Source organism: Schistocerca piceifrons, chromosome 4 (assembly GCF_021461385.2).
Source record: "Schistocerca piceifrons isolate TAMUIC-IGC-003096 chromosome 4, iqSchPice1.1, whole genome shotgun sequence".
Taxonomy (NCBI): Eukaryota; Metazoa; Arthropoda; class Insecta; order Orthoptera; family Acrididae; genus Schistocerca; species Schistocerca piceifrons.
The window spans coordinates 823,731,027-823,803,115 of NC_060141.1; positions in this window are offsets into that span (position 1 = coordinate 823,731,027).

Consider the following 72,089-nt stretch of genomic DNA (forward strand, 5'->3'; position numbering starts at 1 on the left):
TATCTTCCTGCCAAAATTCAAATTTCCCACCAAAATTCAAATTTCCCAGCAAAATTCAAATTTCCCGCCAAAAGCCGCCATCTTGGATAACAGTACTTGCTTCATCAGATAACGTCACGGCCGCCTTCTTGGATGACATCGTCACCGCCATCTTGGATAATGGTACTTTGGGGTGACGCCACCCTTGTCCTCCTACTATGGAAGACACTGTCTGCTGTGTGAGAATATGCTTTCAGCAGAATGGAGACTGAAACGTTGCGAAACAAGCATACTCGTTAACTCGTATGCATGACAGCGCATAGCGAGGGACCAACACAGCAGTTAACAGCCTGTCAAGTGAATATAGCACTACAAGCAGGGCACATGCGGTCATTTTGAAGCGACCCCTGCGTCATAGACTCACGCTAGCTTCCTTTAAATACTGAAGCTCTCGAACTCTCGTCATGAGCTGATCATTGGCATCGATGGTATTCTTAGTAATAGCATTAGATTCCACGATTACGATACATCTACATCTACATGACTACTCTGCAATTCACATTTAAGTGCTTGGCAGAGGGTTCATCGAACCACAATCATACTCTCTACCATTCATCTCTCTACCATTCCACTCCCGAACAGCGCGCGGGAGAAACGAACACCTAAACCTTTGTGTTCGACCTGTGATTTCTCTTATTTTATTTTGATGATCATTCCTACCTATGTAGGTTGGACTCAACAAAATATTTTCACATTCGGAAGAGGAAGTCGGTGACTCAAATTTCGTAAATGGATCTCGCCGCGACGAAAAACGTCTTTGCTTTAATGACTTCCATCCCAACTCGCGTATCATATCTGCCACACTCTCTCCCCTATTTTTTTTTTTTTTTTACTGTAGGGAACCTATGTTCTAGTTGCTCTAGCACATTCTATGAACTAGCCGAAGATGTAATCAAGATGATGACCTTCACCTCATTACCTTCATGCTGCCCGCCGCCTACAATCTATTGATGGACAAACTGACTGTCTTCCGACAGACCGGCACTGCCGAGTGTTGCTAGTGCTAGCTAGCAGTGGAAGCTAGAAACGTGGATTCATGGGGTCGACGTTCCTGTTCAACACTCAGGCGAATTCGGGTGCTGACGCATACCACAGGTAGGGAGACCAACCGACTACACTGCTACGGACAACAGGTACATCGCGGATGGATCACAAGGGTCATCTTAGAATCCGAAGTGGGACCAAGTGAGCTGCAGCAGAGAGCCAGAAACGGCCTCGCCAGGGCCGCTGGCACCACCTCCTGGACGTGCAGACACTGAGCCCAATCGACGGACGCCGGCCACACAGCTGGATGAGCTACAGCCGAGGCTGGTGTGTATGAACGACGACTTGTAAACGTCGCGAATAAATAACTGTACTCTAATAATATTACGAAAAGCGTAGTTGCCACTCACCATATAGCGGACATGTCGAGTCACAGAGAGGTGCAACGCAAAGACTATCAGAAAGTAAGCTGTCGGCCAACAAAGCCTTTATCGAAAATGGAACTGTTGGCCGAAAGCTCAATTTCTGACAGTCTTTTTGTTGTGCCTATCTGCAACTCAGCATCTCCGCTATACGGCGATTAGCAACCACCCTTTTCATAATATCGTTACATTCCATTCTGGATTTTCCATCGTTTGAAGCCAAATAATGTTTCAATAGTGTCATTGACGCTTCACAGGTTTTTAACAGCTGTCCTGACTCCATGCAAAGATGTCTCCGCTAGGCCCTCTGTACTGTGTTCGTTCACCAATGGTGATGCTGTTTTCCAAGACCATAGGGCCCTTGTTCAGACAGCATACCCATCGTCCAGGACAGGTTTTGTGGGCACATAGATGAATTATCGCATCTTCCCCGTCCACGACACTCACCACATCTCAGTATTATTGAGCCTTTGTATTCTTTTTCGGAGACAAGGTGCATAATCGCTATCCACCTCCATTATCGTTGCATATTTTGCAGGAATGGTTTACAGTAAAGTTGCCTTCTAGATGCGTCCTAGATGCGGTCTTACAGGACGTGTATTTAAGCGTTCCGAGATGACTGGAAGTTGTTTCGAATGCCAATGGTTCTCCTACACCATAGTAGGGCTGGTAATATGTTGTATTTTTAGTGTTTCCATGTTTCTGTCCACCGCAGCTTTAGGTAACGTAAAACGCCCCTCATGATTCCTTTGCACTTTAGCATCCCACTTCTTTCCACACTATTTCTTCGGACGATTCTCTTAAGTTTAAAACTTAAGTCTACATCGGCAAATGACTTGTGCGAGGATGTGAGACAACCAGGCGCTGTGGGATGCGACATACTGTTCCACCGACTGAATAAAAGGTGGAATCGCGGACTGTTGCAAATTGAAGAGAATCGATGCGTTCTAGATGCGGTCTTACAGTTAGTTACGAGGGCCGCTAAGATAAGAAATGAGGAAGTTGTCCACAGAACCAATGAAGAAAGAGAAAAGCGAGAAATTGTAATTAGAAGAAGGGGCAGGGTGACAGAACATGTGTTAACACGTCAAGTTAACAGGCAGTGCCAGAAACATATGCTGATGTATAGAGGACAGGATACAGGCCATCTTGGTACTGGCTTTCTTATACATAGGTTAATGAAGACAAATGTAATAAGTTTCAAAGTAGTTAGCAATGGATTGTGTTGTTTGAGAGTTGGGGCAAATTTTTTCAATTTTACGATGATGCATGTCTACGTCCCTAGTGTGGAATCAGATATAGTTGAGAAGGACTCATTTTATTGTAAACTAGAGGAGGAAATCACTAAAGTTCAAAGGCATGGTCCAAAAATGATCCTTGTGGATCTGAATGCAGTAACAGAAAAAGAAGAAGTGTGTAGGAACAAAATGGAAAAGAAAGCCTGTATGAAGTCCTTAATGACAACGGACTAAGGCTGACAGATTTTGCCAATGGTAAGGAGATGATAAAAAGGGGTATGGAAAGATATTAAGAAGTGCACGTGGGCATCGCCAGACGGAGTTACAAGAAGCCAGATAAATTACGTAAATATAGGTAAACGGCACACATAAATACTACGGAATGCCAAAAGATGTAGAGGAACAGACAGAGACACAGATCATTAGTTAACATGGGTCATATAAAGGAGGGAGGGAACAGGAAGGAAACCTTGAATGAGGGAGAGGAGGAACTGAACTTGGAGTTGGAATTAGAATCAGAAGAGGAGAAGCAGGAAGTCGAACCACCAGACTTAGAGGAAGTGAAGAATGTAATTAAAAACTTCAAGAATAATAAAGTAGTAGGAAAAGGCGGCATAGAGACCGAATTATTAAAGTTTGGGTGAAAGAAGATGGAGACGGCTGTTAATGAATTAATAAAGGAAGTATGAATTTAGGAATACATGCCTAAGGATTGGAGCATGGAAATAATCTGTGCACTACATAAGAAACGTGATAGTTCAGAGTGCAGCAATTATTGTGGGACTACTCTCTTAGATACAATGAAATGATACTAGGGGAGTATCGGGCTGGATCTGGGAGACATAGTTCCACAGCAGACCAGATTTTTTTATTGAGATAAGTGCTAGAGGTATTTTATGAATATGACAACAACTCTGTCAGCTGTACATTGATTTGAAACAAGCATACGACAGCGTAGACAGGAATCAGATTATCTAAAGTAAGAAGCATTTTAGAGTCCCACTAAAATTAATAAGGGTGACCAAAATGACCATGAAAGGAACAGTTTGCGAGGTCAGAAAAGAGCAAGAGTTGCCAGGAGAGTTCCACGTGCGAGAGGGCTGCGCCAGGGAAGTGTGGTCACTCTTTAACTTAGAGCTAGAGAAGGTAATTCGGTAAATGCCAACAAACCCAGGAGGAACAACATTTAACAGGCAGGTCCAGGTGGTGGAACAAGCTGATGACGCAGCTCTAATTGCAAATAATATCAGAGCCTTGAAGAATAATTGTGCTATATTGGAAGAAGCATCGAGGATGTTAGGACTGTAAGTTATTTAGATAAAACAAAGTATATGGTGGTGTGAGATCCTGGTAGAGGTAGAGAAGAGACTTTAATGAAAATAAATCCAGAAGAATACCAAAGAGTGGAAAAGTTTAAATATCTAGGCTCTATAAGAATGGAAGATAACAGGACAGCAGCAGAAATCAAAGAAAGGATAGCAAGTGGAAATCGATGTTGTTATTCCTTCCAGAATGTTTTATAGTCCAGAAATGTTAGCACGGATACAAAAATCCTAATATTTTTGAAGACCTATAGTAATGTATGGATCGGAAGGCTGAGTGGTGACCACAAAAGAGGAATGCTGGACATTGGAAAAGGAAGATTTTGAGAAAGATATCTGGGGCACTGAAAGAGAAAGGAAACTGGAGAATAAGGGAAAATGCAGAACTACAGGCACTTTTTGGACAGATGAATATTGTGAAAATCACGCAAGGAAGAATAAGATGTGCTGGACGCGACCATAATACGGCAGAAGCTAGTTTTTATAGGAAACCCCGAAGAGAGAAGGAGAAGACCCAGGAAAAGGTGACTTGAAGATATGGAGGAGGACCTCAAACCAACAAAAGTCAGGAACTGGAGAAGGAAAACGATGGACAGAAAAAAGTGGAGGCAGATGATAAGGCCGAGGTTCTATAAACACTGTTTTTTGGAAATTTGTGGTAAGGTCTTATGGGACAAAACTGCTGCGGTCATCGGTCCATAAGCTTACACAATACTTTATCTAACTTAAACTAACTTACGTTAAGGACAACACACACACCAAGGACTCGAACCTCCGACGGGGGGAGCCGCGCGGACCGTGACAAGGCGCCCAAGAACTGTGGCGCTTGCCAGTAAGCAGAGTAGTGCCAGAAAAGGGAGAACCAATGGAAACATTTTTTATGCCCAGGTGTAATCTAATGAACTATGACGGCAGAAGAAAACTGCTGGTAGACTGTGACGAACTAAGAAGATTGAAAGAGCAGTAATAGCTCCCACAGTTACCTGAATACAGTCTCATTTCTGGCCATTGACACAAGAAAGGGCGAAATTAATAGATTGTAAAGTAGTGAAAAGAAGAAGCCTTCACATTAAAAGAGCGCTACGCATACAAGAAGTTAGGTATTTCACGGCGCCAGCTGCTGATCCGTCGAGCGTGCACGAATGTCAGCAGGCGCCTTCGCACGCTGTGACGATCCTCACCTGGGTGTAAAGGCCCCCCCTTAGCGCACTCCTCCCAGCCTGCTTGACCAGCTTCAGAGCGGCTAACCACGACTTCTTAATACCCTCACCACTCCTTACTCAGCTGCTTGGCTTATATTTACAGAGAATAACGCCACTATTTTCAGTGGCCAACTTAAAATATTTAATGTACAAAAAGTCCTACATTTAGGAAAAGTGCTCAAAGATCTATAATTTTTTTTTCTTGCTTCATATAAAATACAAATCAATAGAACATTTCCTTGTTTTAATGTATTTCGTTACGTGCTGGGCACTTTCTCTTTATGTGGCCTTTTGCTAAATCCATAAATTTGTTACTGAATTATCTTGAGCAGTCCGGCGCCCAGCAATCACACGTGATACGTCAGAAGGGCCAGGATAGGATTGGCACCCATCACGTGACCCGACATGCACACTGCAACTTATGAGGTGCCTAGAAGCAAAGTCAGTAATCTCCATTTTGGAAAATTTTACAGCAGAAGCAAAAAAAAAAAAAAAACGTACAGGTATTCAAGAAACGAAAATTCAACCAATAACAAAGGGATTATGTGGACTGACGTCAGGAAAACAGTTTTACATAGTATTTTTATCTTGTAGTAGCTGCGGTAAAAGATAGTAACGCGTTCAACTTGGAGATGGCTGTTTTTGCCTCTCATATGCAGATTTTGTTGCTTTTGCATCTCAGCCAGGTATTGTAACAGAGCTCTTAATGTGTCTTTCAAGGCTTGAAATTACAGGCGGATAACAAATATTATTATTATTATTATATTAACAATAAGGCGCAGTCTCAAAGATTTATATTTTATTTTTCATTAGTTGTGTGTTCTACACTCGCAGTAGTGGAGACACTTCCTTTATCGCGCACTCACACTCTTTACTGTCTGCCTCGTTAGTGGCACTGGTGGACAGACGTTGCAAAAATCCAATTTTTAATTCTGATACCAGTTCTCATTACAATGAATTTAAAGCAAGCTTTGACATCAGTCATTTTCTTGGAATTGACAAGGTTTTACTGCAGTGGTTGAAGTCTTTGGGAAGTATTTGAGCAAAATGGGTGTCTTTGTGTATTATATACGAGTAAGTAAAGGACGAAGCACCTACCAGTTCTCACCTCCTACGTTTATATCGCGCTGGTTGTTGGTACAACTCTTGAGTAGATATCTATCTCTTTTAGGGAGAAAACTGAAAATGCCGAACATTTAGAGGCTTCAGTATCTTTCCTGCTTCAGATTTTTCTCTGTGCTATATATTTTACAGTAGATCTTATAATGTCATACTAGTTACTGTTGCAAATATTTTAATAGAAGCACTATTAACGCAATGCATAACAATGTAAGGTCTTTCTTAAACGAAAAAGGATGGCTAGCAATCACATAAAAATGGCGTTTCTGATTAACCAATGTGGATATCGCAGGCTTCGCTTCTCAAACTGCAACAGATGATCACGGAGGTTGCAGCCTCTGTTTCTACCACCAGTTTTCAGTAGAGAAATAAACCTCTTACAGCTGCTTTTGCTTATTTAAACCGCTGACTGTTGCTAAAAAAAACACAAAATAGAATCTATCTCTGCCATAAGGTCACTTTTGAAAATAACTGGTGACTGCCGACTTTGTTCCCAGGCGCCCCACATGTGGTATCCACTGTTGGCCAGGAGAAACCAAAGCAAAAGAAATGCAGATTTCCTCTGGTACAACTTGTACGTTCCTACGTTAAGAACTTTTGAACGAACACATGCAAAAATGTGCTTGTTTATTATCAAAGAATACTATTAAGTTTATCTTGTGCAGTTAGATATCATCATGGCTTCTTGTAAAGTACCTCTTCGTGTTTTTCTGTTAGATTTTTGCTGTTGGGCATAAACTGAAAAAGAAATTACAGTAAGACAACTCCGGTGGTTTTTGCACTTGTAAATGGAGAAATCCTCACAGCAGAGCAGTACCAACATACAAGCCAACTCGCAGTTTCGTAGACAGTAAATTGACCAGGACATTATAGATCAATGACTATGATAGGGAACGAATTCCACTATGAATCAATGAACTCCGACAACAAGGAAATATACAATCGGCCGTAGTCTGTAATCTGACACGCCATGGACTATCATTCTATGTTGGGGTTACACTCATTGGCGTAAAAAAATTATATATACAGGGTGTTACAAAAAGGTACGGCCAAACTTCCAGGAAACATTTCTCACACACAAATAAAGAAGAGATGTTATGTGGACATGTGTCCGGAAACGCTTAATTTCCACGTTAGAGCTCATTTTAGTTTCGTCAGTATGTACTGTACTTCCTCGATTCACGGCCAGTTGGCCCAATTGAAGGAAGGTAATGTTGACTTCGGTGCTTGTGTTGACATGCGACTCATTGCTCTACAGTACTAGCATCAAGCACATCAGTACGTAGCATCAACAGGTTAGTAGTGTTCATCACGAACGTGGTTTTGCAGTCAGTGCAATGTTTACAAATGCGGAGTTGGCAGATGCCCATTTGATGTATGGTTTAGCACGGGGCAATAGCCGTGGTGCGGCACGTTTGTATCGAGACAGATTTCCAGAACGAAGGTGTCCCGACAGGAAGACGTTCGAAGCAATTGATCGGCGTCTTAGGGAGCACGGAACATTCCAGCCTATGACTCGCGACTGGGGAAGACCTAGAACGACGAGGACACCTGCAATGGACGAGGCAATTCTTCGTGCAGTTGACGATAACCCTAATGTCAGCGTCAGAAAGGTTGCTGCTGTACAAGGTAACGTTGACCACGTCACTGTATGGAGAGTGCTACGGGAGAACCAATTATTTCCGTACCATGTACAGCGTGTGCAGGCACTATCAGCAGCTGATCGGCCTCCACGGGTACACTTCTGCGAATGGTTCATCCAAAAATGTGTCAATCATTATTTCACTGTAAATGTTCTCTTTACGGATGAGGTTTCATTCCAACGTGGTCAAATTGTAAATTTTCGCAATCAGCATGTGTGGGCTGACGAGAATCCGCACGCAATTGTGCAATCACGTTATCAACACAGATTTTCTGTGAACGTTTGGGCAGGCATTGATGGTGATGTCTTGATTGGGCCCCATGTTCTTCCACCTACGCTCAATGGAGCATGTTATCATGATTTCATACGGGATACTCTACCTGTGCTGCTAGAACATGTGCCTTTACAAGTGCGACACAACATGTGGTTCATGCACGATGGAGCTCCTGCACATTTCAGTCGAAGTGTTCGTGCGCTTCTCAACAACAGATTCGGTGACCGATGGATTGGTAGAGGTGGACCAGTTCCATGGCCTCCACGCTCTCCTGACCTCAACCCTCTTGACTTTCGTTTATGGGGGCATTTGAAAGCTCTTGTCTACACAACCCCGGTACCAAATGTAGAGACTCTTCGTGCTCGTATTGTGGACGGCTGTGATACAATACGCCATTCTCCAGAGCTGCATCAGCGCATCAGGGATTCCATGCGACGGAGGGTGGATGCATGTATCCTTGCTAACGGAGGACATTTTGAACATTTCCTGTAACAAAGTGTTTGAAGTTACGCTGGTACGTTCTGTTGCTGTGTGTTTCCATTCCATGATTAATGTGATTTGAAGAGAAGTAATAAAATGAGCTCTATCATGGAAAGTAAGCGTTTCCGGACACGTGTCCACATAACATATTTTCTTTCTTTGTGTGTGAGGAATGTTTCCTGAAAGTTTGGCCGTACCTTTTCGTAACACCCTATATATATACAGCTTGATTGTTTTGGTGATTATATATGTATATATACATATATATATATAAGCGTAATAATCACCAAATTACTCATATATATATATATATATATATATATATATATATATATATATATATATATATATATATATATATATATAAACGTAATAATCACCAAAACTATCAAGCTGAGCATGTCATATTCGATTAATGACAACGAAATTATTCATAAGAGTTGTAATTTTCATAAACAAGACATGTTTCCTAGTCAGTAACGTATATTGTGGCTTAGCTGTAGCATTTGGTTCAAAAATGGTTCGAATGGCTCTGAGCACTATGCGACTTAACTTCTGAGGTCATCAGCCACCTAGAACTTAGAACTACTTAAACCTAACTAACCTAGGGACATCACACACATCCATGCCCGAGGCAGGATTCGAACCTGCGACCGTAGCGGTCGCTCGGTTCCAGACTGTAGCTCCTAGAACCGCAAGGCCACTCCGGCCGGCGCATTTGGTGTTCTGAGACTCCAAAGTAAAGAACTGAATCTCTCCCGAGGATTAGTAATGCAATGTAGTCCCTTTTTCTTGGCATAAACAACCTACATATGATGCATTTTATTTGGTTCCCAATGAACTGACACCGAATACGGTAAGAATATTTTATAGCAGAAATGTGCGTTTTACTCAGAAAGTCCAAAATCTGTTTCGTAGCAAAATTACCCAACTCCGTAATGACAGACAATGGCCGACGGAGTATCCACCTCTGCATGTAGGTTTAGACGACTTTGGTGATTAAATTTCTAATCTTCGAGTTGAAATTCGTCTGCTATAGATAGCTTTCATAGTAAGCATTCATATGCGTACCGATAAATCGATAAACACTTGCAGATCGTGAAGAACATGTAGGCACTCTTACGTCTCTACAGTAGCTACAGCTTTGGTTTGGAGCCGCAACGGCATGCCTTAAGCAAGCTGCACAATATAATCTCTTAGACTTTCCCGGCGATTCGCTTTCATCTCGTTGAATCGGGTGTATTACAGGTGATCCGCGTCTGAGGAAACACCTGGTGAAGAGGCCGAGTTACGACGTCGAAATATCGTGTTCGGAAACGCCGACCGCCGGCAGTTCACCCTATTCTACGAGATGACAGGCTACACAAGCTCTGAGATCAGCCGGCCAATAGCACTGTTTTACGAGAGGACTCGGTTACCTGAGGCACTCGTGACTGGTGTACAGAGGGTACACTCTTCGCTTCCACCTTCTGCTGCGAAAACTCCCAGCTTTCCATCTGGAACGTGCAGAACTATTTGGTACACAGTTCATTTGTGATGTTGAGCACACTGAAGTGACATGGCCTAACAATAGGAAAGAGGTGAGATGGCTGCTGGCTTGCGCAGTCTTTGCGTAATTAATTATACGTCTCGTCTTTTCTCTGCCTTATTTACGTGAGATACTTTTGCAAGTGCATTTCGTATGAACAAGGTTAGTTTCTGTGTTTCACAACTTGCTTGGAATACGCGCGAATCGATATCGATTATCTGTTCAATCATTTGCTTCTGCAAATAGTTTAATGCATTTCTCTGTCACTCATTACATAATATTACGGGCCTTGATATGAATGTAAGACTATTTTTCAGGTTTTTGTAACTGTGTGTTAAGCTCAAATGGGTTGTTGATTGTCACTTTCGCATAAGATACGAGACTTTATATTACGGATTAGTTCCCCACACGGACCTCCAAGAGGGGACTGCCAAGTGGGAGACGACGATAAGACAAAGGTGGAATAACCAACGAAGGGATAACATTCTACGGGTCGGAGCGTGGAACGTCAGAAGTTTGTGCATAACAAGAAAACTATAAAATAAAGGCTCAATCTAGATGCAGTGGGTATCAATGAAGTGAAATGGAAAGGATACAAGGATTTCTGGTCAGTTGAGTATAGGATGAAGCTGCAGAAAATGGTATAATGGGACTAGGATTCGTTGTAAAAAGGGAAGTAGCCAGAGAGGGAGCTAATTTCAACACTTCCTTGAGTGCGTGTTTTCATCAGATTTGAGAGCAAACAACCGACAACGGTAATTGAGGTACACATGCCAATGTCGCAAGCAGAAGACGGAGATATGTAGAAATTGCATGAGGATACTGAACGTCTAATTCAGTATGTAAAGGGAGATAAAGGTCTAATAATCACGGGTGATTGAACGCGGTTGTAGGGGAAGGGATAGCATAAAGAGTTACGGGAGGGAATGTTCTTGGTAGAAAAAAAGAAACATGTCGATAAGGTTGACTTAAGGGCATACAGTTTTAGGTTCAGAATTTAATGAGCCCTGGAAGACTTGAGATCAAATAAAACAGAAAAGATAGTAACACTGCATCGGAACTCTTAAAGTCATTGGGAGAAGTAGCAACCAAACCACTATTCAGGATGGTATGTAAAATCTATGAGACTGGCGCCGTATCATCATAGTTTCGGAAAAATATCATTCACGTAATTCAGAAGACAGCGCGGGCAGGTAGGTGCTAAAACTAAAGCACAATCACGTTAATATCTCATGTATCCAAGCTGCTGATGAGAATAATATTCGGAAGAACGGAAAAGAAAGTTAAAGGCCTTTTAGACGTCGATCAACTTGGCTTTAAGAAACTTGAAGACACCAAAGAGGCAGTTCTGACGTTGCGGTTGATAATGGAAGCAAGAGTGAAGAAAACTCAAGACAAGTCCTTAGATTTTGTCGTACTACAAAGAGTTCGATAGTGTAAAATAAGAAAGAAGAAAACTTCAGACAAGTCCGTAAATTTTGTCGTACTGGAAGAAGCGTTCGGTAGTGTAAAATTCTGAGAAAATTAGGGGCAAGCTACAGGAATAGGCGGGTAATGTACAACATGTAGCGCTTTTACTGTTATAATTTTACATGCCCAACTCGTTAATTTTTATCCACCTCAAGGCATCACCTCCATTAAAAGTCTCATTATGAGTCAATGAGGCCCAAGCATGATAGTCCTTAGAAGGTGAACAGCTGACATTTGGAAGCTTAACAGTTTATTTCCGAGAATATAAAAATTTTGCGTTTCATTCACTTTAGTTCTGTATGCTACAGTTGAACGATACGATATGAGAACACATTTCGATATATGTGCGTAAAGCAACGATATCTTAGTTCACAAATAATTCCGTCTTCATAGAAAAAGCTATTCTGGGCATTTTTCAATGTATTGTTGTGAATATTTCTTGATATTCGTCTGTTGAGGATTCACAGGAAATGTTCGGAAATTGGTTGGAAGCTATTAAAAATTTCACGTTCGTACTTCACTTTCGATCCACTGTATGATACAATTATTATTAACATAAGACGGATGGACGTCAGGAAGTGTAGTGTGTTCAAAATTACAAGAGCTGCTCGGAAATTCACTTTCAGGCCACTGCTGGCCCAGTGCCCAGTGGCGGATGTATAATTGAGGCACGGAGCGGCTCGGAACGGCCACGTGTTCATAAATAACGGCGCACGACGCTCACTATTTACGAGGAGCCAGCTGCCGTCTGCCGACTGATTAAGCAGTAATGAGCGAGCGTGCAGCTGACCGGGTTTCACACCACCCTCGCCGTTCTGGCCGGCAATCGTTCCTTCTTACAGCACATCAAGGTCGTCTAGAAGGCGACAGAGGTCCGAGAAGTGACGCAGGAGAACAGTGGGCGTGAAGCCCTATGCGGCCGTGGCAACGTAGTTACTAATGCATTTTTCATATCTTTGGAAATGGTTTCAAATAATGTTGTGGTAAATTTCACATTAAGATTTGTAATGATAACTACCACTCGTAGTCACAATCCTATGGTTTCGTATACGACAATAACCTGTAGTCCTTACATCGACGACTTACTTGATGGTAAACATTTTTGTCACGGAATTTCCGAAAAACCTTCTGTGTGGCTGATGGAAAGGAGAGATGAAATGATACCTGTCGTTGTAGATGTACACTATTACAACCCAGACAACGTTAGTTCACGACTGCCAAGGAATTTTGCAGAATTGCTCGAGATCTTCTAAACAGTTTTGCATCGTTTTGAAGAATTATTAAGCGTAGCTTTTGTTTTCTGTTCTGTTCTTCTCCATTGTCGCTTCATTATATTTATCTCTGTATAAAAAAAGACAACGTTCCGACTGACTTACTCACTGGCTCGTCATCGCCCAGCCCAAACCACTAAGGATAGAAAGCTGAAATTTGGAGGGGATGTTGAGCTCATACTGTAGACGTCGTTTAAGAAGGTATTTTTTCGAAATTCCGTCCCTCAGATGATGAAACGGTTTTTTAAAATATGTCGCCATTAATGCAATTTTGAAGCTACGCCTACGAAATTGTTAATTGGTTTCTCGGTCAGAAATAAAGACATACATGTTTCAGAATTTTTGAAATATAATCCCTATGGGGGGGGGGGGGGGGGGTGAAATACTAAGAATTTTTAATAATAAATCATTACTGAAGAACAACTAAAGTATTTTTTAAACCACATCTACGAAAATTGGTAATTTACTTCTCGGTTACAAATAAGAAAATGTTCGCAGGAAAGGTTCTGTAAGGTTTGGAAGGTAGGAGACGAGGTGTTGGCAGAAGTAAGGCTGTGAGGAAGAGGCGTGAGTCGTGCCTGGGAGCTCAGTTGGTAGAGCACTTGCCCGCGAAAGGCAAAGATCCCGAGTTCGAGTCTCGGCCCGGCACACAGTTTTAATCTGCCAGGAAGTTTCATAATAAAATACGTGTTTAAGTGCTTTTAGAAATTCAACCCCTTAAAGGGGAGAAATAGTTGATGGAATGTTTTATGAAATACAGTATTTCATTATGAAAGCGTTTTTAAAGGTAACTCTATGAAAATTTGAATTTGGTTTCTCGGTTATAAATAAAATAGCAAGTGGTTCACTGTTTGTGGAAATTCAACCCCTATGGGGGTAAAATAGAGGATGAAAACTTTTTAAAAACGTTTCGTTATATAAAAAAAATTTTTGAAGCCAAATCTATGAAAACTGGTACCTCACTTCTCGGTTAGATATAAGGAAATAAGTTTCAGGGGATGAAAGTTTCTATGGAAATACCACGAGAACGCAGGAAGCATGATTAAACAAAAACTTGAACTCCAGCTAGCAGAATCGCTTTTTGGTCAGAAATATATTGGGAAAAGACCATGTTTCTGTGCCATTAAACACCGTGAAGAGTTTAGAAGGTGTTAGAGTTTGTAAACAGCATAAAAATTCGATCAAAGAAAAACAAAAAATCTCTCTGCAGACTATAGAATCGACGCGAGCAAAGCAGCGGTAGCTAAGCTAGTTCACACATATTTTACGTTCTGTAGGCGATCTTTTTCTACACAGGTGAGACAACCCAAGATAACTGACCGACCATTTATGGCGCTACCAGCAGTGTGAACACACGAGGGCGTACATGTGTGCCGGCCTGTCCTGCTACCCGCTCGGCATTTGTGCTCAACTCGTTAAATGAGTGTGATCATGCAAGTCGGTATAATCACGTTTAAAGTTAACTGAATTAGATTAATATTTTTGTAAAATATTCTTATTACATGTCTGAACTCAATAATAATTCTTGAGATTATCTAAACAGTGATAGATACAAAGTCTGAAACGTCCCAAAGAAAATGAACCTAATGGAGGAAAATGGTATATCATTTAATAAATTTAGAATAAAACATGTATGTAAGTCAACATACACGAGACAAGTACATTACAGCACGAGTTGTGCTCCTTTATAGTCAGTGCCGTATATCATTTAATAAATTTAGAATAAAACATGTATGTAAGTCAACATACACGAGACAAGTACATTACAGCACGAGTTGTGCTCCTTTCTAGTCAGTGCCTACAAAACAAATAAGATTAAGAGAAGAATTACTGAAAGCTTTACGTACATCTCAATGAAATACTTGACTGCTGCATTGTGGATAATGCCTTCATGACCGATTGAGTTTCAGGTCATTTATGCCCAGCGAGATGGCGCAGTGATTTAAACACGCTGGAGTCGTCTTCACGAGGACGACGTCTGAAATCGACGCCGGGTCATCCAGATTTAGATTTTCGGTGATTTCCCTAAGTCGCTCCAGTCAAGTGCCGGGATGTTTCCTTCGTAAGGGCATGGCCGATTTCCTTCCCCATCCTTGAATCAATCCGAGTTTGTTCACCGTCTCTAATGACCCCGATGTCGAGGGGACCTTAATCTTCCTTGATGCCTTCGGATCATTTGAAGTGCTCTGTTTTGATTAGAGGGGCGAATAGGCTAAAAATTGACTAAGCAAAGGATGCAAATTTTCAACACGACACAGCTGCAGTTGAGGACATTTGTGCTCTTAGAAACTTATTATCTGTAATCGAATCAACCCCTAGAGATGGAGTGTAAAACATATAATGGTATATGTGACGTTTGTTGGTAAAAAGATGTTAACACGGTAAATATTTTACGATATTTCTAAGTTATATACCTATAGGTGTATTTTTTTAGTTAAATGATCAGGAGGATTGTTTCTACTGCATCAGTTTTCTATGAGATTGTCCCACTGAAACTCGACATTTTTAAGAATGCTGTGGGATTAGCATTTTCGACATAGCTGTGGTTAAGAAGAATTCCATCGTTAGTAGGGTTTCATTGCTGCCATTGATGCCTTTGCGGACTACTACTGTGTAACATAATGTGCAAATATAAGTACACACGATATTACACTGCCTGGCAAGGAACTAAAGAACCGAGAAGAAATGGTCGGAAAGGGAAAAAAGGAATATTCGAGATAAACGTCCCGTCGATGGGGCAGTCATTAGAGACGGACCGAAACTCGGAATATGGAAGGGTTAGGAGGGGCATCGACCGTCTGCTTTTCAAAGGATTCGTCGCAGCACTTTTGTGGAACGATTTAGAGAAGTCGCGGTGTATTAGATGAGTATGTGCCAAGCAACATCGTAAGTAAGAGATGGAAAAGAGCCACCGTGGTACAACAACCGAGTTAGAAAACTGCTACGGAAGCAAAGGGAACTTACAGCAAACATAAAAATAGCCAAAGCCTTGCAGACAAACAAAAATTACACGAAGCGAAATGTAGTGTGAGGAGGACTATGCGAGAGGAGTTTAATGAATTCGAAAGTAAAGTTCTATGTATTGACTTGTGAGAAAATCCTAAGAAATTTTGGTCTTATATCAAAGCGGTAGGTGGATCAAAATAAAATGTCCAGACACTCTGTGACCAGAATGGTACTGACACAGAGGATGACAGACTAAAGGCCGAAATACTAAATGTCTTTTTCCAAAGCTGTTTCACAGAGATTGTCACACAGATGACAAAATGGTAGATATCGAAATAGATGGCAGAGGGATAGAAAAACAATTAAAATCGGTCAAAAGAGGCAAGGCCGCTGGACCTGATGGGATACCAGTTCGATTTTACACAGACTACGCAAAGGAACTTGCCCCCCTTCTTGCAGCGGTGTACCGTAGGTCTCTAGAAGAGCGTAGCGTTCCAAAAGCTTGGAAAAGGGCACAGGTCATCCCCGTTTTCAAGAAGGGACGTCGAACAGATGTGCAGGACTATATCTCTAACGGCGATCAGTTGTAGAATTTTGGAACACGCATTATGTTCGAGTATAATTACTGGGGACTAGAAATCTACTCTGTAGGAATCAGCATGGCTTTCGAAAAAGACGATCGTGTGAAACCCAGCTCGCGCTATTAGTCCACGAGACTCAGAGGGCCATAGACACGGGTTCCCAGGTAGATGCCGTGTTTCCTGACTTCCGCAAGGCGTTCGATACAGTTCCCCACAGTCGTTTAATGAACAAAGTAAGAGCATATGGACTGTCAGGCCAACTGTGTGATTGGATTGAAGAGTTCCTAGATAACAGAACGCAGCATGTCATTCTCAATGGAGAGAAGTCTTCGGAAGTAAGAGTGATTTGAGGTATGCCGCAGGACCGTTGTTATTCTCGATATACATAAATGACCTTGTGGATGACATCGGAAGTTCACTGAGGCTTTTTGCGGATGATGGTGTGGTATATCGAGAGGTTGTAACAATGGAAAATTGTACTGAAATGTAGGAGGATCTGCAGCGAATTGACGCATGGTGCAGGGAATGGCAATTGAATCTCAATGTAGACAAGTGTAGTGTGCTGCGAATACATAGAAATAAAGATCCCTTATCATTTAGCTACAGTAAAGCAGGTCAGCAACTGGAAGCACCTAATTCCATAAATTATCTGGGAGTAGGCATTAGGAGTGATTTAAAACGGAATGACCATATAAAGTTGATCGTTGGTAAAGCAGATGCCAGACAGAGATTCATTGGAAGACTCCTAAGAAAATGCAGTCCGAAAACCAACGAAGTAGGTTACAGTACACTTGTTCGCCCACTGCTTGAATACTGCTCACCAGTGAGGGATCCGTACCAGCTAGGGTTGATAGAAGAGATAGAGAATATCCAACGAAGAGCAGCGCGATTCGTTACAGGATCGTTTAGTAATCGCGAAAGCGTTACGGAGATACTAGATAAACTCCAGTGGAAGACTCTGCAGGAGAGACGCTCAGTACCTCGGTACGGGATTTTCTTGAAGTTTCGAGAACATACCTTCAAGCAGTATATTGCTTCCTCCTACGTATATCTCGCGAAGAGACAATGAGGATAAAATCAGAGAGATTAGAGTCCAAACAGAGGTATACCGACAATCTTTCTTTCGACGAACAATGCGAGAATGAAGAACCAACAGAGGTACTCAAGGTACCCTCCACCACACATCGTCAGGTGGTTTGCGGTGTATGGATGTAGATTTAGATATAGAAACGTAAATCTGGCCTGTCGGACGAACGTTTTAACGGTCGCCCTCCCGAATGCGAGTCCGGCGTGCTGACCAGTGCGCCACCTCGTTCGGTGAGTGTTGGATGTCATTGTCACTTCGTACATGGTCACACGATCGGCGAGTACGTAAATGATTGTTGTTGTGGTCTTCAGTCCTCAGACTGGTTTGATGGCGCTCTCCATGCTACTCTATTCTGTGCAGGCTTCTTCATCTCCCAGTACCTACTGCAACCTACATCTTTCTGACTCTGTTTAGTGTATTCATCTCTTGGTCTCCCTCTACGATTTTTACCCTCCACGCTGCCCTCCAATGCTAAATTTGTGATCCCTTGATGCCTCAGAACATGTCCTACCAACGGAGCTCTTCTTCTAGTCAAGTTGTGCCACAAACTTCTCTTCTCCCCAGTCCTATTCAATACCTCCTTATTAGTTACGTGATCTACCCATCTAATCTTCAGCATTCTTCTGTAACACCACATTTCGGAAGCTTCTATTCTCTTCTTGTCCAAACTATTTATCGTCCATGTTTCACTTCCATACATGGCTACACTCCATACAAATACTTTGAGAAACGACTTCCTGACACTTGAATCTATACTCGATGTTAACAAATTTCTCTTCTTCAGAAACGCTTTCCTTGCCATTGCCAGTCTACATTTTATATCCTCTCTACTTCGACCATCATCAGTTACTTTGCTCCCCAAATAGCAAAACTCCTTTACTACTTTAAGTGTCTCATTTCCTAATCTAATACCTTCAGCATCACCCGACTTAATTCGACTACATTCCATTATCCTCGTTTTGCTTTTGTTGATGTTCATCTTGTATCCTCCTTTCAAGACACTGTCCATTCCGTTCAACTGCTCTTCCAAGTCCTTTGCTGTCTCTGACAGAATTACAATGTCATCGGCGAACCTCAACGTTTTTATTTCTTCTCCATGGACTTTATTACCTACTCCGAATTTTTCTTTTGTTTCCTTCACTGCTTGCTCAATATACAGATTGAATAACATCGGGGATAGGCTACAAAAGTGTCTCACTCCCTTCCCAACCACTGCTTCCCATTCGTGCCCCTCGACTCTTATAACTGCCATCTGGTTTCTGTACAAATTGTAAATAGCCTTTCGCTCCCTTTATTTTACCCCTGCCACCTTTAGAATTTGAAAGAGAATATTCCAGTCAACATTGTCAAAAGCTTTCTCTAAGTCTACAGATGCTAGAAATGTAGGTTTGCCTTTCCTTAATCTATTTTCTAAGATAAGTCGTAGGGTCAGTATTGCCTCACGTGTTCCAACATTTCTGCGGAATCCAAACTGATCATCGCCGAGGTCGGCTTCTACCAATTTTTCCATTCGTCTGCAAAGAATTCGCGTTAGTATTTTGCAGCTGTGACTTATTAAAGTGATAGTTCGGTAATTTTCACATTTGTCAACACCTGCTTTTTTTGGGATTGGAATTATTATATTCTTCTTAAAGTCTGAGGGTATTTCGCCTGTCTCATACATCTAGCTCATGAGATGGTAGAGTTTTGTCAGGACTGGCTTTCCCAAGGCCGTCAGTAGTTCCAATGGAATGTTGTCTACTCCCGGGGCCTTGTTTCGACTCAGGTCTTTCAGTGCTCTGTCAAACTCTTCACGTAGTATCATATCTCCCATTTCATCTTCATCTACATTCTCTTCCATTTCCATAATATTGTCTTCAAGAACATCGCCCCTGTATAGACCCTCTATATACTCCTTCAACCTTTCTGCTTTCCCTTCTTTGCTTAGAACTGGGTTTCCATCTGAGCTCTTGATATTCATACAGGTGGCTCTCTTTTCTTCAAAGGTCTGTTTAATTTTCCTGTAGGCAGTATCTATCTTACCCCTAGTGAGATAAGCCTCTATGATTACAGAGTTGAAATTATCTGTCACGTGTGGGGCGCCCACCAGAGTGCATTAGTATTTGTCGCGTTCAGTGTTGTTAGAAGACGTGGTAGGGTATATAAGTGGCCTGAACAGCATTAGATGACGAGTAATCACTTTTGAGAACATGTAGATGCTAAAACTAAAGTCTAGTATTAGTGACCGTGAGATTTTACGCTTTGTGAGCACAGCATTCAGCAGACCAGCAGGGTCGTTAGCTACAAACAAGTCTTGTATGCCACAGAATTGGCTCCGATTATTGCAAACCAACAAGCATGAGCCGCGAACAAAGGATGGCCTGAATCTGTTAATTTCATCTTCTTTTGACTCTCTGTTGCTTCTCGTGCCATGAGTGGAAATATCTTATTGACTGGAGTTGACCTTGTGTATCCTGCGACTAGGCAGCCAATGTCCAGAAGAACTGCATCACGTCGACTAGCGCGTGCCGAGTTCTTCCAGACTGGAGATGGGTACTCTACCGCAGAGCGAGAGCGGGCGGGGGTGGGACGCTGTGCAGCGCTCCCCACATCGCGTTTTTCCGTTTACAGACGAGGCTCTTCTGTCTGCTGTCCATGGTCAGCACACTGGACTCGTATTCGGAAGGACAACGGCTCAAACCCGCTTCCGGTCATCGTGATTTAGATTTTTTGTTTATTCCCTGCTTCCGGCGAATGCCGGCACGGTTCCTTTGAAAGGGCACGGCCGATTTCCTTCCCTAATCCGAACTTTTGCTCCGTCTCTAATGATCTCGTTGTCGACGGGACGTGAAACACTAACCTCCTTCCACTCCTGTTTGTAAGTTAAGGCGTGATCCAGTTTTAATCCTAAGAATTTGGGGTGAACAAAGTCGTACTACACATATGGGGTTCCCATGTCATTTTGTTTACCTTCATGACACTATATACAAATCCGTATCATGACGTAATAATCATGACGTCAAAGTGGGAAATTAAAAAAAATACCGACGGAACAGGCAATCACAGCACAGTATTTTATGGAATGTGAACTTGTTATGCCGCCCTCCTCTAAAGTATCCCAATGACCCGTACTTTTTTTTTTTTTTTAACAATCGTGTTGACCAACTAGGATTACGTTGACAACTTCAGTTCCTGTTCTTCCTTTGTTGTTGTTTCCTGTTTTTCCCGTATTCCCTCATTTACTCCCCATGTATAATATGCAGCTTCAAATCGAATGACCCGTATTATTTATCAAAAATTTTTAAGCATGCATGCGCGTGCGAGCATGCGTTCACGCATGCACAGATGTTCGTTCATAGATGATTGTTTTTATATTTCATGAAAAAATTACGTAATGGCTGTGACTTATATTACAGAATGGGTCAGGAAGGACTTTACAACTTTGGAATGATACAGAAATTTATTGAGACAACTTACAGAATGGGTAGATGTGTTATTTTGCAGCAGACAGCCTCAAGTTCGATTCACGTACTGCATCAGCAATCCAGGAGCGCTATCACAGTGCACAGTCAAAGTGGCTACTTTTACTGGTGCGGAGCGTGCTCGCTGTGTGTTTTGGTTTCATGAAACGAACTCTGCAACAAGTGTTCGGCGTAAATTTCGCACTCAATACGCTATAGAACCTCGAAACAGACCTATAATTTACTCTTGCCACATGAACTATGTTGAGACAGGTTGTTCACTGCGACATGATAAGTAACCAGGTCGCCCACGTGCTGGTTATGTCAGTCAGGGAGAGATTTGCGCGCAGTACACAAAAATGAAAGCGACTTGCACCTCGCGAGACTGGCAATCCATAAAAGAGTGTTTGGCGAATACTGTATAGACGTTTACTCTTGAAACCATATCGATTCCAATTCACAATGTTACAGTAAATTACCGATGCAAATAAGGTTGCTCGTGAGGAATTCTGTGGGGAAATACTGCATCCGGTAGAGGACGACTAGACATCCCTGAACACAATAATCTTCAGCGATGAGTCAACATTTCGTGGCATGGGGGACACCCACAATTGCAGAATGTAGGGCAGCGAATAGCCACATGCAGCCCTGGAACATATTCGTGACAGCCCCAAAGTTAACGTACTTTGTGGACTTTCCTCTTCATGGGGAATCTGTCAGTGGTATTTTGTGTCTGGATATGATTGATAACCTAATTCTACAGATCGATTAAGACGACCGAGATAGGATGGTTTACTACCAGCAAGACCGTGCACCAACTCACTTCCTCGAGGCAGTTCGAGGTTTCCTGGATAACCGCCTCGCAGATCTGTGGATTGACCGTGAAGGACCAGTAGCATGGCCACCTCGCACTCCATACTTGACGCCACTGGTCGTTTCTCTGGCGTTTCATTAAGGACCGTGTATATGTCCCTGCCATACAGAACAGTGAAAAATGTAATCTACGCTGTCGTTGCACAAGTTACACTCACTTTGCTGCAACGAGTGTGGGAGGAAGTTGATTAGCGGCGGGATGCTTGCCGCATCACAAAACGGTAGTCACATCGAACCAAGATGACACTTGACACTTTTATGTGAAAATCGAAGTTGTTTGCTATAAAATGACACACCTACCGAATCTGTAAGTTATCTCAATAAATTTCTATATAATTCCACAGCTGTGAAAATTCCGCCTCATCAGTAAATTTCATTTCTTTCTGTTAAATACTTCATCACGAGAGTGTTTATGTCATATAGTGTACTGCTGCATACGTAATTTTCATTGCTTCTTTTATCTTTCTTTACTTTCAACACCATAAAACAGTGTGTGTGTTTATGTGTGTGTGTGTGTGTGTGTGTGTGTGTGTGTGTGCAGGTTAGATCAAACATTGAAAACTGATCCCATTTTATCAACATTACAGCGTATCAGATTAATAGTTTATCTACTATTAAACTGAAGGAACTTTCAGATGAAATAAATAAAACTGGTGTATTATTTATTTTCTTTATTGTCATACAATACATCACATGCAAATCACATTTATTTCTTTTTACACTTTCACAAAAACAGTTAAAGTCACATTTAATGATTTTTATGGAATCTTCCATCAATTATTGGAGGAACACAGACATATTAATAACTTGAATAGAAAGTATTAATTTGCACAACAGTATTTACTATTTCGTCATGAGCCAGCTTCAGCTTGTTGGGCCATCGTTGCAGAATCCTGTAACACATTAGCATGCAGTCTTCCAATACGTGGTACACTGCTGTACCACAAAACCAAACCAGATTTTAGAAATAATAGAGCAGAGTGGAATTTATAGAATTTCCTGCAACCTGTGTGGTAAATTATATGTAGGTCCATCAGGTAGGGCTATAACTACTAGACTGACTGAACATAAAAGAAGTTGGCGACTGAAAATGAAAGATTCCACCTTTGCTGAACACACTCTGAATGAACGTCATTCATATAATGTGAAATTTGATGTTATCCATGAAGGAAATAACGTAGAATACTAACATTACTTGGAATTCTCGTCATTGATAAACACCAGTCAAATAATCCTGTCCTGTTCCATTACTCACCCTTACTAAGGTAGCAGCCAGCTATTATTTCTCTCACCATTACATAATAAGCTTGTTAGAGCTGTTCCACACATACATTCTGCAAATTTCTTTCTCCCCCTCCCTTTATTCGATCTGTTCGTCACATTCACCAGTTTTTCCATATTAGATAGTAGCATGTGCCATTACTTATTTGTAGAACATTTTTGACTTATGCATTCACATAGTGTTAATATTTGAATATACTGTAATATGAGATTTGTTTGTTCAGTCTTTTTAGGTATTACTTTGTGCTTGTGTTTTGTATCGATATAGTCATAAATGTCGCATGTCTTTGGACAGCAATCTTCCTACTGCTATGAATTCTCACTGAAGTTGTGTGGGGTATCTGTTTAGTATTAAGTGGAGCATTAATACATTGTATTCAGTCATTAATTTAACTTTTTCACACATACCCTAAAATCCATTTAATTTTGTCATCCTTCGCTGATGATGCCAACTTATACTGTCACACGGTCTGTACAGTGAGATAACATTCTGAACAATAGTTCTATAATACACCTTCTTAGTCATCTTCAACACCTTTTAGAACATCATTTACTGCAAACAATAGATTGTTACTATTCGAGTCTACACGTGAAACATGTCCAGCAGCTAACCTAGTTTTGACATCTGTTTGGTTCTTAATAAAATTGATATGACAGTCAGTTGTAGCGGGTAGTCAACACAGACACATGTGGCACGTCTTGAGGTGCCACACTTTTATGGCTCTGTCATGCAATGAAGACATAGCTACACTTGTAACGTTTCTCTCTCGTTTTGTTATGAATCCGTTAGGATGGCACGAATACAAAAGTGTAGTTCGTCACACAGCATGATTTCAGCCTGTACTCTGTGGATTTGAAGATGGCAATTATGTCGAAACTAGTAAGTCAGTGTACATACATATGATCAAGGCAATAAAAAACTTCATGTCAGAAGTTTTCTTTACATTGACAGTGAATATGTTTCATGGACAAACAGTATACTATGTGAATAATATTTCTTTAATGTAACTATCAACTATTTTTTTGTACTGAATTAGAAAAAGTTTAGTGTAACAAATACACCCATTTTATCATACACTTCATAGGCAACAAAGTGTTTGAATTCTGTATTATTGTTACACTTACTTACTTAAAGGAGCTTAGATGTTATCCAAAACTAACGACTTTGTATGCGAGAGCTAAACTCCCTATCGAATCAATCAAGGAGAGTGAAAATTAAGTTCTCTTATAGTTCCACTATTTGATGCCATATGAACAGGAATTAGCATTTTGTATCCTTATAAGATACCCTAAGGCATACATAATTATTACTAGGCATGTGTGCAAAAAAGGAATTAATTTAATTCATATGACTGTTCTCGAGATTATTTGTGTCCATGTTACTTACTCTATTGTAACAAATCATGGAGACAGCACCACTGTTAAAAAAGATAAGTTCTCCAGCACTGATAGCTGAGAATCTGAATGATAGGTACATCTTCTTCAGATAACCCACTTTTGCTGCTTTAGATTTCTTTTTGACATGTCTTTCACTCAAGATCAGGTGCCTTCATCCGTTTTCTAATGCTAATAGTCTTTTGGTGCATATTCCACTCCCACCTTCACCCAGATACTTAAAATTCTACAACGTACATTTTGGGGAGTCGTGTGTGCACACCTCTCCAAGAAGAAAGCATTTAGTGATCACAAAAGTGGTCATACTTTATCAATAACGTGCTATTCCAACTGGATGCCTTTCTTCTTTAACCTGTATTCCTCCTGAGTTAGCCAGTTAAGAGACCTGTTCAGACAAGTCAGAATTTGTAAAGACGCTTAGCAGCAAGCTGAGAGTTGCTACTGTCTGACCATGTGCATTCAAGGAATCGTCACTTTTCACAGAACCAATCTGAATACACGTGTGCTTTCAGGACATGCACATTCAAGGAATAGATAACATAACAGAAAGTGCGCAAGTGCTCTCTCAGACATGGCAGTACTTGCACATTGACGGAACAGGTAATAACATCTGAAGTACGGTTGTCTCATCAGCTCTAAGCTGCTTAAGAAACTGACTTATAATGACTGGCTTTATGGCAGTAACTGTATCTTGGTAGTTAAATTAACTGCTGCCCAGTGTGTGAGCTGTTCAGCTGTCAAAACACAAGAGCCACCGTCGCACCCGCTACCTGGGAGTGGACGCTGCTCGCCAGGCGAGATGCGGTGAGTAAGATACGCGCCCACAAAGGCTGACCGCCAGCACCTCCCACGTCCAGTCTGCCTAAGATTCCCACCTTCTGTGACGATGAACCTGTAACACTGGCACTACAGTTCCGCCTATGTGTTCAGTTCTCATTTGAAATTGTATACGATCGCTCACTGTTTGTTCCCAACATCCAAAACATGCTGTTCGATATGTGAAGTCCCAAGTAATAATAATTGCGACAAATGTGTCCAAATTTCCAAATCTTTTTAATTTGTGAAATGTATCTTTGTGGGTGTTTTTTGACGAGCAGAATGTCCTCGTATGCCATTTCCGTTCAGAAATTGAGTCCTACACTTCATTTTCAACGGTCAGCATAAACTTGAAATAATAATCGCTGTTTCCCGAAGTTTCTCTCGAATAGATGTTATGTTGTTATCATTTAAATTATTGCCTATCGCATTTGAAGCTAGCAAGGAAACCAACTGCTCTACCAATTCACAGGAGTAACTCTGACGGTTGGTTCAAATGGCTCTGAACACTATGGGATTTAACTGCAGAGGTCATCAGTCCTCTAGAACTCAGAACTACTTAAATCTAACTAACCTAAGAACATCACACACATCCATGCCTGAGGCAGGATTCGAACCTGCGACTGTAGCGGTCACGCGGTTCCAGACTGTAGCGCCTAGAACCGCTCGGCCACTCTGGCCGGCAGTTATTCCGATGAACAAAGTCTTTAAATACTGGTAATTCATTGGAGATTGACTTCCAGTTGTGCACGTTGAGTCCAATTTCCTTCTCTCCATGCTTGTACATTCCCGTATTGTTGTGCATGTCATCATAACTCGGTAAAAATCCACTGGTTTTATCTAACGCAGGCTTAAAGATATGGATATATTCATAACCTCTGTTGGAATTTAGGTGTGTAGGAGAGATAGTTCTGTTTACGAACAATCGTAGTGATGAGAATTTTAGCATAATTTTGAAGGTATCTTGTCCATTGACTATGATTTTAAACAATATATTACGTCATGCTCCTGTTCCTGAGTACCTTACAATGTGATTTATTAAATCATCTCAACAAATAACTGTAAATCATTCGCATTCTTGATATGATTATTCTTAATATCAGTTCAAATAAGATGCCATACATGGTATCTTGCATTTTGTCCACTGGCTTACTAAAATACACTGAAGAACCAAAGAACTGGTGCACCTGCCTAACAACGTGTAGGGCCCCAGCGAGCATGCAGAAGTACCGAAACATGACGTGGCATGATTAGATTCGATTAGATTAGTACTTGTTCAACACACCATGAATACGACACTTCGTAATGATAGGGAAGGTGTCAGGTTAATAAAGGGTGTCTATACAACATATTACATTACACAAAATATTACATGACACTTAATATTTTAAATTTTTTTGTGGGGGTTGGGGAAATTACCCACTTATTATATCCAAAAATTCATCTAATGAGCAGAAGGAGTCGCCATTCAGAAATTCTTTTAATTCCCTTTTAAATGTTATCTGGCTATCTGTCAGACTTTTGATGCTATTAGGTAAGTGACCAAAGACTTTTATGGCAGCATAATTTACCCCCTTCTGAGCCAAAGTTAGATTTAACCTTGAGTAGTGAAGATCATCCTTTCTCCTAGTGTGGTAGCCATGTACACTGCTATTACTTTTGAATTCGTTCGGATTGTTAATAACAAATTTCATAAGTGAATATATATATAGTGAGGCTACAGTGAAGATCGCTGTCTCTTAAATAAGTGTCTGCAGGATGATCTTGGATGAGTTTCAGCAATTATTCTGATTACACGCTTTTGTGCAATGAACACTCTTTTACTCAATGATGGGTTAGTCCAGAATATGACGCCATACGAAAACAGAGAATGAAAATAGGCATGGTAAGCTAATTTACTCAGATGTATATCGCCAAAATTTGCAATGACCCTAATAGCATAAGTAGCTGAACTCAAACGTTTCAGCACATCCTCAGTGTGTTTTTTCCATTTCAACGCCTCCTCAATGCATACACCTAGAAATTTTGAAAATTCTACCTTAGATACCGATTTCTGATCGAAGTCTATATTTATTAATGGTGAGCTACCGATTTCTGATCGAAGTCTATACTTATTAATGGTGTCATTCCATTTACTGTGTGGAATTTTATATACTGTGTTTTGTCAAAGTTTAATGAGAGCCCATCTGCAGAGAACCACTTAATGATTTTCTGAAAAACATCGTTTACAATTTCACCAGTTAATTCTTGTCTGTTGGGTGTGATAGCTATACTTGTATCATCGGCATAAAGTACCAGCTTTGCATCTATTTGAATATAGAATGGCAGGTCAGTAATATATATTAAGAACAGCAGAGGACCCAAGACCGAACCTTGCGGCACCTCATTCTTGAGTGTTCCGCAGTTTGAGAAATCACCAGATTTTTGCATATTATGTGAACTGCTTATTTCAACTTTCTGCGCTCTTCCAGTTAGGTATGATTTAAACGATTTGAGCACTGTCCCATTCATACCTTAGTACTTGAGATTATCTAGAAGTATTCCATGATTTACACAATCAAAAGCCTTTGATAGATCACAAAAAATCCCAACGGGTGGCTTCCGCTTACTCAGAGCATTTAATATTTCATTAGTGAAAGTATACATAGCATTTTCCGTTGAAAAACCCTTCTGGAAACCAAAATGACATTTTTTAAAAACTTTATTTTTACAAAAGTGTGAAGCTATCTGCAATACACTACTTTTTCAAGAATTTTGGATAAAGCAGTCAGAAGAGAGATTGGGCGGTAGTTGTTGACATCAGATGTATCCCCTTTTTTATGCAGTGGTTTAACAATGGCATAATTCAGTCTATCTGGGAAATTACCCTGCTTCAGAGAACTATCACATATGTGGCTAAGAATCCCACTTATTTCTTGGGAGCAAGCTTTTATTATCCTGCTGGAAATACCATAAATTCCACGTGAGCTTTTATTCTTGAGAGAGTTTATTGTCTTCCTAATTTCAGAAGGAGAGGTGGGTGGAATTTCAATTGTATCAAATGGTGTGGGTATGGCCTCTTCCATTAACTGCCTTGCTTCTTCTAATGAACATTTAGATCCTATTTTCTCTACAACATTTAAAAAACTGATTATACAAAACGTTTTCGACTTCCGGCTTGTTGTTTATCAAGTTTCCATTCGCTTTGATGGTGATGCTGTCATCCTGTACTCTTGGTTGCGAGTTGCCCTGTCTCCCTTGTAATAATATTCCAAATTGTTTTGATTTTGTTATCCAAGGTATTAATCTCAGATATGATGCACATGCTTCTGGACTTTTAATAATCTTTCTTAATGTAGCACAGTAGTTTTTATAATATTTGGCTGTTTCTGGGTCATTACGCTTTCTTCTTGTTAGATACAGTTCCCTTTTGTGGTTACAGGATATTTTTATTCCTTTAGTAAACCAAGGTTTTTTGCATGGTTTCTTATAATTAGATTTAATTACTTTCTTGGGGAAAGAGTTTTCAAATTCTCTTACAAGTGTATCATGAAATAAGTTATATTTTAAATTAGCATCAGGTTCCTTGTACACCTCATCCCAGAGTAACTGGTGAAGATTTTGTCTGAAATTTCTAATTGTTGAGTCATTAATTGAACACACAACTTTGGAGGGTAGTTTTGAATTACTGAATGGAGCTATGTCATATACTGTAACTAGCTAAGCATCATGATCAGATAGGTCATTCTCAACAGGACAAGAATTTATGTTTTTAAACCTATCTTGGTATATAAAGGTGTTATCAACGTGCTACTGTCCTTTACTACCCGGGTAGGAAAATTAATCATGGACTCGACTAGTACCTAAGTAGTGCTGGAAGGAACTGACACCATGAATTCTGCAGGGCTGTCAATAAATCCATAAGAGTAGGAGCAGGCGAAGATCTCTTCTGAATAGCACGTTGGAAGGCATCCTATATATGCTCAATAATGTTCATGTCTGGGAAGTTTGGTGGCCAGCGGAGGTGCCACTCTGTAGCAGTTCTGGAAGTGTGGGATGTCGCATTGTCCTGCTGGAATTGCCCAAGTCCGCCGGACTGCACAATGGACATGAATAGATTCAGGTGATCAGACAGGATGCTTACGTACGCGTCACCTGTTAGAGTCGTACCTAGCCGTATCAGGAGTCCCGTATCACTCCAGGTGCAAGCGATCTACACCCATACAGAGCCTCCACCAGCTTGAACAATCCCCTGCTGACATGCAGGGTCCATGGATTCATGAGGTTGTCTCCATACCCGTAAACCCCCATCCGCTCGACACAATTTGAAACGAGACTCGTCCGAACTCGCAACATGTTTCCAGTCATCAACAGTCCAATGTCTGTGGTGACGGGCCCACGCTAACCGTAAATTATGTATCATGTAGTTATCAACGATACACGAGTAGGTATTCGGTTCCGTTACCCCATATCGATGATTATTCGTTGAATGGTTCGCACGCTGACACTTGTTGATTGAAATCTGCAGCAATTTGTGGAAGGGTTGCACTTCTGTTAAGTTGAACGATTCCCTTCAGTCGTCATTGGCACCGTTCTTGTAGGATCTTTTTCCGGCCCCAGCTATGTCGAAGATTCGATGTTTTACCGGTTTCCTGATACTCACGGTACACTCGTGAAAGGGTCGTACGCCGGCCGAAGTGGCCGCGCGGTTCTGGCGCTGCAGTCTGGAACCGCGAGACCGCTACGGTCGCAGGTTCGAATCCTGCCTCGGGCATGGATGTGTGTGGTGTCCTTAGGTTAGTTAGGTTTAACTAGTTCTAAGTTCTAGGGGACTAATGACCTCAGCAGTTGAGTCCCATAGTGCTCAGAGCCATTTGAACCATTTTTTTGAAAGGGTCGTACGGGAGAATCCTCACTTCACCGCTCGTGCGCCGACTATAACACCACGTTCAGACCCACTTAAATCTTGACAACCTGCCACTGTAGCAGCTGTAACCGATCAACCAACTGCTCGAGACATATGTGTTATACAGACGTTGTCGATCGCAACGCCGTATTTTGCTTGTTTACATATCTCGGTATTTGAACACCCATACCATAACCAGTTCTTTTGGCGCTTCACTGTATGATACTGCCAGTCTGCCTCCTGTCTCTGCCATAGTTCCCTTCTCCATATACCTGTCAGCACTTTTACTGATGGAAGCGGAATACAAAAAAAAAAAAAAAAAAAAAAAAAAAAAAAAATTGTGCACATGCCGACCTATTTCTTGATAAAATTAATAAAATTAGATGCATTATAACTGGTCCTTCCAACAATGGATAAACGAATGTGATTATTAACCTTCTGCGTCATGAAAATATGTGTAACTTCCTGGAACAATAACTGGAATCTTGAATGGTATTGAATATTTGACATTTGCAAGTAAGAAAGCAAGAGTATCATCCAATGAAGCACTACCATTTTCACTTTCTGGCATACTTTTTAATGGGTGGACATATGGTGTATACAGCTGTTGTGTATGACAAACATACGAGGTGTGGCTAGAAAAAAACCGGACTAGTACTGGTGAAACAATAAAACGAATGTAATAAGGCTGAAAGTCGCGTGGCCTGTCACGTGACTCTCGCTCCACCTACTGCTCGAGTTTCATCCTCCTCCTGCACTCAGTCTGCCCGTGGCGTCTGTTTTAAGTAGTTGACGTTTTGTCTGTGCGTCGGAAAATGTTGAGTGTACAGAAAGAACAGCGTGTTAACATCAAATTTTGTTTCAAACTAGGAAAATCTGCAAGTGAAACGCTTGTAATGTTACAACAAGTGTACGGCGATGATTGTTTATCGCGAACACAAGTGTTTGAGTGGTTTAAACGATTTAAAGATGGCCGCGAAGACACCAGTGATGACACTCGCACTGGCAGACCATTGTCAGCAAAAACTGATGGAAACATTGAAAAAATCGGTAAACTTGTTCGACAAGATCGCCGTTTAACAATCAGAGCAGTGTCTGAGTTAACAGGAGTTGACAAGGAAAGTGTTAGGCAGATTCTTCATGAAAGTTTCAACATGAACAAAGTGTGTTCAAAAATGGTTCCAAAGTGTCTCACAATTGAACAGAAGGAACGCCGAAGAATGATTTGTTCTGATATCCTGGAAAACATTGAAAGTGATGCCACCTTCTTACAAAATGTTATTACTTGCGATGAATCGTGGTTTTTTACTTACGATCCCGAAACTAAACGCCAATCGATGCATTGGAAAACTCCTGGTTCTCCACGACAAAAAAAGCACGAATGTCAAAATCGAAATTCAAGGCAATGATGATTGTTTTTTTTTTTTTGACATCAAAGGGATTGTGTACATTGATTTGGTACCAGAGGGACAAACAGTGAATCAGCATTACTACATTAGCGTCCTGGCTACCCTACGTGAGCGAGTACGGAGAAAACGGAACGATTTGTGGAGAAAAAAGTCATGGATCCTTCACCAAGACAATGCCCCAGCTCACAGTGCGTTGTCAGTGAAGACGTTTTTGGCAAAACACAACATTCCCATCTTAGATCATCCACCCTACTCACCTGATTTGGCCCCCTGTGACTTTTTTCTTTTCCCTAAAGTCAAGTCAGCTTTGAAAGGAACTAGATTTGAGACTGTTGAAGCAGTAAAAGAAAAAGCGACGGAAGTAATGTATGGACTTACCGAAAATAATCTGCAGCATTGCTATGAACAGTGGAAAATTCGTATGGAGCGGTGTAGAGACCGAGGAGGAGAGTACATTGAAGGAGATAACATGAAATTGTAAATAATTGTAAATAAATGATTTTCCAGCATCAGTCCGGTTTTTTTCTAGCCGCATCTCGTATAGCAAAATTCCGAAATAATTACGTACAATGCAAATGCAATTGTTCCTTTCAAACAAGACAAACACAATTTGAGGCACGTGGTCAGCGATCATGCTAATCTTGATGTGACTTTTAATTAAATCCTCGATATATATAAACAAGCATAGAATGAGAACGCATACAATTTGCTAGTTATAAGTAAGGATGATGATTTCAGTAATAGGCATTATCCTTTTGATTTCAATAACTATATTTGTATTTAGATAAAAGATATTGTCAGCTACATGTGAGCAGTTCAGTATTGTGGTATAAACGGGGACATCTGATTGTAATTAGTACAGATATTGACTGAGCTGCGGTTTTCAATATACTTTCCAATTCTGTTGGATTAATAATTAGACTTAAAAAGTGGATGTCGAATTGTCAAAGAAATATCCACAGTAAACTGTCGTTCCTGTCAAAAAAGGTATGCTTGAAAAAGCAATCAGTTGTTATTAGTTCCTCCATCTTAAACTTAATGCAATTAATTAACGAAAATTTTACACAAGATACGTTTCGCTTTTATTTGCAAAGCATCTTCTGTGTTCATCGTGCAAATTGCTGATACATGTTTGTAGAGTTTTTGTTGTCTTAGATTAAAAACAACATATTTTTTATAAAGCTGGTGTGCAAATTGCTTACGATGATTCTGCCTTCTAACGCTTTCTTGGACGACAAGAGACAGTGCGATGTTGGGCTGCACGACACACACGCCCCTCCCAGTTGACTGGCACATTGTGCGTGCAGCCAATCCTCTTCTTTGGGTCATCAGGTACGTCACTGCCACCGTTTAACTCTTCTTCGAAGACAGTATCAGGTTAAAGGGAATAATATTAACCAACTCTCTATTCTTGAACTAAATCATATACTCTTAGACTCTCGTGATTTCAACAACAACATATTTTCAACTCTCCCCCCCCCCCCCCCCAAAGTAACAAATATTCTGTACAAACTCCAGCAAGCCAACTGGTTCCAAGATAAATGTCAGAATCGACTAAACACTCATACAGTTAAATATGTTCTGCCTCATACAGAGTCAAGACATGAAGTAGAGTCTCTATATAACACACGCTTCATCCGTCTCTCTCACAATCCTCATGACACCACAAACCACGGAACATCATGCAAACACTCTTTGACTTTCTGGTAACAATTCCGTGGCGCTGCTGGTAACCACTTACAGACCCCGTTCGTCTGACGCAGCTCCTGGCTCCCCGTGACAGCTGTCTCTCCTGCACACACAGATATGTGCGGCGCAGTAAAAAGGCTCTCTCACCCTTGTCATTAAAATATCGGGTGTTCGAGACGATGGAGAGCCAAGTGTTTCTAGAATTTACCCCGAAGTTCTCTTATCAGAGGTTGATTTGGTAAGAAATGTACAATTTACAGTTTTTCCCTTCCTGCACTCTTTATTACGTTGCATTTGCGTTATTTACACTTCACATCACTTCTGGAAATCGAACAATTTACAGTTTTTCCCTTCCTGCACTTTTTATTACGTTGCATTTGCGTTATTTACACTTCACATCACTTCTGGAAATCGAACTGAATTTGTGTGTGTTCACACAGTATTACAATGTTCATATCTCTTCGTTTATTTTCATGTAGGTTGTGAGCATTGCCAAGCTGTGAAGTTTGTTTTTTTATTACGGTTCGTTTGTGCATGGTTTTGTGTGTGTGTGTGTGTGTGTGTGTGTGTGTGTGAGAGAGAGAGAGAGAGAGAGAGAGAGAGAGAGAGAGAGAGAGAAAGAGAGAGTTGGTGTAAATTAGCGAATAACGTCTTGTCTGTTGGACAGAGATGTGAGAGAAGACTGAAAGGAGGGCTTGTGGTTTCGCTTTACTTTTATTTTTCCAGAGATTGATACAAGAAGGGCCACTATTCCAATAGGAAAAGAAGAAGGAGAAGAAGGAAAAAAGACCAAAGAGAAGAAGACAGATCAAAACGAATAAGTTAAAGCCTAAGAAAGCAATGTACTTAACGAAAGGCGGAGAAGATGGTGGAGGCACTGGAGACAAAAAAAACTATTGTGATGAGGAAGGTGATGATGATTGGATTAGATTAGATTAGTACTTGTTCCATAGATGATGAATACGACACTTCGTAATGATGTGGAACGTGTCAGGTTAGTAAAAGGTGCCTATACAATATATTACATTACACAAAATATTACATGACACTAATTTTTTTTGTTGGGGGTTGGGGAAATTACCCATTTATTATATCCAAAAATTCACCTAATGAGTAGAAGGAGATACCATTCAGAAATTCTTTTAATTTCCATTTAAATGCTATATGGCTATCTGTCAGACTTTTGATGCTATTAGGTAAGTCACCAAAGACTTTTGTGGCAGCATAATTTACCCCCTTCTGAGCCAAAGTTAGATTTAACCTTGAGTAGTGAAGATGATCCTTTCTCCTAGTGTGGTAGCCATGTACACTGCAATTACTTTTGAATTCGTTCGGATTGTTAATAACAAATTTCGTAATTGAATATACATATTGTGAGGCTACAGTGAAGATCCCTAGCTCTTTAAATAAATGTCTGCAGGATGATTTTGGATGAGCTCCAGCAATTATTCTGATTACACGCTTTTGTGCAATGAACACTCTTTTACTCAATGACGAGTTACCCCAGAATATGATGCCATACGAAAACAGAGAATGAAAATAGGCGTGGTAAGCTAATTTACTCAGAGGTATATCGCCAAAATTTGCAATGACCCTAACAGCATAAGTAGCTGAACTCAAACGTTTCAGCATATCTTCAGTGTGTTTTTTTCCAGTTCAACCCCTCATCAACACACACACACCTAGAAATTTTGAATATTCTACCTGAGCTACCGATTTTTGATCGAAGTCTATATTTATTAATGGTGTCATTCCATTTACTGTGTGGAACTGTATATACTGTGTTTTGTCAAAGTTTAATGAGAGCCCATTTGCTGAGAACCACTTAATGATTTTCTGAAAAACATCGTTAACAATTTCATTAGTTAATTCTTGTCTGTTGGGTGTGATAGCTATACTTGTATCATCAGCAAAAAGTATCAGCTTTGCATCTTCGTGAATGGCAAGTTATTAATATATATTGAGAAGAGCAGAGGACCCAAGACCGTACCTTGCGGCACCCCATTCTTGATTGTTCCCCAGTTTGAGAAATCACCAGTTTTTTGCAGATGGAGAGTAATATACATGGATAGTAATATAGAGTCAGTTTTAGGTTTTGGAAGAAACGTAATTGAAAAAGAAACCTTAAAGACTTCATAACATGCAGTAAATTCAGATCATTAACATCCTGTGGATTGACTTTTCTGGAGGTTCATTCTGCAGTGCTACTTCTACAAACACATTACATCAGTTCTGGCCTGGAGTACCACCTGGATATATGACTGTCAAATCATCAGCTTTAGCCGTTTACCTGTCAGTTCTGGTAAGATACGTTTCATAAATAGGTGTAAATAGGAACGTCAATTAGAGATCAAGACAGAAATCTTATGGAATTTGATAGTGAAATATTCACCGTTCGATTAGACTTAAGGAAAAGTAATGGGCATCACACACAGGCAGCACGTTACGTCTAAGAATAAATAGACGCATAGAAAGAAGGCAAAGAAGACCAAGAAGGTAAAACAATACAAGTCCTCCCATTCAACAAGTGCTGTGATCACTAGAATATAGTGTGTTGCAAACGTTAAAATCATTATCTGTGAGCTGTAATTTGACATTGTGTTAAGTGAAGAAAAAGAAGAAGAATGTGATGATGATGATGATAATGATGATGAATTTGATAAGTTGCGCACTGAATATAAAAGAAAAACTTGTTACTTATAACTCCATTACTCCCTTAAATCAGATTTCGTGCGGAACGATTCCATATCAACTGTGACAGACGAATACAGTGAAAACAATTATCTACTGACGTGACTTCAATAAAAATTGATCTCGTCACTTGTTTCAAGAATTAAGGTATTATTTCAAAAAGCAAATTACTAATCATGTGCGCAATCTGAGAACTACAATACTAATGAAAAGATATGCAAGTGTGAATTTTAGTATTTCTTAAGTTTTCCAGCGAATTACATTTTCAGGCAAATTTCGGGCTTGCAGTCGTTCGTTCTTTAATTCATCAAACTATATTTCGACTGGTCACCTGCCAGTCATCTTCAGGTGAGCCATCGAAGTCTTACTAAGACTTGCTCCGTTCCGCCATTTACATGTATTCCGTGTACGCGCTAAAATTCAAGTTGACGGACGGACCACACTTCGTGGAGGCGGCGACATCGTTGGTGAAATCTCCTTCGATTAGAAAAACAGTGGAGACGATGGGGCTTCGTGCGCTATCCAACTTGTAGCCGCTATCACGGTTCATCAGATTTTCCGCCAGGCGTATTTCCACGGATTCTTTAACAATGTAGACCCAAGAAGTTGTTGCTGTGGTGAGAATCATATTTGTGACATACGCCATTCAATGTCCGGTGGATATACGATGTTGGCGAGAGCGAACTTGCTTCACTGCAGAAGGCGAGTGCAATGTTCAGTGCAGCGTTCTTTCGCAGGGTGGGTGATCTGTCCAATGTAAGCCATGCTACACTGACAAGGTATTTCTTAAATTCCTGCATTCCGCAATAACAAGTCGTCCTTCACCGATCCCGAGAGGTCTGAAATCTTAGATTCTGTACGGAAAATCACTCTCACCTGAAATTTGCAGAGGATTCTGGTTATTTTAAACGAAATGTGCCCACGAAAGGAACTAAAGCTAAATATCTTGCCACCGTATTCTCCTCTTTATCCACTTCCTGATTCTTGGTTTTAGCTGACAATATCTTTTTAATCTGCTGGGTGGGGTATCCATTTTTTCTGAACGCTGTCTTTAGGTGGGTGAGCTCTCTAGGCAAACTGTCTACATCTGAGACAGCGTGCGCTCTGTGTACGAGTGTTGTAAGCACGATCATAGTTTGCGACAACTGACGATAACTTGAGTGGTAGGAGATGGTGGCACAGGTGCAATTTTAGTTTCAAACTGATATCAAATTAATGTGCAAATTAATTAAATTGATCAATTAATTACACCCCAAACACGCCCACCCCCATCCCCGTGGCCTGCGCGTGGGTCCCACCACTCTGCCCCTGTCACCACTTTCCCACTTCGCCTCCTCCTCCCACCCTATTGGTGGGAATTTCGAATTTTGGCAGGAATTTCGAATTTTTCGCTGTACAAATCAATTGTCAATCAGAGGACGCAATATTAACGGAAATAATTTATGGAAATTGTTTATAAAACGGGAGTATGTGGTAGAAATCATAAAAAAACAATTTAGAGGGTGCGAAATCGCTGAGCTATGCTCTGAGAAGAACATAACTTGCATTTCGTTGGGCAGGGACACACTTGTTCAACTTCTGATCGCTTCGTACGCTGTGATCACAAAGTCATGAAGATGCTCCGTAGTACGCTGCCGGGCGGTGTGTCAGGTTCATCTCTCCCCCGCCTCCTGCATCACGCAACCACATGAGCATTGAGGGGGGGGGGGGGGGGGGCTCTGTCTGACCCTCAACGGACCGCATTCATGAACGCTGCTACAGCTGCCCTGCCTTGCGGGTGCAGTCCGGACTCGGCCGCCGCCCCCTCCCCTGCGTTTCCAGCTCTCCACAGGCCTTATATGACACGACCTGCACCACACGCACCGCCTGGCTACATGTCCGGCGATCTGCAGGATGACCACCCGCGCGTGTGGACCCTCCGGCTTCCACACCACAGGAGAGGCAGCAGCCAGCAGTTGGAAAATGGCAGGTGATGTAACGTACAATGCCATTTTCAAGGTGTGCTATGTTGAGCATCTGCACCGAACGATAGATTTGTTTTCGAAGGTTTGCGTCCTCCCACAGAGCTATGTACATTAACGAAAACAACCCTCCCGTCGGCATTGGTGTGTGTGTTGTTCTCTGCAAAAGTTAGTTTCAGTTAGTTTAAGCTGTGTAAGTCTAGGGACCTATGACCTCAGCAGTTTGGTCCCTTAGGAATTCACAGACATTTGAACACTTTCGTGTGACGCCACAAGCGCATGACTGTGTGTGAGATCGCTCTCTAAGTTTTCATATATTTTTAGGTTTCAGATATATATTTTAACGGTTTTTGTGATAATATTTACTATATAAGTGACTTATTAGTGGTTTCTTCATTCTCCTCTGCCTTTCTTGTGTTGTGACCTGATATTTGTGAGTGTTTCGTATCGAGCAACTTAACCTCTTACCTGTGTTTACATTCCGCGGTGACCAGTTGCAGCTGTAACGGCGCACCGAAAGCTAAGTATTAATTAATTGTTTGTGTATACTGGTTTATTTAGGAACTTTAGTAGTCTTCAACCGGTGTTTTTGGTGTTTCCTGGTGAAATAATTTCAGAAGAACCTTTTGGGAACTGTTTTCAGTTTCGTTATTGTGTCATTAGACGTTTGATTCTCTTTCTGTGTTAGTCTTTTGTTATATTCACATTTGTTGTTGATTATTACTGTTAATAATAGTAGTTACTTCCCTTGTAGAGTAAGTTTGTGATTATTGTGGACAGGTTTTTAACATCTTCTTATTGTAGTAGCGGAACTTAGATAAAGCAATTCTCTTGTTTCAAAACTGTAAAATTTTACCATGAGTAAGAAGTGTGGGCTTTGCCGTAGGTTCGTGAGTAGTGGATTGCGGTGTGAGACTTGTTTGAAGTATTTCCACGGAGGGGAATGCAGTGGGGAAGCCAGTGGGCATTCTGGTGAGATCCTCTCCTGGAACTTCAGGTTATGTAGCAAGAGTAAGCTGATAGAGGAGCAGGGGCTTAAGATCTGTGCCCTTCAGGTGCAGTTGAAAAACGCACAGGAGGAGCTAGATAGGATGAGGAGGGAGAAGGGGGTTGGCGAATGGGAGCTGGCTGTTGGCAAGAGATCTGCTAGGAGAAGAAGATTTTCAGATAGTTTTACTATTGGTGTTTACAATAGATATGACCAACTGTCAGAGTCTAGTGGAGAGGAATCTCTAGTAGCTGTAGATGTAGGAAGTATGCAGCAGACCTCAGCAGTTATGGTGGTTAGGACAGTTGCAAAGTCGAAGAGGAAGAAGAAGGTTCTGCTGTTCTCATGGCAAAGGTGTAAGCCAGCAGCTGCAGGAAGTGCTGGGGAGTGAGTACCAGGTCACCAGCATTGTGAAGCCTAATGCAGGATTGGCTCAGGTGACTGTTAGCTGAGGGGGGTTATGTAGGGATTTTACTAAAGAGGATCAGTTAGTGATTGTGGATGGGACTGGTAATAGTATTGATAGGGATGGCGAGTATGACATAGATAGTGACCTGGAAAAGATAGCCACTCAGACTGGCAACACGAATGTGCATTTCGTGGAACTGTTTCAGCGTCACGATCGGCCTCATCTTAATACAGCCGTCAGGTGTAATAACATCAAACTTGGGGGTGCGCTGATGACAGAAAGCATGGGTCACATTTCAGTGGTGTCGATGGAGTCTATCAACAGGACGGGTTTCACTAGACATGGCCTGCACCTCAACAGGTATGGGAAGGGGAGGTTGGCAAAGCTTATATGTGATAGCATAGGTGGGAGTGGTGGGATCACTCATGCGAAAATTCCTGCAGTAGTGGGTGTTAGAGCTGCACCTTTTTTAGATTGAAATCAGCTGATAGGTATTCCTGGTTAAGGGAAGTCTCTCTAACAAAGGAACCACTTTTGACAAAGCTTAGGTATCCGAGTAACGAGGGAATTAGTATATTTCATCAAAATATACAAGGTATTAGGGATAAGATTAGTGAACTGCTTATAGATGTTGACTCTAAAATTATTGGTATATCTGAACACATCTTAAATAAGGAGATAATTCAGAGGCTTCGTTTACCAGGATACAGGTTGGCTGGCAGCTTTTCTAGGAGCTCTTTGCGGTGTGGGGGTGTAGCCATGTATGTGAAAAACGGCATCCCATTTGAGTCAATTGATGTTTCAAAGTACTGCACTGAAAAGGTGTTTGAATGTTGTGAAGGTGTGGTTAAATTTAATGGAGCTAAACTTCTAACTCTTGTTATTTATAGATCCCCAGACTCCGACTTCACAACATTTTTGCTAAAGCTAGAGGAGATTCTTGGTTCACTTTATAGGAAATACAAAAGGTTAGTTATATGTGATGATTTCAATATTAATTGTATAAGTGATTGTGCAAGGAAATGGATGCTGGTAAACCTGCTTAATTCATATAATCTTATGCAAACCGTATTCTTTCCAACGAGAGTGCAACGAGAACAACCTTAGACAACATTTTTGTTCATTACTCATTACTGGAAGGTCATTCTGATAGCAAAAAGGTGAATGGCCTTTCAGATCATGATGCACAAATTTTAACTCTAAGAGATTTTTGTGCTGCAACACGTGTTAAATATAGTCATCAGCTGTTTAGGAAAGCTGATCCAGTTGCTGTAGAGGTCTTTGTAAGCCTTATCAAGGAACAAGAGTGGCAAGATGTTTATAGCGCTGATACAGTAGACGATAAATATAATGCTTTTCTCAAGACCTTTCTCGTGCTCTTTGAAAGTTGCTTTCCGTTAGAACGTTCAAAACAGGGTACTAGCACAAACTGGCAGCCTGGTTGGCTGACTAGAAGGACAAGAATATCTTATCTTGGCGATTATATCAAAACGTTAGAAACAGTCAAAATCTAAATGCAGCAGCCCATTACAAACAGTACTGTAAGGTGCTTAAAAATGTTATTAGGAAGGCAAAAAGTATGTGGTATGCAGATAGAACAGCTAAGTCTCAGGATAAAATTAAAACCATATGGTCATAGTAAAGGAAGTGACTGGTCTGCAGGGACAGGTCGAGGATATAGAATCAGTGTGTAGTGGGAATGTCCGTGTTACTGATAAGACACATATATGTACAGTATTTAATAATCACTTTCTGAATATAGCAGGTGAGCTAAATAGAAACCTAGTCCCAACAGGGAATCATATAGCGCTCTTAGAAAAAAGTGTTCCGACACAAGAGGGAGATTGAGTTAATAATTAAATCACTAAAGACCAAGAACTCTCATGGATATGACGGGGTATCTAGCAGAATACTGAAGTATTGTTCTATGTATGTTAGCCCAGTTCTCAGCCATATCTGTAACTTTTCCTTTAGGAGTGGTCGGTTTCCTGACCGATTAAAGTACTCGGTAGTGAAGCCACTTTATAGAATGGGAGACATTGATAATGTTGACAATTTTAGACCTATTTATATGCCATCGGTGTTTGCTAAAGTTATCGAGAATGTTGTACACACAAGGTTACTGGAGCATTTAAATTCATATACACTGCTGGAAATTGAAATAAGAACACCGTGAATTCAGTGTCCCAGGAAGGGGAAATTTTATTGACACATTCCTGGGGTCAGATACATCACATGATCACACTGACAGAACCACAGGCACATAGACACAGGCATCAGAGCATGCACAATGTCGGCACTAGTACAGTGTATATCCACCTTTCGCAGCAATGCAGGCTGCTATTCTCCCATGGAGACGATCGTAGAGATGCTGGATGTAGTCCTGTGGAACGGCTTGCCATGCCATTTCCACCTGGCGCCTCAGTTGGACCAGCGTTCGTGCTGGACGTGCAGACCGCGTGAGACGACGCTTCATCCAGTCCCAAACATGCTCAATGGGGGACAGATCCGGAGATCTTGCTGGCCAGGGTAGTTGACTTACACCTTCTAGAGCACGTTGGGTGGCACGGGATACATGCGGACGTGCATTGTCCTGTTGGAACAGCAAGTTCCCTTGCCGGTCTAGGAATGGTAGAACGATGGGTTCAATGACGGTTTGGATGTACCGTGCACTATTCAGTGTCCCCTCGACGATCACCAGTGGTGTATGGCCAGTGTAGGAGATCGCTCCCCACACCATGATGCCGGGTGTTGGGCCTGTGTGCCTTGGTCGTATGCAGTCCTGATTGTGGCGCTCACCTGCACGGCGCCAAACACGCATACGACCATCATTGGCACCAAGGCAGAAGCGACTCTCATCGCTGAAGACGACACGTCTCCATTCGTCCCTCCATTCACGCCTGTCGCGACACCACTGGAGGCGGGCTGCACGATGTTGGGGCGTGAGCGGAAGACGGCCTAACGGTGTGCGGGACCGTAGCCCAGCTTCATGGAGACGGTTGCGAATGGTCCTCGCCGATACCCCAGGAGCAACAGTGTCCCTAATTTGCTAGGAAGTGGCGGTGCGGTCCCCTACGGCACTGCGTAGGATCCTACGGTCTTGGCGTGCATCCGTGCGTCGCTGCGGTCCGGTCCCAGGTCGACGGGCACGTGCACCTTCCGCCGACCACTGGCGACAACATCGATGTACTGTGGAGACCTCACGCCCCACGTGTTGAGCAATTCGGCGGTACGTCCACCCGGCCTCCCGCATGCCCACTATACGCCCTCGCTCAAAGTCCGTCAACTGCACATACGGTTCACGTCCACGCTGTCACGGCATGCTACCAGTGTTAAAGACTGCGATGGAGCTCCGTATGCCACGGCAAACTGGCTGACACTGACGGCGGCGGTGCACAAATGCTGCGCAGCTAGCGCCATTCGACGGCCAACACCGCGGTTCCTGGTGTGTCCGCTGTGCCGTGCATGTGATCATTGCTTGTACAGCCCTCTCGCAGTGTCCGGAGCAAGTATGGTGGGTCTGACACACCGGTGTCAATGTGTTTTTTTTTCCATTTCCAGGAGTGTAATTTGCTGTCAAACGTACAGTTTGGTTTTATAAATGGTTTAACACCTGAAAATGCTATATCCTCTTTTCTCTGTGAGTTTTTGGACGGATTAAATAAAAGGTTGAGAACGCTAGGTGTTTTCTTTGATTTAACGTAGGCTTTTGACTGTGTTGACCACAAAATATTACTGCAGAACTTGAACCATTCTGGAGTAAGGGGAGTAGCTTACAATTGGTTCGCCTCTTACTTTAAGAACAGAAAGCAGAAGGTAATTCTCCGTAATATTGAGAGTGGTAGTGATGTTCAGTCCCAATGGGGCACTGTTAAGTGGGACGTTCCCCAAAGGTCAGTGCTCGGGCCACTGCTGTTTCTTATTTATATAAATGATACGCCTTCTAGTATGACAGGTGACTCAAAATTATTTCTGTTTGCGGATGATACCAGCTTGGTAGTGAAGGATCTTGTGTGTAATATTGAAACAGTATCAAATAATGTAGTTCATGAAATGCGTTCGTGGCTTGTGGAAAATAATTTGATGCTAAATCACTGTAAGACTCAGTTTTTACAGTTTCTATCTCACAATTCAACAAGAACCGATATTCTGATCAGACAGAATGGGCATATTATAAGCGAGACGGAACAGTTCAAGTTCCTAGGCGTTCGGATAGATGGTAAGCTGTTGTGGAAAGCCCATGTCCAGGATCTTGTTCAGAAGCTAAATGCTGCTTTATTTACCATTAGAACAGTATCTGAAATAAGTGACACTTCAACGCGAAAAGTAGTCTACTTCGCATGTTTTCATACGCTTATGTCGTATGGCATTATTTTTTGGGGTAATTCTTCTGATTCAAAAAGGGTATTTTGGCTCAAAAACGGGCTGTTCGAGCTATATGTGGTGTAAGTTCGAGAACATCTTGTCGACCCCTATTCAATAGTCTGGGAATTCTGACATTGTCCTCACAGTATATATTTTCTTTAATGTCGTTTGTTGTTAGCAATATTAACTTATTCCCAAGAGTTAGCAGCTTTCACTCAGTTAATACTAGGCAGAAATCAAATCTGCATGTGGAATGCACTTCCTTAACTCTTGTGCAGAAAGGAGTGCACTATTCTGCTGCATCCATTTTCAATAAGCTACCACAAGAACTCAAAAATCTTAGCGGTAGCCCAAACTCTTTTAAGTCTAAACTGAAGAGTTTCCTCATGGCTCATTCCTTCTATTCTGTCGCGGAGCTCCTGGAAGAGCTAAAACTTTAAGCAAATTCCAGTGTTACATGGTTGATTTTCTTTATTTAAACTTACGACTTGCCGCCTGAATATGTTTTTTTTATATTTCATTTTATCTGTTTCTGCTATCGTGTTATAATTTCATGTATTGACTCGTTCCATGACCATGGAGACTTCTCCTTAATTTGGTCCCACGGAACAATAAATAAATAAATAAATAAAACTTACGTAATATCCATGTAGATCTAGACGTAGATGTACCTGCTTCTCCTCTGATTCTTTAATGCCTATTCGCTTTTATTAGTTGAAATTTATTGCAGAACTCAGTTAGTCTTTCTGCTCTCTCATTCCTACTGCGAAGCCCATATTCTTCCGTAATCCGTTCAGCTTCCCCTTCCTCTAGAACTGCATTCCATTCCCTCGTGGCTATTAGATTTCCTTCTTCCTTTACGTACTGAACTACATATGCTATGTCTTCATCCACTGCTTTCGACGTTGGCATGTCTACTTGAAATATCGTTGCCAGTATTGGTTTGTTGTCGGTTTTGATGAGAACAACTTTATGGTTGAACGGTTCACAGTACCTCATTCTCTCCCGTACCTTTCTATCCATAACGAAGCCTACTTCCGTTATATGATTTTCAGTTGCTGTTGAAATTACTGTGTACTCGTGTGACCATAAATGCTTGTCTTCTTCACATTTCACTTCACTGCCGAGCGTCGTAAGTGAAGTCCAACTCGAAGAACAAGCCCCTCGACCTTACAGTCACCTTACAACTACTTACAATAGCGCACTTTCCTGACTCTGGCCGGTTGGAAACCGTGAAAATTATCGACCCTCAATTTCGTCGGAGCCTGTTCCTGATGCTTCACTCCAATCACAAAAACTTTACACATTTTACTATCCCGGATTGGGAAGTTTTCCACAAACCTACTTCCAGACCGAAATAGCACAGCCAGGTCTCCTGCTGCAGCAAGTGAAGCTAATGGGTTCGATACATCAGACAGGTTAGAATTATTTTTAGAAATAAGATACTTAAACAACTACTTTTCGTCTACAAAATTTGTAAACTGAATTTCAGTTTATAATATAATACTTTTTAAATAAAAAAATCAATAATCTCGTCTACATGTAATTTAGAATCACAAGTAAAACTGCAAACATCACTGCAGACAACAGCCGGCCGGTGTGGCCGAGCGGTTCTAGACGCTTCAGTCTCGAATCGTGCGACCGCTACGGTCGCAGGTTCGAATCCTGCCTTGGGTATGGATGTGTGTGATGGCCTTAGGTTAGTTAGGTTTAAGTAGTTCTAAGTTCTAGGGGACTGATGACCTCAGATGTTAAGTCCCATAGTGCTCAGAGCCATTTTTTTGCAGACAACAAATAATAATTAGCTACGAATCAGACGGATCACGAAATTTTTTCTGGCGAAATTAGTGTCCTTACAGCAGTGTTCTTTTTCATCGGTTCATCTCAGGAGATCTCCGCTAACTCGACAAATGAATGTACTGACATTCTTACGAAAATAAAGAAATTTAGCACTGTAATTTCTTAAATCATTACACGGCGTGTGAAATAACCCGCTTATGTGACGATCAGCGACGAAGGGATGTACCCGGAACTTCTTTTCTGCGTTTTGCTTTTACTTGGAACTCGTACACGAAGCTGCAGAGTAGCTCTCGTACTGAGCGCAGACCGGTGGGCATTGCTCCGCAGCGCGGCCTGCCGTGACGCCCCAGCATGGTGTGCGGCGGACCCGCGACCCCGCAGTGCCCAGCACCACTGCAGTGGCCTGCCTGCGCCCCCACAGATATTCCGAAGCACATCACTACTTTACTACCCCACATCCTTGCATACTGCTTCTAGTTTGACTATCCTCTTAATCTTCTTGCTACTCTGCGTAATTACTCAACTATACTCCGAGTTTGTATCTCATCCGTCCAGAACCTTACTGACACAGAGTGGTTACGGTTACTACAAGCCACACACAAGTTGGAAAACGGGGCCAAACTTCTAGTAGTTTACTGTCGAGTTGAGATTTTCACAAATGTTTTATTCGTATCTTACAGAGACTAGCAGTACGGCAATAAACAACCTTTTAAAACACGCCGCTATCGCCAATCAAAGTAATTTATAGCAACACAACAATTTAAAAAAATTTAAAGAACATTAGTAAACCGGCTACTCAAGTAAATACAGGACTTTGTTAATAAAGTACGGTGAGGTAGTGAAGCTTCCAACACCGCCATTAAAAAAAAATTAAACAGGTCTCAGCAAAAACACGATTAATGGCAATAAAAGAATTTACAAACTTGGAGGAATTTAAAAAAAATTTAAACAAAAGTGCCCTGGAATATCATTAGAACATAACAGATATGACGGATCCGTGTAAGGTGGCCACAAATCACCCACTCAGGGATGCTCAGGCTAGACAGGATACTGACCAATTTAAATACGCCCGTAACACAATTGCCACTCTCAGGCTGGTCACTGCACCGACTTTTAGCCAGCGAAAACTTGTTATAAGATGGCTTAACTTGCTGACAGAATTAGACCTAACCTCGTGCAAGGAAACATTACACCACACACTCCTGAATGAGCGACCACATGATCAACCAACAAGAAGCATGAATTTACTCATAACCCACGACAGAATAGCGAACCACTTAAAGTGCCAAATCTACACCCCCCCATCTGGCAGTAACGAGAGGAGGAGGAAAGATCACGGTCTTCAATTACACAGGTGCCAGGGACAGGAAACTCGGTCGCCGGAGGCCACAAGGCAGAAGAGACGCTCGTTACACAAAATTATTACTTAATGGTTAAACCTTCCACGAACTTAACTTGCAATTATGCTCGAACAGGCAGTACACGACCTCCGATGGCAAGGATCCACACACCCGACCGCGCACGCGCCACCAGCGTACCCAACACGCCACGGTCACGCGACAACACGCTCTGTCACCGGAGTCCACGTCTCCTCTGCAATGTTGACGGGTAGTGACCGCTCCTTCATGTTAGGTGTCCCCTTTTAAACTCCATTGTTGAAACGGAGGATTTAAAGAAGCTTGTTAACGTCCCACAAAGGTGAAATGAACAGCAACTACTAGTGGGGCGATTATGTATACATCCAACACGCGGGGAGCTCTTCCGTCAACTCGACCCGTTCGTTACACACAACCGACATACATCATGTGGCGACTCGGTACAACCGACCACGCCTGCTTCGCGCTGGAGAGCCACACTGCCCTCCCGTGTCCACCACACTCTCTGCGCGCAACCCCTTACTTCCGCGCCACCACACGAGGTTACAAGCGGTCAAATATCACACTTCCTCCATAGCAGATTCCCGGAAGCAAAAACGCAGATATCGATAGCAGAGGGAAAAGACAACCAAGCAGCCACTTAATGACAGACAACATATCAAACAAACGTGTCAGGGGAAGAAAAGGAAAACCAATGCAATCTAAACACAAGGTGTAGCACGAGTTGATGCACGGCTCACTTACAAACCAATATTTCTCTTCAGAATCTTCGTCTCACTATGATGGAATGCTGTTGTCAGTGCATGTTCCCCCGTTGTGAGTCCTGAGCGATGTATTTGCGTTACAAGTTGTGGACCATTGCAAACACAAGGTAACATTCTCCTCCCTCATTTCTACTTCGTGTTCTCCTGTAACTTTCCCTGACACGCTTTCCCCTAGTACAGCACTTCAGCTCACCACTGCTGCAAGCTCACTGGTAAAGCACTACTCACCCGCTTAGGAGAGCCGACTGGTCGCTCTGGGGAGCTGTGGACAGCGTCGAACTGGTACCATGTGGACGTGTGACCCCCCAGCGCTATACTGAGGTGGTGTGTCTGTCATAGCCGGGTGCGTGGAATCAGCACAGAGAGATAGGGTCGCGCCCGTGAACACACCTGGAGTGAAGTGGCCCAGCTTGATCTTGCCAGAGCTTTCACAGTTTTGTGTGGGCTTCTTTAGAGCAGATTTTTGGTACGTTCAGAAGGTGTCACAGGTGACCTCATTGAGCCGTGCTGCGGATCGCGTTGGTGCTGTTTGTAGGTTTCCGCCCTCTGTTGCAGGCCAGACAGTAACGTTGACATGGTTGCGGTTGTTTGTCTTTTTCTCGTGTTAATTGGCGCCAATCGGTTTCGCAAGCGTTGCCTGTCCGTTAGTGGCACAGCGGCGGTTATATGTAGTAACTGTTGCCCTATCTTTCCAGCGACGTCGTCGTTTTTCCGGGTAGTGCGAGTGTGCGAGTTTGGTTGTAGACAGGAGAAGCCAGGTCCGCAGAGTGCGAGAACACGGCGGGACCGCTGGTGGCACGCATGGACTGCTGGATGGAAGGGCTGCAGTCGCGAGGGTGCACGACTTCGTCGTAAACCGGATCCAGCAAGCTTTAAGATGAGTCCATTTCAATTCAAGTAGACAAACCTCCAACATTGTCATATCTCGCGATTCTCCTGTGACTTGGGTTCGTCTTGCTGCTCGTAGTGTTGCCGAGGAGAAGAGCAGCGAAACTGTGAGTGGAGTGCTTGGGGAAGACGGATCTGATTAGCTTTCCTCGACTTCTTATTACTGTTTCCTGCGTTCAGCTTGTTACAATTTCTTAAGTTCAACCAGCGGTAATTTTTCTTGCCTGGTGGCCGCTAACGCCCCAGTTACCTGCCCTAGGGGTTAGTGTATGTAACGGCACTGTACATTTCCTCGCCTTGCCACTGCTGTCCAGTAAAGCGTGTAGTTTTGACAGCTTTCTCGATTGTAGGCCGGTTGATGATTCTTCTATTCTGATAGTAGTGATTCCTTTCTCGTTTGGGCGCTCTAAAAACAGTATTCTGAATGTAGTGCAGACCGCCGGTTCCGGCTTTTGCGTATAGTTCCATCGTTGCATTTGGTTTATCGGACGTCAGGCAGCTTCAGCAAGATTATCCTTAGTCGTTCATTAGACTGCCACTAGTCTGAGTTACCATCTTGTGACGTGAATGCAACTCTTGCCTGCCTATCTCATCGCTCGCGAAAGTGTTTGTTGCCGGACCTTCTCAGAGGTCGATTCCTGGAGCACCGTCTGGATCAGTTGCTTGTTTTTTTTTTTAAATTAACTTTTGCTATTGTATTTGCTGTTTTACAGCAGGTTTAAATTTTTTTATATATTATTGCCGTTCCTGGCGTGTAAGACCTTCAGCCGTGATTCTAATTTGGTATTTGTATTTACGCAGTGAGCATTTAAAACCTTATTTACTGCCATTCCTGGCGTCTGATGCCGTCGGCTGTGTTTGTGGCGACTTCCCTTTAATATTTCAATACCTGTAATTTGTAAGTTGCAGCGAGTTTTGAACAATTCTTAATTTATTGCCATTCCTGGAGTGTAAGGCCTTTAGCCCACATCACAGTGACTTGCTTTTAAAACATTATCTGTAGTATCTGTATTTAATGGTGATTTGGTAAATTGTAACACACTGAAATCACTATTATGTATACAGTTGTTTATTCCTTCATTAATAAGGTATGGTAATTTTTATTTAATGTTGAGTCTGGAATAACTGAATTAAAATAAATTGTGTGTAACTGTAAAAGGCAACCAATAGTAAGTGATTACGGCCGCGTCCACAGTCGTAACCGAGTCCTGCCTTCCCTGGACTACGAGGCTTCACTCGTGACTACTGCAGCGCCGCCCCCGCTTGTGCTGCTGGTTTATGGCAGTGTGGGTGCACAAAGTAATGTCACAGGCTGTTTTTACTGTCAACTTCAATGCGAACGTGAATGTGGCGCCCGTAATGGAATGAAAATTTTCATTGCTTCATTACAAGGCACTTTCCTTATGATTTCGATCTCTCGCACCTTCGAGAAAACAACAGAAAGACCTTCAAATTTCCAAAATTCTGGAAGATAATTTAACTCATCGGCTAATGTAGACCAGTTGTGTATTTCCGGCTGCTTAACACAGTGCTTCCGAACCTGTGGGTAATTTTCCAATAATGGATAGAAGGTATTTCCTGAGGCTGAAAACGAAAGGGTTCAACTGTGTTTCGGTCACTGAACTGAACTATTATTGAAAGATCATTTCTATTATTGTTATTTCGTAGGATTGTAATACTGATTATATATATACATCACTTATAATATATTTCAGTATTATGAAAAGGAAACTTGCTACTCACGACAGACAGACACACACACACACACACACACACACACATACACACACCGACGCAAATGCAACTCACACACACATGACTGCCGTCTCAGGCAACTGAACTGTGGATTCAGCCTACTGAAGCTTCAGCCAACTGAAGCCACACTTCAGTTGCCTGAGAATGCAGTCATGTGTGTGTGAGTGTGTGTGTGTGTGTGTGTGTGTGTGTGTGTGTGTGTGTGTGTGTGTGTGTATTTTTGACAATGACCTTAGTGGCCGAAAGCTACATTTGTGACAGTCATTTTGTTGTGCCTATCTGCGACTCAGCTTCTACTATATATGGTGAGCCGGCCACGGTGGCCGAGCGGTTCTAGGCGCAACAGTCCGGAACCGTGCGGCTGCTACAGTCGCAGGTTCGAATCCTGCCTCGGGCATGGATGTTTGTGATGTCCTTAGTTAGGTTTAATTAGTTCTAAGTTCTAGGGGATTGATGACCTGAGATGTTAAGTCTCATAGTTCTCAGAGCCATTTTTTCTATATGGTGAGTAGCAACTTTCGTTTTCATGATTTTGTTACATTCCATCCTGGATTTTCCAATGTTTGAAATTATATTTTTTGTTACGAGGTCTCTGAAAAAATTATGCCACCTTTTTTATTGCGAACAATTGATAGTGCCCTAGCATGAGCCGACCTTGAACCTTCGTGCTTGTGTCTGAATTTTTTCCCACCTGTCGATAATGCCAGTTGCTGGCAACCGGCAGTTGAGTGAGGCAGTGTGTAGTTTCAGTGTTTTCATCGGGAGGGAAACGACGGAACGACTGGAGCAGTGCTACTGCATGGAATTTTGTCAGAAACTGGGCGACAGCCAGGTGGAAACCACTGGGAAGATCAGACGGCTTTAGGTGACGATGCTATGGGCACAAAGATGAAGGAGCCGTAGAATCAGTTTGAAGACCGGCGGACATCGGTGGAGAGCGAGCCCCCCACGAGTCGCCGAAATGACCAGTGAACGCCGTGGTGACGTGGCACCCACGTGTGACAACCGGAGAGACTGCGGAAGAGGCGGCTATCAGCACCTTTTGGCACATACCATTGTGACCGAAGATTTGGCCATGACGAGAGTCTCAGCGAAATTCGTGCCGAAGTTCCTGACGGCGGAGAAAAAGCAACTTCGTGTTGAAGTCTCACAGGACATTTTCGATTCCACAAACAGTGACCCCGCCTTCGTGAACATCATGATCGCTCGTGACGAGTCCAGGATGTACAGATACTATCCGGAAACCAAATCTCAGTGGCCAAAGTGGAAGCATTCCTCGTCACCGAGGCCAAAGAAGGTGCGCCAAGTGAGCAGCAATGTCAGAGTAATGCTGATGCTTTCTTTGACTCTCACGGTGTGGTACACCACGAGTACTCCCCAAAGAGTACCACAGGGATGTCCTCCATCGCCTACGTGATCTGCGGCGCTAGAGACCGGACTCGCGGTCGGTAGGAAACTGGTGCCTCCATCATGACACTGCTTCCAGCACGTCCCTCGCATTTCATTCAGACTTTTACGGCCCCCTGTGACTTCTGGCTGTTCCCCAAACTGAAAAGGCCATTGAAAGGAATGCGATTTCAGACAAGAGAGCACACATGCCAGCAACGACACCTGAGCTAAACTCCATTCCGAAAGAGACTTTTTCGCCATGCTTCCAACAATGGCGCAACCTCTGGGGGAAGTGTGTGGAGACCCAAGGGAGCTACTTGGAGGGCGATTAGGTGACCAACGCTCCAGGTAAGTCAGTGTTTTCCACGGTCAAAGGTCGTATACTTTTCTAACAGATCTCGTACTAGCATTAACGGATGACACACTGTTTTGAGGTTTACAGCTTGGTAAAAGAATGGGTGAACATCTTCCTCACATAGTCCACTCATTACACACGTACTTTACACTTAACATACATCACACATATTTAAATACCTCTTCTCCGAGTTTGAGATAGTTCTCACAACAGACCAAAAATTACTTTGTCATTCACTTCGGCAAAATAAAATAACTAATTCACAGCAGACAGTAACACGTAATGGTTACTACCACAGTTGTAGAACCTATACTGTATTATTATTATTATTATTATTATTATTATTACTGGCAGTGGTCAGACTCAAAGTGTGGTGTCGCCGCCAGACACCACACTTGCTAGGTGGTAGCCTTTAAATCGGCCGTGGTCCGTTAGTATACGTCGGACCCGCGTGTCGTCACTATCAGTGATTGCAGACCGAGCGCCGCCACACGGCAGGTCTAGTCTAGAGAGACTCCCTAGCACTCGCCCAGTTGTACAGCCGTCTTTGCTAGCGATGGTTCATTGTCTAAATACGCTCTCATTTGCAGAGACGACAGTTTAGCACAGCCTTCAGCTACGTCATTTACTACGACCTAGCAAGGCGCCATATTCAGTTACTATAATTACTTCAAGAATGTATTCTGAACAGATAATATTGTGAATCATGTACCGTCAAGAGCGACGTTCATCATTAACGGATTAAAGTTAAGTATCAAACTAATTACGTCCGCTTTCTGAATTCTCATTCCTTGTCATGTTCCAGACCTCACGTCAGTATAGTTCTTCCCTCTTCATGGACCGAGCGAGGTGGCGCAGTGGTTAGCACACTGGACTCGCATTCGGGAGGACGACGGTTCAATCCCGCCTCCGGCCATCCTGATTTCGGTTTTCCGTGATTTCCCTAAATCGTTTCAGGCAAATGCCGGGATGGTTCCTTTGAAAGGGCACGGCCGATTTCCTTCCCAATCCTTCCCTAACCCGAACTTGCGCTCCGTCTCTAATGACCTCGTTGTCGACGGGACGTTAAACACTAACCACCACCACCACCCTCTTCATGCCAGGTGCGTGAGCTAAAACGCGTGCATTTCGGCCTCCACTAGTAACACGGTGTTGGCTCTTCTGTCAACACAAAACAAAGCATTCGCAGCATGTCCAAATTTTTGCCAGTTCAGATCTAAGGAGCCGAGCAATCAACTGATTTACAAACAGCAGGTCTAAGTATAGTACACAGGAAGAAAAGTGGTGCGAAGGAAGCATGTTTTGTGATAAGGAGATGCGGATAGTTGCCTTTCTTTCAGATAAGAAGTAGTAGATAGCACTCACAATGTATTGAGAATTGCTTCATCAATTCATGAACAAAGATCGTTACAAATAAGTAGTGCCAATTGTGTCACTGACTCATTGGTTCGTGGCGTAACAAAACACAAAAACTAAATGTAGCTACCTTTCGTCATTTCAAAAATGAAAGGAAAGTATCCAAAGAAATTCCTTTTCTTTCTACAGTTTAGTTAGGTGCTAATGTTGATGACGGTGTGGTGACGGTGGGGGCATGGATAGGGGGGAAGAGGGGGTAACGTCTGATGTCTGATTCCACTCAGGGGTAACGGTTTCAGAAACATTGGGAACCTCTGGTTTACCAGACGGCGCTATTGTTTCATAGATCAGGTTGGATGGGTGACGCGACCCGACTGTGATCGCAGGCCAGGTAGAGCGTGGCCAGAGCAATCCGGGCGGTGGCTTTTTACATACCAACCAGGACGACTCCAGCAATATTCCACTTCCGACGGTAGGCAGCAGTTCTACTAAGTACAATGTCTTCACAGTAATTTGGTTCATGGGCCAGAACTTATTTGCTCGGGTATTACTCGCATGAAATAACTGGAAGCAGCCAATCGTGTATCAAACAAACGTTAATAGTTTCTTTACAGTCTAAATTAACTGTGCATCGAAGTGTAACACTAACTAACCATCAAGTCACCGAGTGATGATTTACTGGAAAAACTAATGATTTATGATACAGAAGCTGAAAAAACTGCGTTGCAAGCTTAAATGCTTTATAAAAATGGATGAAACTACATAAACATCCCTGAAAGCAGTTGCATATTCATAAGTGAAAAGAAGAAGGTGTTATTTTTTTAAACTTGAGAACGTAACATACGCTAAGGTTTTGAATATCAGTATGACTTTTCGATGAAATAACGATTACAAGATGGCCAAACGATGTATATAAAATCATGAGCGTCAGCAGAAATTGACCAAAGCGAGTGAGGGGAGTAGGTCTGTTCACCTGTCATTTTTTATATAAATGACTTGGTCACTATCGAGACGTGTCAGGCCACAAAAACTAAATTTTATAGGTGACACAAAAAACATATAATTTCGCTGGGAAATCTAAAAGTGTAAGAGAATTCTGAAAACCCTGTATTTCACGATTCAAGGCGGTGGAAAAGTTCTCCTCTTGTCCCCCCCCCCCCCCTCCCTCTTGCGGACACCATTGCATATAATCGATCACCGGATTTTTGAGAAACAGAATAGAGACAGCCGAGAAATGGCGAGAGCGAAGCGGAAAATCAAGAACACAGTAAGTTACTTAATGACATGCTTATAAATGTAACGTATTATTAAAAAAAGAAACGAAAAATCCATTAATTAGAAGCTGCTAATTTTACGCAAATTTCGGTGGTTTAACATGTGGGAAAGAGCATAAACACTCGTTAAATGGCGTCTAATCCCTTTCTGAAGCGCTAGTTTTTGATACAATATCATAAAATTCCAGCGCTTTCAGAAATGCGTACTTGTATTTCGTTTGCAGTCTTCAGATGTATGGTATTATTCGCAGAATTGGTTTCGAAGAGCAAAGAAACTATAGAAACACAGGTCTGACTATGCGAATGTTGAAAAAAATTCAAAACACTCGGTCTGGAATCGAGGATTGTTAATTCTAAGTTGTAAACACTTGGATAAAGTCGATGTGCCTCGAACCCTCGATTCTATTACAGATACATTCATGTTCAGAGAAAACAGAATACCTTTGCACGACTAGAGACAGGACGTTCATATATTCAGAAGATGTACATCAGCATGTTCTGGAGATATGATTAGCATTTCAGTCACATCAGTTCAGCACGTATCCTGTTGCCTAGTAGGCAGAGGGTCCGCCATGGGCCCTGAAAACTTCCATGCGTGTGACATCGACGCGTATAAGGCGCAAAAGGCGTCCTGTAGTATAGCCATCCACGCCGCGTTCACCTGGTTCCATGGATCGTGCGGCTGGTCCCGGTGGAGGTTCGAGTCCTCCCTCGGGTATGGGTGTGTGTGTTTATCCTTAGGATAATTTAGGTTAAGTAGTGTGTAAGCTTAGGGACTGATGACCTTAGCAGTTAAGTTCCATGAGATTTCACACACATTTGAACATCTCCCTCACCTGGTTCCAAAGTTCGTGTGTGGTGGTTGGCACTGGGTCACAGCGCTGCACCCGTCGTTTCGTCATATCCCACACATTTTTAACTGGCGCAAGTGTGGTGACCTCGCGGGCAGGGGCAGAAGGCAGACATCCCGTGACACCAAGAAGCTACGTGTTCACGCAGGGCCATGAGGTTGTCCATTGTCTTGCTGAAATATGGCGTCTGGGATATTGGGCAGAAAGCGTACGGCTACGGGTAGCAGGATGTCATTTACGTATGTCACACAGGTCACAGTGCCCTGTACACGCACCGGCTGTAGTATATGGCTATACCCAATAGCACCCCACACCATGAGGCCTTCAGCTGGCGCTGTATGTCTTACGCGAATGCAGTCAATGCCGCTACCCATGTCTGTGGCGAACGAAAATCCGCCCATCATTATCAAACAAACAGAACCTGGATTCGTCCAAAAACACTATTTGATGCCATTTCTGTCCCCAGTGACTTCTTTCCATACACCATTGCCATCTTGCATGTTTCTGCACATTCGTCAAAGGCAGACGGAGAAGTGGACGACGCACACATAGCCGATGCCGCAATAAACGGCGATGGACTGTCACCCCTGATAGTGTACGATTTATTTATTTAGCGTATGGCAAGTACAAATCACGTATGAAAAATCTAAAAGTACATAACACACAAAACAGTTACAATATCACAAACAAACATCTAGGTTAGAAATATAATCGATTGCACTGTTAGTCGCATCCATGAAGTCCCTTGTTGGCCCAGGGTAGGCCCTCAGAGGGCATTCTACCACGATATGGTGAATTGTCTGCCTGTCAGCGCCGCAGTCGCACTGTGGTGATGGCACTATGCTCCATTTGTACAAGGAGTCCGCACAACGGCCGTGGCTCGTCCTGATCCTGTTAGACCAGATTTTGCGGGGCAAGTCAAAGCCCCGAGGTCTGTTAGATGTTCCCAATAAGGTGTTAACCTGAGGCGGTGTCTTTTCCTCCCATTCTTCTCTCCAGCGGTCCTCAAGAATAAAAGCGTTCTTTACCAGATCTTTGGCACTTGCGAGAGGGGGGTGTCTGGATTTCAATCTATTTTGCTCAATTCCATTACTCAGGGTGTGGATAGGAAGATCTGGGCTATTTTGGATTTTTCGACACTCCCTGACAAGTGCGTGTTCTCTGCGCAAATGTGGCGGCAGGATATGGCTCAATACAGGCAGCCATTGGACAGGAGTTGACCTGATCGTTCGAGAGATAATCCTCATCGTTTGGTTCAAGACTGCGTCCACCTACTTGATGTGAGCACTATTTAACCATATTGGGGAACAGTACTCTGCTGCAGAATAGACAAGTCCTAGTGCAGAGCTACGCAGAACGGAGGCAGTGGACCCCCAACTAGTGCCACAAAGCTTTTGGACAATGTTGTTTCTAGTTCTGACTTTTTCAGCAGTGTTTACAAGGTGTTGTTTATAGCTCAATGTTCTATCGAGTGTCACGCCCAGATACTTTGGTGTTCTATTATATGGAAGAGTGCCGCCATCAAAGCGGATCTTGAGCTCTTTGTTTGCTAATTTGTTATTCAGGTGGAAACAAGTGGCCTCTGTTTTGGATGGGCTGGGTTGGAGCCTCCAGTCACGGAAGTATTTTTCTAGAGTGGTCAAATCGCTGGATAGTGTGATCTCAGTTTCCTCCATCACTCGGTGTTGTGTGGCCAAGGCCCAGTCGTCCGCATATCCGAACATTTTGGATCTCGTCCTAGGCATATCGACTATATACATGCTGAAAAGCAGTGGAGCCAGTACTGAACCTTGGGGCAGGAAATTATTAAGTTTTATGAATTTACTTCTGTTGTTACCGATGACAACCTGGAATGGTCTATTGCAGAGCATTTCGTTGATAAGGTTAGCCGTTTTTAGACATGGCACGATGCGGAGGAGCTTATAAATCAGGCCCTGTCTCCAGACAGTGTCGAACGCCGCCCTCAGGTCAACAAATACCACTGATGTTTTTTGCTGTCTTTGGAAGCCCGCCTCGATGTAGGTTGTTAGAGCGAGGACCTGATCCGTGCAGCTTCTTTTCGGCCAGAAGCCCGCCTGTTCTACCGGCACAGCCTCCAGGATGACTTCGCTCATTCTGTTGTACATAAGTCTCTCCAGTAATTTATAGATCATGCTGAGTAAGGCGATTGGGCGGTAGCTCTGAGGTTGGTCACTCGGTTTGCCCGGTTTTAATATGGCTGCTCCACTGTTGCGCCAGAGCCGGGGAGGGCGCAGGTCTGTCCTTTTGCTATTCGGATGAGGTGTCGCTCTTCTCGGGCGGTGATCCGGCTGGTGCAACCTGACCCATCTCGTCGTGTTCTGTGGCCTTCCGTGAACCATTCTGCACACACCGGTTGCACTGACGAAAGGCTTTGTGCCACATAAGCAGAAATTTCGCGGAAGGATATATCTCATTCGACCGTACGGTTCGCGTCTGCGAGGCATCCTGTATGTCTGCTCAAGTCACACCGATCCATTACCTTCGGTTTTCAGCTACAACGAGTGCCGCGGGCACATTTTACCGGTAGGTGGTGTTGCACTGCAACATCGATGCTGACCTTGAACCCGCGGGCCGACGTGCTTCAAATGCTAATCATTTCTGCAGAACGTACTAACGTACATGTCCTGTGAATATGAACGTCCTATCTCTAGTCGTTCAAGGTGTTCCGTCTTTCCTCAACTTGAGTGTACTTCGAGAGAGAATTACGTCGAATCTTTAGAATTATCACCAATGTCTTTTGCCAAATCACCATGTCATACAGCATTTTTCCATTGTTTAGGGGCTACCAACCATGCAAGGCGCTTCCTTGCAAAAACTGTATCTATATTCCAAGATGAATTTGAAATCGCCACAACGAGACAAGGTTACTTCTGATATATGTATTTTTCTTATCACTGTAAACATAAAATTATTATTCAGAAAAATATCATTCAGACAGTGTTCTTTCAAAAATTTAACTGTGTTATGTCTTTGGTGTTACTTTATAAAAACTGAAAAATAATTTATGGTATCTATCTGTTGAATTGTAGCTTACAATCTTTGATCCTTATTTGTGTTGTGAATCATAATGTAAACGATTAATGCATTGAATCGTGAGGCAGGACCAAGAAACGAAAAGGGTTGAAGCCAGCACTCCTTCACATCTCAGAGTATTTTTTACCAACTTTGATTTCAGTGACGAGTTTCAGGTTCTTCAAAGTGAAATGAATATGAAGATTTCATCGACAGTCTGCACCTAGCGACGAAACTGGAGGTAGTAAACAATCTGTGTGGGAGGCATGAAACTCATGGAAGGCCACAATATATAATTAAAAAAAGAAATAACAAAAAACAGAAGCAGTATGTGCTTCAGCTTGTAACTGAGTACTGCCAAAGGTACAGCGCCCAAACATGAGACATTGTTAAAAATTAAGAAATATAAAAAAGTTATTGATACTTATCTAAGAAACACTGTATTCCACGGTTTTATGGATTGTGTTATTGGAGACAGTACTGTAAGAGAATATTAATAATTAAGTTGACATTAATCAAGTTATTAACTGATCAGCTACTTGCTGCAATAATTTTAGATATGAAAGAAATATTTTATACAATTTTTCGTGTTTTCAAATATAAGTTCCGAATGCAGCCATTCCTCGTTTCCTACTGAGCAAAATTACACATCTCACTTTTTCAGCACTAGGACAAATCCGAGGGTTTGCTTGAAGAAAAACACTCAAACCTGTGAAATCAGAGCCACATGTTAACTTCAGTGGGTCTATACCGCCTGAGACACCATAAGGGCCGCGCGGGACTATCCGAGCGGTCGCCGGCACGGTAGCTCAGCGTGTTTGGTCAGAGAGCCGGTTGGCCTCTGTAATAAAAAAACTGAGTGGAAGGATCAACCACCGAACTTGAACAGGATGTCTTGCGACGTCCGCAACGACCAAACACAACGACCAATAACGAACAAAAAAAAATTAAAAAAAAGCGGTCTAAGGCGCTGCGGTCATGGACTGTGCGGCTGGTCCCGGCGGAGGTTCGAGTCCTCCCTCAGGCATGGGTGTGTGTGTGTTTGTCCTTAGGATAATTTAGGTTAAGTAGTGTGTAAGCTTAGGGACTGATGACCTTAGCAGTTAAGTCCCATAAGATTTCACACACATTTTTTGAACACCATAAGGAATTCGGAATATATGCTCACACCTTCATAGGGAGGAAACCTTTCCTACTGTACTCTATCAAGATAGGGGAGTGAAACATTAGTACACAGTTGGCAGGTTTTTCGCTCTCACAGTTTACTCATTTCGTAGTATTTTTCATTCACGTCATCCTTTCAACAGACTACTCATTCTGTACTTCATTTGCATTGGTATCATTGTGTGAAGTCATTTGACAACCAGTAAGCAAACGTGTATTGTGTCGTTCAACGGTAACTGTGTATTCGCCTAATTTATGACATTCCCTTGGACATTCTGCTTCTTTAGCAGTAAGCATTCCATACCGAAACCGTCTAAAGGCCTTCAGATTTCTGGTAATGGCTTCTAACGCTCTTTGCATGTAAAAGCGAGATCCCTTCTCGACATTTCTTCTCACCTTTTAATGACAAGGTATATGCAGGGTAATTACCAGTATAAAGCCTATGAAACATATCAAAAAACGGTACAGATAAATGGCTATGAACGATGTAACAAATGATAGTGTATGTCGAAGACAAACTCTGGTAGTTTTCTTTACAATGTTATATATGTGTTCATCCATCGTGTAACGGCACACCTCTACCTGGTAGTCCAGGTCTGCCCATACTCGACCCAGCACGTCGGGAGTGATGGTAAGAACTGCTGCTGTGGTGGGGAGTCGCAAGCCTTCCAAGTTCTGTGTTAGAGGTGGAACGCAGTCTGTATGCCTGGTGTGAGCCCACAAGAAACAAATACTCCTGCTCTTAGTTTCAAGTTGTGGTCCGAGTCACAACTACAGCGTGTCGAGACAGGTGATAGCACCGGCAGTTCTCCTAGCAGGGAAGGTTCCTACTGTCTTGCTGGATCCAGCAAGGATCACGCTTTGGGGCTTCCCCTGTTCTGAAGGGTATTCGTGTCTCCAAATTTTACGTTTACTGGAATTCGGCAGATAGCCGAAGTCAGTTCGCTAGGCGCGATGATGAATCCTTCGAGTGTGCAGAGGAACGCGCGTCTTGAAAACAGTTGTTTCTCGGCGGTGAATACGCAGGGGAGCCACTAGTCTTCTGCCGTGTAGCGAGCGCCACTTTAACTTTACAATATATAGAGTATTAAACTCCATCTTCGGCGTAACTGGTACTAGGAGAAGCCAAGAGGTCATCAGAGGTTCAGTACAATAATAACACTATGCACAAATCCAAGTCAATATTGTCAACCTACCAAAGACATCCGATGGGTTACGACGTAAGCAAGAGATTTCGGCTGCTCACCAATCTCACCAGTCGGCTCTCAGAGCCTGTTCATATGCGGTAGCCGACTTCACGGTGTTGTTGCATTTTATTAACCTTTATAGACGGATCTCTTCATGATACTAAAATATTAGTTTTTTTTTGGTGTTTGCAAATAAATGCATAGTAATGGCATCCCTGGACTTATTTCACATAAAGTACTACCGCTAAGAATGACAGGTCGCCTTCGTGAATCTTATGAAGAACCCAGTGCATTCCAAGAGCTGCTTTGAGAGACGACATCAAACGAAAGCGACACAGAAGACAGGTAGTAGGGAATGCCAAGTGCTACTTCACTAAGATGTTGAATGAAGGGTCATCTTCACTAGTGCAGTCTCTGGTGGGAAAGCCTGACCAGTCCACTCTACGTCACCTGTACCACTTTTTACGGAACCGTGGATGAACTTAGAAACTTGTATGGAGGTTTGAGACCGCGAGTGGAATCGCGAACGTGTTAGCTGCGTGCGGATTCTCTGTCTCTCATATGCACGTGTTATTCAGGATGGTCCACTGATCGTGACCGGGCCAATTATCTCACGAAATAGATGTCAAACGAAAAAACTACAAAGAACTAAACTTGTGTAGCTTGAAGGGGGAAACCAGATGGCGCTATGGTTGTCCCGCTAGATGGCGCTGCCATTGGCCAAACGTATATCAACTGCGTTTTCTTTAAATACGAACCCCCACTTTTTATTACATATTCGTGTAGTTCGTAAAGAAATATGAATGTTTTAGTTGGACCACTTTTTTCGCTTTGTGATAGATGGCGCTGTAATAGTCACAAACATATGGCTCACAATTTTAGACGAACAGTTGGTAACAGGTAGGTTTCTTAAATTAAAATACACAACGTAGGTACGTTTGAACATTTTATTTCGATTGTTCCAATGTGATACATGTACCTTTGTGAACTTACCATTTCTGAGAACGCATGATTACCTGTAAATACCGCATTAATGCAATTAATGCTCAAAATGAATGTCCGTCAACCTCAATACATTTGGCAATACGTGTAACGACATTCCTCTCAACAGCGAGTAGTTCGCCTTCCGTAATGTTCGCACATGCATTGACAATGCGCTGACGCATGTTGTCAGGCGTTGTCGGTGGATCACGATAGCAAATATCCTTCAACTTTCCCCACAGAAAGAAATCCGGGGACGTCAGATCCGGTGAACGACCGATCCACCTGTCATGAAATATGCTATTCAATACCGCATTGAGGTTGATGGACATCATTTTGAGCATTTATTGCATTAATGTGGTATTTACAGGTAATCACGTTGTAACAGCATGCGTTCTCAGAAATGATAAGTTCACAAAGGTACGTGTATCACACTGGAACAACCGAAATAAAATGTTCAAACGTACCTAGCTTCTGTATTTCAATTTAAAAATCTGCCTGTTACCAACCGTTCGTCTAAAATTGTAAGCCATATGCTTGCGACTATTACAGCGCCATGTATCACAAAACGAAAAAAGTGGTCCAACTAAAACATTCATATTTCCTTACGTACTGCACGAATATGTAATAAAAATGGGGGTTCCTATTTTTAAAAACGCATTTTATATCCGTTTGAACAATGGCAGCGCCATCTAGCGGGCCAACGATAGCGCCATTTGGTTTCCTCCTTCAAGTTAGACGAGTTTTGCTCTTTGTAGTTTCTTCGTTTGATGCTGATTTCGTGAGATTTTTGGCCCGGTCACGATCAATGGACCACCCTGTATAAGTTGATCTTTCTCAAAAGATGAAAAGTGGCTTCTTTGCTGAAGATTGATTTGTTTGCGTAGTCGTCGTCTTGAACACGGTTCTACATATCAGTGCACGACTACAGACGGCGTGCTCTGTTGTCGTGCCTTATAGCTTGCAGGAGCAGCAACCTGTACGGTTTCACTGTTAACCGCTTTCCATACTGTTGATTGAGGTATGTTCAGTTCTGCACTAACTCGGTAGCTAGACTTCATGGGACTTATGGTACTTCCACAACACGCCCACTTGTCCCTAACGTTCTGCATGGCTCAAACAATCATACTCCTCGAATTTCTTCTTTGTACTGTTGTTATACTGTTTCCTCATTAACTGTTGTAAACTGGCGGTGTCTCGTGAAACCTGCCACAGGAAGCTCTTTACGCATTCAGTGACGATTGGTATCAGTCAAATATTGCGCACGTAATGCTTTCTGTGCCTGGTTCGTCATCATTTTCAGCTACGCTCGGTGGCGAGCCTCCCGGCACCACGTTAAAAAATAAAAGGTCAGAGCTTGTCTCTCACCTACTGTACCGTTTGTACTGGTATGTTTAGCCAGTTACCTACGCCGATATTTTAAATTGTTTCTTAAACGTTACAATTACCCTGCACTTTGATACAGCCATACACAGCTACCTTGGATATTTTTACGTTGTGATACTGATTGCTGTGGAGGACTAGCCAGCCCAGATATTTTAATGGGATGGGTGATAATACCAACCAGTGGACCACTTAAATCACTGGTGACTCTTCCGATGGAGCCGTAAATCATTAGGTCGCACGCAACATAAGGGGATGATACGTACATCGAACCAGGGACCTCCATGCTTGGGTAAGCCTTGTACAGCAGGGTTGTGACACGCTCCTCAGAGGTTGCTCATGAATGGCTGTTCCTCCTCAACAGCTATCTACTGCTCGGAATGTGACACACGCTGAGGAGTAGGTTTTTTTCTATATATGCAGATCTATACTCTCATCATGATGCACGCAGCTAAGTCAAGATACCCACTCTCACAAAGTTTCACAGTCGTCCCGCATGGTGCTTGCTGAGCCATGCGCAGGACTAACAGAAGACTGGCAGGACCTAACAGTCTCCAGCACACGAATTCCGGGTTCGCCAAACCCGTACCTGAGCCTCCTACCCAACAAAGAATTGGCTCCCTGAGGGACTCCCAATGAGGCACAAGCCGGAAGACAGCTGTGGCTTATCAAACACCACGGACATGGCGACTATTACGGCCCGTTTCTGGGAGCAATACAGTCTGAAATAACCTTCAGTTTATTCTAATTGTGCCTGACTCCTTCCGATGACTATACATACCCTAAAAACCAGAGATCAACATTTGCGAACTCATACTTCTGAGCTTCAGTTTCATTTATTTTTGTTTAAATTCAGCGAACTCTTCATCCTTATAAATTGATGCCTACGACCTTTTCACTAAAAAAATCTCTGTCGGCGAGAAGATTGACGTTCAGGATTGGTACGACAAGAAATCTTTGTCTACACAAATCATTACCGATGACCAACTTCAAGATTAACATTTTTTAATTTCATTACTGAAACTTGGCTACGCTTTTTCATGTTAACACTGCTTACAGGCAATTATAAACTACTCTTTTAATATGATTGAATATAGAATTTGTGACACCTAACACGTCACCAGCCGTGTCTATCACACGCTCAACACTGTCTTCATTTAGTTTTGCAATGATAATAGGTTGAATATTTTCTGCATTTGTTCGCTTCATTCCGGTTCAGCAATCAGATAATCTTCCGTGCCTTTAAAACCGTATCTAAACATAGTTAAACTTCATATAAGGGCTCAATCTCACTGTCCTTAAAAAGTTTTTCGGAGAGGCTGTCTAAACTCTATATTTCTTTACCGAAGCCTAAAAAATTTTCTGATTACCTCCGACTTTGTAATTTCTCACGACAGTGATATTAACACTTATACGTTTTGGCATGCATTATCTACTTATTGGCCACATAATGTCAATCATTTCGAAAAGTGACTTCCCCGTGATACACGGTTGCACCGCGAACGAAACGCACTAGCGACAAACAGTCGCCTTTCAAAGCAAATTATCCGACGACATGTGCCCCACCTTGTTGTAGTGTATCAGTAGTAGTAGTTTATGTATTTATTTATTTATTTATATTATTTAACCTGATCTGATTAGTGCCATCAGGCTCTCTCTCACATGGGATCAGGCTCTCGCACATACACTACCCTTCCCTTCTTCATTATAGATTCCTAGAGAATAACAGTTTTAATATGATAAATAACATTAAAATGATATGAGTGTCTTAAGTGGCAATGTGAGTAAATAATACTGACTATGACCTCATAAAGTTAACACTGGCTATACTTGCAATACTGTCGCTGCTGCCACTAATAATGATAATACTATTATTTTTTGGTTTCTTTGGGGAAGGAGACCAGACAGCGAGGTCATCGGTCTCATCGGATTAGGGAAGGATGGGGAAGGAAATCGGCCGTGCCCTTTCAGAGGAACCATCCCGGCATTTGCCTGGAGTGATTTGGGGAAATCACGGAAAACCTAAATCAGGATGGCCGGAGGCGGGATTGAACCGTCGTCCTCCCCAATGCGAGCGAGTCCAGTGTCTAACCACTGCGCCACCTCGCTCGGTCACTATTATTATGTTTATTATTATTACTATTATGACTATGACAATACCAACAGTTATGATAGTGGCAGAGAAAAAAAAAGAATTTATAGGTGAACAAAACAGATGTATTTCAATGTAGCGAGTTCTGGGGAAAGGAAATTTGACAGCTGAGAATACTAGGAAACGAGAAAGATCTTGTTGGAAGGAAGGATATAGAAGGGTAACGAGTGCGTACAGGGGCTATGGTAATCATTGTTGTTGCTTTAGAAGATACGTCATTAACTGTCGTCAGACCTTGGAGACGTTATGCAGTTCTTTAATACAACGTCGGAGGTTATTCCACAGTCGAGCACCTGCTACTAAGAAGGACTTCGAGAAAGTGGTTGAGCAATGAAGTGGAAGAGAAACGATTTTGCTGTGATGGGAACATGTGTTTTGCCATGTTGCTCAGACAGAAGCGTTAATGTTGAGGGAAGATGTGGGGAACAGAGCACGTTGATAAGATGGTAGAGAGGACAGAAAGCACGGAAATCTCTGCACGTGACTGCACGCAGCCAGGATAGCTGTGCGTATGATGGTGAAAAATGAACAGAAAGTCGAATATCAGAGATATAAGGAACACAGGCATTCATAACTGGTTCCAGGCGCCGTGATCTTTCCTGATAAAGACCTTGCTGGATAACATAGCTGTAATCAATAATTGGAACAGTAAGTATTTGTACAAGTTTCTTTTTCAGATCAAGAGGGGTGGTATATATACACTACTGGACATTAAAATTGCCACACCAAGAAGAAATGCAGATGGTAAACGGGTATTCATTGGACAAATATATTATACTAAACTGACATGTGATTACATTTTCACGCAATTTGGGTGCATAGATCCTGAGAAATCAGTACCCAGAACAACTACCTCTGGCCGTAACAATGGCCTTGATACGCCTGGGCAATGAGTCAAACAGATCTTGGATGGCGTGTACAGGTACAGCTGCCCATGCAGCTTCAACACGATACCACAGTTCATCAAGAGTAGTGACGCGTATTGTGACGAGCCAGTTGCTCGGCCACCATTGACCAGACGTTTTCATTTCGTGAGAGATCTGCAGAATGTACTGGCCAGGGCAGCAGTCGAACATTTTCTGTATCCAGAAAGGCCCGTACAGGACCTGCAACATGTGGTCGTGCATGATCCTGCTGAAATGTAGGGTTTCGCAGGGATCGAATGAAGGGTAGAGCCACGGGTCGTAACACATCTGAAATGTAACGTCCACTGATCAAAGTGCCGTCAATGCGAACAAGAAGTGACCGAGACGTGTAACCAATGGCACCCCAAACCATCACGCCAGGTAATAGCCAGTATGACGATGACGAATACACGCTTCCAATGTGCGTTCACCGCGATGTCGACAAACACGGATGCGACCATCATGATGCTGTAAACAGAACCTGGATTCATCCGAAAAAATTACGTTTTGCCATTCGTGCACCCAGGTTCGTCGTTGAGTACACGATCACAGGCGCTCCTGTCTGTGATGCAGCGCCAAGGCTAACCGCAGCCGTGGTCTCCGAGCTGATAGTCCATGCTGCTGCAAACGTCGAACTGTTCGTGCAGATGCTTGTCTTGTAAACGTTCCCATCTGTTGACTGAGGGATCGAGACGTGGCTGCACGATCCGTTACAGCCATGCGGATAAGATGCTTGTCATCTCGACTGCTAGTGATACGAGGCCGTTGGGATCCAGCACGGCGTTCCGTATTACGCTCCTGAACCCACCGATTACATATTATGCTAACAGTCATTGGATCTCGACCAACGCGAGCAGCAATGTCGCGATACGATAAACCGCAATCGCGATAGGCTACAATCCGACCTTTATCAAAGTCGGAAACGTGATGATACGCATTTCTCCTCCTTACACGAGGCATCACAACAACGTTTCACCAGGCTACGCCGGTCAACTGCTGTTTGTGTATGAGAAATCGGTTCGAAACTTTCCTCATGTCAGCATGTTGTAGGTGCCGCCACCGGCGCCAACCTTGTGTGAACGCTATGAAAAACTAATCATTTGCACATCATAGCATCTTCTTCCTGTCGGATAAATTTCCGCGTCTGTAGCACGTCATCTTCGTGGTGCAGCAATTTTAATGGCCAGTAGTATATATGATGTGTCGGCAGCTGGGCCAACACCTTGTAGATCGAGATGGCTGAAAATGCACGCTAGACTAACGCAGACGGGCGTGAAGTACTGGAACAGGCTACGTAATTAATGCTATGAAGAAAAGTACGTAGCTGGATTAATACTTATCTTTAATCAATCATTGTGGTACATCGCTCTTGACTATACACAGGAGACTTTAATTACAATCACTGTAAGGCTAATGGCGCCTTGCTAGTTCGTAGCCATTAACTTAGCTGAAGGCTATTCTGTCTCTCGGCTAATGAGAGAGAAAGGCTTCGTACATCTAGTCGCTAGCTAGGTCGTTCGTACAACTGGGGCGAGTGCTTGTTCGTATCACGAGACCTGCCTTGTGGTGGCGCTAGGTCTGTGATCACACAGTGGCGACACACGGGTCCGACATGTACTAAATGGACCGCGGCCGATTTAATCTACCACCTAGCAAGTGTGGTGTCTGGCGGTGACACCACATTCCTCCCCCGCAAATCGGCGAACGGTCGTGAGATAAGGCTTCCGCCCGCCGTGGGGAGGACCCCATGTTGACGTATGCGATGAGGTGGGGAGCCTAACAACAGGCGAGGCTGTGCCACCCGCACCCGGCCATTCGGTCCGAGGGGAGCTAGGAAACGCCTGAAAACCTAGTCCAGGGTGCACGTCAACATGCGGTGTATGCGCCCGTAAAGAAACAGGAGGGGCCGAAGGGTCGACCTCCATTGCGTAGGGGTAGCCGACGCGCGATGACATCATGTGGTCCGGAGCGGGCGGGAGTTCCATGGCGGAGGACAGCTGGTCACGGGAAGCGATCGGCGGCGCGTGACCCTGGGAGGCGCCTGGCGGCTGCAGCGAAGCGTCGAATGCGGGCGGCGCCGGCCGGAGGACCGGTGGCGGCGGCGGCGGCGGCTGCTGCGGCGGCGCGTCGCCATGGGGCAAAATGGAAGGCATGGTCGGTAACACCTGGGGATGAGGCGAGCCAGTAGATGGGTCCCCAGGGCGCTGACCGGACGGCACCGTCGCTGAAAGCAGACGGGGAGCGGCAGAACCCGTGCGACGACAGAGGCGCAGCTGATTGAGATGCCGACGCACCTCACCAGAGGCCCCCAAAACCAAATACATCGCGCGGCCGAGGCAGCGAAGAATGCGCCCTGCGAGCGAACGCCGTGAACCTCGATAGTTGCGATAAAATACAACGTCGCCAGGAGCAAAAGCAGGAGTCTGCCGCTGCACAGGAACCTGATGCGGCGGATGCAGCAAAGACATCAAGGTGCGATGAGGACGACCGTGGAGCAACTCAGCCAGCGAGCGACCATCTCGGGGCTGAGAGCGATACAAAGACAAAAAGAGCAACAATGCGTCCTCCCGAGAATGCGACTCTTTCAATTTCAACATCTGTGACTTGAAAGTCCGGACCAGTCGTTCAGCGGCACCGTTTGACTGAGGCGAAAATGGCGCGGATGTCAGATGTTGAATACCATTGGCCTGGCAGAATGACTGAAATTCATCGGACATGAATTGTGGGCCATTGTCGGAAACAATAGTCTGCGGAAGACTTTCAATGCAAAAGATAGCAGACAACGCTTGGATGGTGGCGGAGGACGTCGTGGAAGACATCCGGACAACAAAAGGAAAATTACTGAAGGCGTCGACCAGAACCAACCATCGAGCATTCCAGAATGGACCAGCAAAATCAATGTGCAAGCGTTGCCAAGGGGAAGTGGCTTTTGGCCATGCAAAGACTTTCCGCGGCGGTGCGGATAGTTGTTCGGCACACGCCATGCAAGAAGAACACATATTCGTAATCGCAGCATCGATTCCGAACCAAGTACAGTGCTGACGAGCAAGTTGTTTCGTTCGCACTATACCCCAATGTCCTAGGTGAAGAAGCCGTAAAACAGAGGACTGTAACGAACGTGAGACCACAACTCTGGACTGATCATTATCAGAACGCAACAACAAAACACCACGTCGAACAAAAAGTCTCTCCTTGTGAGCAAAAAATCGGCGAACCAACGGACCCTCGATCCGAGACTTTGACAAAGGCCATTGCGTAGCAACAAAACGCAAAACAGTAGCAAGGCCAGGGTCTGCAGCTGTGGCGGTAGCTACACGACGAAAATCAATCGGAAACGATTCGACCACTTCATCCGTTTCCGAATCAATGAACATGCAAGCAAGTTCGGAAGAATCGAATGCTTTATCCTCAGCAACAGGCAAACGGGACAACGCATCAGCGTTTCCGTGCTTAGCAGTGGACCGATACAAGATATCGTAGCGGTACTGCGAGAGGAAAATAGACCAGCGAATGAATTTCTGCGCTGTACGCGGAGGTACAGGCTTGTTCGGATGAAAAAGCGATGTCAAAGGTTTGTGGTCTGTGATGATGGTGAAGTGACGACCATACAAGAAATCATGGAACTTAGTAACACCAAACTCGAGAGCCAAAGCTTCTTTCTCTATCTGCGAGTAATTTCTTTGCGCAGACGAGAGCAATTTGGACGCAAAGGCAATAGGGCGATCATGCGAGCCAACTTTGTGCGCAAGCACAGCACCGATCCCGAAATCCGATGCATCTACCATCAACAAAAGGGGTTTCTGGGGATCGAAAGGCGTGAGGCAAGTATGAGAAAGCAACGCCGATTTCAACTGGCGAAAGGCGCGTTCGCATGCCGTCGTCCAGAGAAACGGAACACCTGCACGGCGTAAGCGAGGAAGCGGAGCTGAAAGAGAAGAGGCATTGCGCACATTCACTCACACCTTGTGATTCGACATTGTTCAATGTTCTTGCGACCTCACGACGCAATGCGTGAGGAACATTGCGCGCTCTGAAAAATTTCGGTTGCGCGTTGACCTTCAGTTCCAATTGTGCTTCATAGTTTTTAGCGCAACCTAAGCCCGATGCAAAAATGTCTGCAAATTCGTCACATAAGCGAGAAACACTGTCTGAAGGCACAGTTTGATTCACTGATAGGACCTGATTTACAATAGACATGTGAAACAACTGAAATAAATCGAAGCCAAACAAGTTCACTGCAGTAGAAGAACGAAGAACGTAAAACGACACAAGTTTTGTTTGTCCTTTAAATGTTGCAAAAAGAGTGCACTGTCCTAACACAGGAATTGTCTGTCTGGAATAACTTTTTAACTGAACATTTGCGGCACGCAACGGAGGTGCGCCCAGTTGTTTGTACGTGTCGTGATTGAGCAATGAAACTGCAGCTCCGGTATCGAGCTGGAATGGTATCACTTTGCCTTCAAAGTCTAAGTCCACAAAAAGTTTATTGTCCTGCTGACGACAAGAGCGACTGTTTTGTGCAATGGGAACAGACACTTGTACAGAATCACTTGCTAATTGACGTGATTTCCGGCGACGTCGACGCACAGTTTTTGTGGGACGAACACAGTCACTGTTAGAGAAAGTGTCACTGGACGAATCGGAATTAACTACATGAACGTCCTTGGGCGAAGGTCCACGAGCCTGAGTGTCCTTGGTTCGATTCCGGCGCGAAGCAAAGGGCCTGGAATGATTGTCATTGTCTGATCGGAGCTTTTTCTGGCAAACACTTTGAACATGTCCTTTCCTATTACAGAAAAAGCAAATAGCTTGGCGTGACGGGCAATGTTCATGCGAATGTCTAGTAGCACACCGGGGGCATGATTTCACTGTATTTGTGGGCTGGCGCGGCACACGTGGCTTAGAGCGCGGCGGGAGCTGCGTTTGTTTGTGCGATGGCAGTTGACCGGGCCGCGCAGCTCGCCCGGCGGGCCGGTTAACGTTACACACTGCTGGCGAAGTTTCAAAAGATTCCTGAGCACAGCCAAGTGTGTCCTGTCTATCCAATATGTCTATCACTTGATGAAGGGAGGGATTAACTAGTTTCAATATTTGCTCCCGTATGCGAACATCAGAAACGTTCTGTGCAATTGCATCACGTACCATTGTATCTGAATAAGAAAGACCACAGTCACAGTCAAAAGAACACTCCCTAGTAAGTCCTTGCAATGTTGCTACCCACTCCCTATTAGTTTGGCCGGCCATACGTTTTGTACGAAAAAACGTATACCGTTTTGCAACCACATTAACTGTTTCTTTGAAATAGGCATCTAAAGCAGACAAAATTTCGTCGTAGGACAGAGTTGCTACGTCGCGTCGGGGAAACAATTTCACTATCACACGGTAGGTGGACACACCGACACAAGAAAGCAAAAACGGCTGCCGCTCATTACCTTGAATTCTGTAGGCGGCGAGGTGGTAGGCAAACTGGCGGGACCATTCCCGCCAAGTCTCGTGGGTGTCATCAAAACTTCGAAATGGTGGTGCAACGGCAGGTTGTGGCTGCGGTACCGGTGAAGCGGCGGCGGCCGCATCGGTTTGAATGGCACGTTGACCCTGGACGAGCTGTCCAAGGGCATCCAATAACGCCTGCGTCTGCTGATTCTGCAAGCGATAAAATTCGGACAGTA